Below are 72,089 nucleotides of genomic sequence, written 5' to 3' on the forward strand. Positions count from 1 at the left end.
TCATATTTAGTGAGAATGTGCCAACCGTGAGATTGGTTTGTCTTATAAATCACAAACGTTCCCCTAGCAGAAGCAAAGTCAGATGGGTCTGCATCATCCCTAGTGGCACGTATTTTATGAGTCAGTTTTTTGGAAATGGCAACGAACCATTTTTAAAACCATAGGTCCATAGATCTTAGCTATTACCATTGCAAATCATTATTACAGCAAGCCAGGAAAAAGAAAAGGGAATCTCTGTGTGGTGAGGGAGGGGGGAGGGCAGCTGATGAGCCTGTAGAATAGGGTGACATCTGAACTGAATTGTTAGCATGATTAACATGATGGGTGAAAACCTCAAGCCGTATACTCCAGACTAGTGGAAATCTGCACACACAGTTGGTGTGATATGTACAGTCCTTGTCGTAACTAGCTAATAAATGTTCCAGCTTCTTCTAACACAGCAGTAGCACTGATGCTTAACTCTTGTTGAGAAATATAGTGTAAGAACGCAAGCTGGGTTATAGACACTTTAAGAGCCATTGCTAGGTTAGAGTTATGGCATTTTCCAAATTCCAAACAGAAACATAATAATCTCATAATATTACACTCCAAAACAATGTCTTGCTGTCTTGCCTTTATAGCCTTGCTCTTAACTCTTAATAGATATGCGCATGCACGAACAGGAAAATACATCTACATATTTAATACTTTTGTATAAATAGGTGCATATCATTAACTGAAATTAATGCCTGTAACCTTTTCATGTATAAAACAGTCACGGTGTGAGGTATAGTCACACTGTACATCATTTCTAAAGCCTTGCACATACTTCACACATATTTGGAAGAAATGCCTGTGAAGCTGTGTGTTTGTGTTTATAGTTCACATGGAATTATTACCTGCACAGTCACGAGGACACTGAAGCCAGAGGATAATCACACTGAACAAATTCAATAGTACTGCTCCATCTGTAATTCCTGATTGGAATCCAGAATTTATTCCTCACTCCCCATTGGTTGGCCAGGGAAGGAAAAACCTGCAGGCAAAACAACCCATCACCTGAAATGTATAAAAGAGGGAAAGAGATAGAACCTACTTGCATGAGACACAGGCCTTCGACCAGGACTTGTAATCTCAGCAACAGTTGCTGAGATCAGACTGCATCTACAGGAAGACAGAGAACATAGAAACCTGCCTTATACCAAGTCAGACCACTGGTCGCTCAAGCTCAGTGCTGTCTACACACTGACTGGCAGCAGCTCTTCAGAGTTTCAGATAGGAATCTTTCCCATCCCCACCTGAAGATGACAGGGATTGACTCTGAGATTGTTAGCATGAAAAATCCACTAAACTAAGGTGCTTCATACACATGTTCTGTGGAAGAGAGCCCTCTTTGGGTTCTATAAAAGAAACCTCTTAAAGAGTCTAATTCTTCCTTTATTTTTGGGGTCCTTGCATTGCCTTTCACACCACCATTTGACATGCCCCCTTTAAACAACAGACTTCAAACAGTTTGACATGGCCAACAGGAGCACCTATTCACAGGTAAGTTTATTTGCAGACAGGCACCCAAGCCACTGCTTCAAGCACCCCATTTGTACTTGTATCTTTCCCCTCATTTCTGTTCTAACATTTACATATGCAAACTTGAAGCATTCATAGATGAATTTGCTTGGGAGAAGTGCATGTTAAATCTCTCTCTCTCTCTCTCTCTCTCTCTCTGGCTTATCAGTTAACCACAGGGTGTATGCTTCTATGGTGTTTTGAATAGGATTACAGTGGTACCTCTAGTTACGAACTTAATTCGTTCTGGAGGTCCGTTCTTAACATGAAACTGTTCTTAACTAGAGACGTGCTTTCGCTAATGGGGACTCTTGCTGCTGCTCTTCCGCCGGCACATGATTTCCATTCTCATCCTGGGGCAAAGTTCTCAACTCATGGTAGCTCTTCCAAGTTAGCGGAGTTTGTAACCTGAAGTACTTGTAACCTGAGGCGTTTGTAACTCGAGGTACCACTGTACAGTCATACCTCGTGTTGCGTTCGCTGCGGGTTATGAACGGCGTGGGTTATGAATGCACCAAACCCGGAAGTACAGGAACGGGTTACTTTCGGGTTCGGTGGTTCGCGCATGCGCAGACGTGTTAAATGACGCCGCACGCATGCACAGAAGCACTGAATTGTGACCCGCACATGCGCGAAAGCAGCGCTGTGGGTTGCGGACTTCTCATGATGCGAACGGGGCTCCGGAATGGATCCTATTAGCATCCAGAGGTACCACTGTATATGGTAAAAATATGCATGTAGTATCTAGCACTGTACAGTATTATACTTATCTGTGTTAATTTTTTCTGCTTTCTCAATACGGAGTATTCTTCTCTTATTTCTTCTTCTGCTATATGACCTTTTTCATGTACAAAGTATGAATTATTGTGTTGCAGTCTGTTATAGTTCTTTCACAGTCTTCTCTCTCTTTCTCTCTATATATAGAGAGTTCGCCAGAGGCAAAAGGAAGTTATAAGTTCTTTGTTTCTTTTTAATAAGTCACTTATATTACAAAACTGAAGTGAGTACCAAAGTCATTTTGAAGCAATATTTAACCATCGCTCCAAAGCCATCAAAGTGAGAAAATCAGTTAAGGCTGATGCTCTAACTCGAATTCACAGTGAAAGAAAATAAACACCAGATGCTCGGGGGGTGGACGTGATATACAGAATTAAAATTATACACACTATTACACAACAACTACTGCTGTGTTGATCCCAGAAGATGGAATGTTGACTTGCTCAAATGGAAATGAACAAACACCAAGTATCGTAATGAAATACATAATGACGAGGGTTATCACCAAAGCCTTCGCAAGGGCAAAGTCCTAGCTGAACTCAAAACAAAAGTTTATGAAAGAATTACAGCATCAAAGGGCCTGCGAAGAGGGGTGCCCTGTTCCTATTTGTAAACACCAATGGGGTTGCTGGTGGAAGAGTGCTGTAATACAAGCCAACTGGTGACAGCTCGCTTTGGAAATGTTGATACCCTACTGGGGCAGGAGAGGAAAGGGGTAGAATGGTGGATCAGGAGTGGGTTGTTTGGCTGTAAGTTATGGCCAAGTGGACCGCCTCTCCACCTGTTCCTCCACCAGCATCCCACCATACTAAACTGTGCTCGAAGAGTAGATCAGAAAATAATTTAAAATACAGTAAGCACAATAAGTGGCAATACCACTACCAATTCAATAATTACAGTTTATTCAAAATAGCCATTTCCCCAAAGGAAAGAAAATGACTGTCTAAATGGCTTGGATAATAAGACTACGATTCCATAAATTTATAGCCACTGAACTCACCTGTCCTCTGAGGTGGGAGAGATCTTTTACTTTATGTTGGGACCTGTTCCAAGTTCTCTGCTACGTGCAGAAAAGAGACTGGAAGGGTCAGTCTCTTACTTCATCCTGCAGTCCAGTGACCCGTGGAAACAGTGAGAATCTCTGTTGATGCTTCTATGTGTCTCCCATAGCAGACAGGAAGTGAGACTGAAGCCTCCTTGTTATCCTCCACTCCCCAGTCCTCTGCGGATACCAAAGAGTTAGAAGAAAGGCAGGATTTGTCTCTCACACCCAGTGTAAAGGGACAGAACACTCCCATGTCCACATTTTAATCCATATTTTAATTACCGGTAACTGTTTTTTCTTTTCTTTTACGTTTTATTGTAATTTTATTGGTGTTAGCCGCCCTGAGCCCGGTTCTGACTGGGGAGGGTGTGTTATAAATAAATTATTATTATTATTATTATTATTATTATTATTATTATTATTATTCTCCTCTGCAATGCGAGAGAACTCGGAGAAGGGGAGAGGTTTCTGACTTTGAGATGGCACATAGGAGCAGTGATTCCCAGAAAGAGTGATGTGGTTGCCACCGGTCATTTGGCAGCTACATTTGTAGACCCCTGCCACATCGCTAATTCTCTACTGTACTCTAAATGCATGTATAGTACAATCTTATAGGGACGCAGGTGGCACTGTGGTCTAAACCACTGAGCCTCTTGGGCTTGCTGGTTGGAAGATCGGCGGTTCAAATCCCTGCGATGGGGTGAGCTCCCATTGCTGTGTCCCAGCCCCTGCCAACCTAGCAGTTTGAAAGCATGCCAGTGCAAGCAGATAAATAGGTACCAGTGTGGCAGGAAGGTAAACGGCGTTTCTGTGCGCTCTGGTTTCCGTCACGGTGTTCTGTTGCGCCAGAAGCGGTTTAGTCATGCTGCCCACGACCTGGAAAGCTGTCTGTGCACAAATGCCAGCTCCCTCGGCCTGAAAGCAAGATGAGCGCCACAACCCCATAGTCGCCTTTGACTGGGCTTAACCATCCAGGGGTCCTTTACCTCTACCTTTTACCTTCCCATCTTATATATTGTACTTTCCTATTGAGTTTTACTCATTTTCCATAAGGTCCCCCCCCCCCCCAGATTGCAGCTCTTAAAGTGGCTTTACAAGAATAAACCTTTAAAATACCAAATCCTAAAGTATGCCTGTTATACAATCCCAGCATAAGACTAACGACCTGGATAAACAAAAAGGAGTTTGCTTGCTTATGGGAAAGAAAATAACAGATATGGCATCAAGCCACATTTTGCAAGAGAGGATGGCACAAGTGAACAAGCTCCATGTTTGGCCACTACCTGTTATGGTGGTGGCCTAAGTGTTCTTGCAGCAGAATGCATGATGTTGCCTCAGATTAGGAATAGGCATCTGTTCCAGTATTCCTTGGTAGGTTGTACAAAGCCTGGCTAAAATAAAATATATTTTGCAGATTTGGAAACTGCAAACATATACAAGAATAGGGAAGAAATAACAAAATTTGACTAGCTTTTGCTCACAATTTAACTTCACTGCCATCCTAAATTTAAATCTGCCCCATAAACATTCTCTGAGTTTTTACAAATATGTGTTTTTCTCACAATTCTTAATAGAATTTTAATTAGTGACAAAATTAATTATGTACTTGAAGGCTTCTTCAAGTCGCATGGCACAGGCCCCATTCAGATCGTACGGCTTCCAGCACAGGTGCAGAATTATGCACTTAAAAGTCCTTCCATGCAAAAAAACACCCCAAAAAACCCACAGACACCCCCCCACACACATGCCACATTCATAAAAACTAGTACATTAGGGAGAAAAGCAGACAGCTTGGCAATTTTACAAGGTTAGCCATATGCTAAAGAAATAGCATCTACACCTGCAGTCGGAATGGGTATAGTCTCAACACACCTGTATCATTTTATTGTTCTGAATATGTAGACTGGCTCTTCCAATAATAGGTTATTTAAGAGAAAAGGAACAAACCAACTTGGGCAGCTGAAAAACCCTAGACCTTGATTAATAAAACCTTAATTTAATGTGTGTGTGTTTTCTATAAGCTGCCTTGGAAGAGCTTTTAGCTTTGAAAGGCAGCCTACAAATAGCTCTGAAACATTTTTAGATTTCAACTAGATTCAAAATCCATACCTGTATGTTAATGGGATGTATACTTTCAGTTGTACCAGGAGCTACAGGGTCAGAGAGAAAGCCAACTAATAGCTGTGGCGTATTCCAATTTACAGCTACCCCATGGTCTGTAACTTATGTTATACAACCTGAAATCACCGAGAACTCCCCAGCACTTCACACTGCAGACTCTTCTCCAAGCTCTCTACCTTTTGCCCTTCAAGCACAGCATGTGCCAAACAGGAAGGAAAGAATAATGCAGTTCGGCCTAAAGCTGCTCCTGTTAGGAGGTGCTTTTTCTTTGCCTACCTACGGCTCCTTTATGTTCTTTGCTCCATTTCAAGTCAGGATTTTGACAAAATTGTCGGAAGTAGCAGAATCTGGCTAAGTCAACTAGACCACTCCTTCACCAGCCACATTTAGGTCTACCTAGTCTGGCATCTTGTTCCTAGCTAGATGTTTCTGAGAAGCTCAAAAGGTTTTGAAAACAAAGAAAGAAAGAAACCAGCATCCCTATGGCACTGCTTGTCCCCAGCATCTGGTATTGACTATTTGCTACTTCTGCCATACAAGCTCCATTTAAAGCACATGGTTGATAGCCACAATAAATCCATTATCCACCTATTTGTTTAATACCAGGTATTAAGAATACAATCCAAAGTACTGTACATTTACTAGGAAATATAGGCTGTGCACACATTACCATTTATGCTACCTCTAGTATTTGAAGCAGTGCACACACAATATTCGCCATAATCCATATCTATCCTGTAGTTTCTTGAAGAATACTGCTGTTGGATGCATCAGCTTCCATGCAATTTGAAAACATATTTTATTATTATTATTATTATTATTATTATTATTATTATTATTATTATTATTATTATTATTATTATCATTAGAATTTATATAATGCCCTATACCCAGAGGTCTCAGGACGGTTCACAGAACAAAATAAAAATAAAAATCCACAAAATACATAATCAGAAAACAACAATCCAATAACCCTGTCAAGCCCCCCCCCCACATTTTTAAAGGGCATAGGAGCATTAATAAGATCAACCAAAGGCCTGGTTAAAAAGGAACATTTTTGCTCGGCACCTAAAGGTGTATAATGAAGGCACCAGGTGAACTTCCCTGGGGAGAGCATTCTACAGACAGGGAGCCACTGCAGAGAAGGCCCATTCTCATGTTGCCACCCTCCAAACCACTCGAGGCACACGAAGAAGGGCCTCAAAAGATGATCTCAGGGTCTTTCATATGGAAAGAGGTGGTCCTTGAGGTATTGCAGTCCTGAGAGGTTTAAGGCTTTATAGGTCAAAACCAGCACTTTGAATTGGGCCTGGAAACAAATTGGTAGCCAGTGCAGTCAGACCAGGATTGGTGTAACATGCTCATGGCCACTTAATTCTGTACTAGCTGAAATTTCCAAACTGTCTTCAAAGGCAGCCCTATGTATAATACATTACAGTAATCTAACTTTGAGGTTATCAGAGCATAGACAACAGTAGTTAGGCTATCCCTGTCCAGATAGGGGCATAGCTGGGCCACCAGCTGAAGGTGATGGAAGGCAGTCTGAGCCACTGAGGCCACCTGAGCCTCAAGCGACAGCAAGGGATCCAGGAGTACCCCCCCCAAGCTACAAACCTGCTACTTCAGAGGAAGTGTAACCCCATCAAGAGCAGGCGTTCTCCCACCCATCCAGTCTAGGGAACCACCTACTAACAGTGCCTCGGTGTTATCTAGATTGAGTTTCAGTTTGCTGGCTCTCATCCAGTCCATTACTGAGGCAAGACACTGGTCCAGCACTTCCACTGTCTCACCTGCCAATGTAAAGGAGAAATAGAGCTGAGTGTCATCAACATACTGCTGACAATGTATTCCAAACCTCCAGATAACCCTACTCAGTGGTTTGATATAGACATTAAACAATGTAGGGGATAGGACTGAGCCTTGCGGAACCCCACATTGAAAGTTCCATGGAGACGAAAAGCATTCCCCAAGCAACACCCTCTGGGAACGATAATCCAAGTAGGACTGGAATCACCGCAAAGTGGTGCCACCCACTTAGGCAACATTCACTTTATAGGGAAGCTGAGGCAGCCCTTGTACATGTGCAGAAGAAAGCTTCATGAATAGAATTTGGGGGCTTACAGATGTGGTGAAACCAAACAGGTAATGCATGTCAGGTGAAGGCATCCCTGCCTCCTATCTGGGGTGTACAGTAACATGCAAATGGAACTTGAAACACAGCAGGGGGGAAACAACTTTGCTGCATTGTAAGCTGTTAATATGTGCATAGTCATAATTGAATCAATGGGACTTACTAAGTAAAGGTGCTTGGATTTGGGCAGTAAATGACAGAGAAAACATGCTTTGTGGAAGGTGCAAGAAGATTGGAAGAAATTCAATGAATATTTGAAACAACGTGAAAAGTTAGATGTCTGAAATTGAAATCAGTAGATATTATAGGCGATAGCATTACAATGTTTGTATAAAAGAGTGCATAAGAAACTAAGATAGTGATTCATATGAATTTTTTCTGTATTTTGGTAAGATTGAGGTATTAAATATAAGTTGTTAGATAAGGTTTAAGATAAGTTGTAAAGAAGAATTAAAGTAGTTATAAAGTTACTAAAGTATAGTTGTAATGAACGCAGAAGAGAGGGCGAGAGGAAGTCCCCCCCAATTAAGATACAAAATAAGATCAAGATAGTTAAATAAGTGTTTTATGTATTTTTTATGTTTTGTATAAGTTTTCTTTTTCTCTTTTTTGTAGTGTGTATGTATATTTTTGTGTAATTTGTATGTTTGTATTGTTTTCATTTGCTTGTTAAATTTCTTGAAATACCAATAAATTCTTTATAAAAAAAAGAAAACATGCTTTGTGACCTGTTTGTTCCTTTAAAAAAAAGAAAGTTTGCTGAGTTGCACAGAGAATTGATAATAAGAATATCAAGCTATGTATACATTTACAGGTAGGTAGCCGTGTTGGTCTGCCGTAGTCAAAACAAAATAAAAATAAAAAAATAAAAAATTTAGGAATTTATTTTTTATTTTATGTAGACAGTGATACCCAATAAGCAGAAATCCCAGTATTGAATCACATTTGTGAAAACACACTTATTTGGCATCCTTACACTCTCTGCAAGTCTATCAGGCAGGTGTTTCCAAAATGTGCTACAATGTTTTTTGGCACTGAAGTCTCAACAGGTAGTTTGTATATGATTGTATATGAAAACAGAAAAATTACACAATTCAAAAATTTATTTTGTTAACTCTCTCAGTTAATTTGCTCTTCATGATAATGCTAAGCACGGTCACATAATTGGAAACTTAATTCCTATTTACTCTGTGATTTACAATCCATGCTTTTACAAAGTACTGTACCATTCGGATTCTCTTAATGTGTAGTACATACAAAAATCACTATTCTCAAACTTCTCTTCATCCTTGTTTGAAGTAAGAGCATGCTCTCAACAATTGTGTTTCACTGACAGTTTTCTTCAAATGCTCTGAATGAGATGCTGAACCATTTTATTGGAGTCAAAAGAACCTCCCTGGATGGAGCGAGTATTGCAAAATCAGGTTCTTAATATCTGCAAGCATCTCTGTCCCACACTCAAGATCTGTTCATAAACATCCTTCTGCCTTCCCTTCATCTCCAAACCCATTATTTGCTAAAGAGATCTGATTGGCTAAGAGGATTGGAAACATGATACCCTGCTTTTCACTGGTGCCAGTTCTAATCTGTTTCCACAGTGCAGCAAGGAATGAAGTTTATGCCCATCCCACATCTTCAATGGACTGTGCAAAATGAGTTTTATTGGCAGAGGGCAAATGCCCACATCCTAGAAATGACCACAGAAACGGGCAGCAGTAGTTGGGGTGCAGGTTACAGAAGGAGAGAGCTACCTTCTGTCACTTTCAGAAAAAGTCTGCAATAGACGGACAGGGAAGTACTGTAAAGAAAAGCTTGCACTGTCACTTTGAACGGCCTTTGAACGGATACAGAAGGTGCAACTGCTGCAATTGTCAAGCCGGTATCTTTCACCAGCAATTAAATCTGCTGATAAACAAGCATTTAATTTTCCAGTAACTGGTTGCCTCATCTAACTTTGCCAGGTCGCCTGTAACCTTTCCTCCTTCATTCCGGGTCACATGTCCTTTTCCATTCACGTCCCAAAACTCTTAATTCCAAACCACTTTTTCCTTTCGTGGTTGCTGTTTCTTTCTTTTTTCTTTTTTAAAAAAGCAACGATTTCCAAGCGGCAAAGGGGGCGGGGGACGAGGGACGACCAGAAGGTGAACCTACTGGTGTTAACAGTCTCCTGCTGCGTCGTTAAGCGCTCCTGAACTCAGGTGATTATTTGGAGCCATGCCACGGCTGGAAGAAGAAGAAGATGATGAGGAGGATGGAGAACAGTGTCGGGTATTTGCTTGCTGGCTGACGGTCGTTTGCAAAACAACCCTGTCGCCTGTCTCTTGCTGTGCTTCTTCCAGCTGGTCGGAGGAGGAGGAGGAGGATTCTCGGAGGGTCCTAGCGTGGAAGGAGAAAGAGCGGGGCTGGCAACGGTTTGCGGCCAGAAAACCAGCAAGCCTGTATTTTTCACCAGGCACGAAGGACTTAATAACCACCCAGAGTAAAACTGGCAGACGACGAGGCAAAGGAAGATAGAGAAGGGGAAATCATGGAGAGGAAAAGGAAACTCAACCATGGTTAGAAGCAAAGAAAAAGAAAGAAATGCTACAGAGGAAAGGGGGTGGGTGGGGAAAAAATTAGAAATGAAAGTATAAAAAACAGAGAGTGAGAAGCACTGATTATCTCTCTTCGCCCCCCCCCCCGCCTTAAAAAACCCCTCCTCTTTTGCAAGTGGGGAAGGGGAGGGGGAGGAGCGGCACGTACCACTAACTCTCAAAGGGAGGGGGAGGGAGCCATTGTGACATACCCTCCGCTCCCACCTTCCCGCTCCCAGATGCCCAGCTTCCTCGTCGGAGGCGTCGAGTCCCTCAGACCGGGGACATCCGGTCAGATAAAGGCCTTCAGGTTCAGGGAAAGAGAAGCTTCGGTCCGGCACAAAGGAGGGGGGGGACTCGCGCTCTCAACACCCCTCCCCTCGCGATCGGGATGGTCTGTCCCGTTCCTTCGGTGGGAGGAGGAGGAGGAGGAGGAGGGGCGGCGGGCGCGACGCCTCCCCGCGCAGCGACACACGGACCCGGCGCTGCGAAGGGAAGGAGGCGGAGGAGGAGGCTGCGCTGCCGAGCCGTAGCGGCGGCGGTTGCTGCTGCTGCTGCTGCTGCTGCTACTGAGAACGGAGCCCCCAGCATGGCCGGGTCCATTGTGGCGGCGGACGCTCCCCCGGCTCTTCCCGGCCGCCGCCGCCGCTGCCCGTCCTCTTCCCCTCCGTTTCGGCGCTGTTGCCTCCGCCGCCCGGCTGCGCCCGCCCTGCCCGGCTTGCTCTCGCTGGGCTTGCTCCTCTCCCGCGTCTGCTGCGGTGAGTCGCCGCCTCACAAACTTTTCTCCTTTTTTTCCGCGAAGGGGGCGGCGGCGGCGGCTGTTCTCCGGACCAAACCAGTTTCCTCTCCCCCTCCACCCTCTCCCCTCTCTCCGTCGTCCGAGCGCGGGGCGCGAAGGGGCCGCCGCTGTGGGAGGGACGGAGGTTGAGAAAGAGCGAGCGAGCGAGGGAGGGAGAAGTGGCGGGCGGGACTTCGGGGAAACTTTTCCCTCAGCCGCTAGTCGGGAGAAGTTTCGTGTCCGGTGGAGGCGAGGTGGGCCAAGCCGGAGGCGAGAGACCCCGGCCGGAGGCGCAGTGGAGGGGGGGGCAGCGAAGTGCCTCGCGTGTTTTCTCTTCCCTCGTTGCATGAGGGGAAATGGAGGAATCCACCTCGAGGGTCCTTCCCGCCGCCCCCACCCCTTTTTCAACATTTCGCGAGGGGGGCGGCTGGAGGGTGAGCTTGGTCGGTGTGTGTGTGGGGCGGCGGCGGCGGCTTCTTCTGGGTGTGGCACTCGAGGGGGGCTTCTTGTGAAGTGGGGGGGGGGAAGCCGGGCAAGAGAAAGAGAGTTGTGGGACGTCGAAGAGCAAGGGATGTGTGCGAGGGTGTGTCTTGTCTGCATCTCATGTTCCTCTGCTGAGATATATACAGTATTCGTTTTCTCGTGCGTCTTAAGGCGCTCATTAAAAGGCACACACACACACACACACAGGGGGGGGGGCAGCGCTTTCCGAGCCCGTGGCTGCGCTAGCATGATCAACATCGCCACCCGTTACAGTGGCGGGAGGTTCCCCCCGCTTCTCTCTCTTTTTTAATAGTTTGTGTGTATTTGTGCGTTGCCAACACCGCGCATCTGCTATTCCGGGAGCGCTGCTCTGCCCGGCGTCGGCGGCGTGCAAGCTTGAGCTTGAGCGTGTGTGTCCCGCCGCCTTGTTGTGTTTTGTTGTCGGCGCTGTTGCTGGGAGTTGGAGCTGTTGGGATTCCACTTGTCACTTGGAGCCGCCGCCGAGACCGTTACGTCCGGCATTCTGGGAGCTGCGCTGTCTGGAAGCTGCTCTCGCTCGTCTCCGTTCTGTCTCGGCTGATGACGGGGCAGCCGTGATTTGTGGGGAGGACAGGCCGATGCCATGATGTAGGTGGCCGCCGCCCTTTTAAATGCAAGGTCTCGTTCTCTCCCCCCCCCCCATCCCGTCTTAGGGAAGCCCCTGATTTCAAAAACAACTGGTGTGCTTTGCCAGAATTGGCCATTAGCCAGTTTGATGGTGAGCAGCAGGTGCTGAAGCAAATGCAAATATCTTGGAACCGCTCGTTTCAGGGTCTGTTTGTAGAATGGTAGAGTTGGAAGGGAGCGGGGGTCATCTAGTCCAACCCCTGTGGAGGACTCCACAAGGAGAGTCAAATCAGCTGAGTGCTGCTGTTTTCATTACACAGCCACAGCCCTTATCAGAGTCCTCCAGACTCTGGTATACACCTGAAGATAATAGTGGGGTGGTGCAACAGATGCTTGTGGATTTACCAGAAAAGTGATGCGTTTCATCCATGTGTATACATACATCACTTCATGTCTACCTTAGTTTGTGAAAAAGCCAGAAATCCTATAGACATCTGACTGCTGTATTTTCAATGCTAGTTTAAGAAATGATTTTTAAAATTATCTTTTACTGTATTTGCAGGTGAGGTGCTTAATAGCGATTTGAGTTAATTTGCTCCTAGACGATCCACACCTTGTCCCTAAATTCCTTCTGGCTGCTTTCAAAGCAGTTGTTTAATGTTTGGCTCTATAAACATTTCCAGGTGCTAGATACGGTTGTAAGTAATTATATTCACCTCCTTCTGTGTTACGGTACACCACCATTTCTGCATGATATCTAAGTGAAAATTCCATTAAAGGCAGCAGTTTTCAGTTGATTTGATCTTTTTAAACTTAGAATTATAGAGTTGGAAGGGACTCTGAGGGTCATCTATTCCAACCCCCAGCAATGCAGGAATCACAACTAAAGCAACCGTGACAGATGGCCATCCAACCTCTGTTTAAAAACTTCCAAGGAAGGAGAGTCCTCCACTTTCTGAGGGAGTCCGTTCCACTGTTGGAACAGCCATTATTGTTAGGAAGTCCTCCCTGATGTTTAGTTGGAATCTACTTTCTTGTAACTTGAAGCCATTGGTTTGGGTTCTACCCTGTGGAACAGGATAAAACAAGCTTGCTCCATCCTCCATGTGACAGCCCTTTAGCTATTGGAAGATGGCTATCATATCTCCTCTCAGTCTCTTCCTTTCCAGGCTAAACATACCCAGCTCCCTTGATGGTTCCTCATAAGGCTTGGTTTTCAGACTCTTGATCACCCTTCTCTGTACACGTTTCAGCTTGACTTAAATTGTGGCACCAAGAACTGGACACAGTACTCTAGATGTGGTCTGACCAAGGCAAAATAAGAGCAGTACTATGACTTCCATTGATCTGGACAGTATACTTGGTGCAGCGTAGAATAGCATTGACTTTTCTGCTGCTGCATCACACTGTTGACTCATGTTAAGATTGTGGTCAACTAAGACACAGATCATTTTCGTGTGTGTGTGTGTGTGTTTTATACAAGCACCTGCATCCCTCTCGATAGTATTACTAGTCATCACAGCTTTTTCCAAAATTGAAAGCTGAGTTGACTTACTTACAGCTCTTGATCTGAACATTTTTAAATCTTCAACAAAAGGACTAATGTAATGAGGTATTCAAGTTCAGCTATATAAGTAAACGAGATATTTACAAATCACAATATTATGACATTAATCAGAAAAATTAACACACACTGGCTCCTCCTCCAAGAATCTGTATTTATCTGTGAATTAGAGGTTGGTAATGTGACATTTTTAGTCCTCTAGGAGGTACCAAGAGTGATAAGTTGTTCAATATCAAAATATTCATAATGTAACTATCATTTTAAGTTGTGCACATCTCTGAATTTGGTGGTGGTGTTCTTGGCTCAAACCTTACCAAAAGTGTTTTGAAATGTGTATTTTAGATTAAAGTATGTTTAGAAATTCATACACTGAGGTAAAATGCACTTATGTATGTTGTGATAAAATAGGAACATACAGCTGAATTCATCTGCACAGATCCCCCCTCCCCAATCCAGTGATAGACAGCATAGACTCCTTAAATGCATTTCAGTCATGAACGGAATGGAGCTGGGCTGGATAAGGATGTGCTGAGTCCTAAGCTGGTCCAGCTATTGGCCCAGCTAGCAATGGATCATATATGTGTTTCTGCTGTACCAGCCTGGAGATGCTGAAGTGACAGTCAGCTTTCTTAATTGAATGAGGACTGCAGCATTGTTGTGCCTAAGATACTGAGATGTGAAACATCTAGTTTGGGGTTTAGATCTTGTCTCTCTACCATGAACTCAGTAGATGACCTTAAGCAAACCACTCTTGGCCTTGGTCCCCATCTGGAATGTGGCTATAGTAAAACTTGCCTACATTGCAACCGTCTTGTAAATATCACTGACAATAATATACGTATGTAAAGTACTCTAAACATACTAAGTAAATCCTAAGTATTTGTCCTAGACGTATGCTTCAAGTTCCTCAAAGAAAACTAGCTATTGAGTCTGTAATGTGTTGAATTACATACTGGAGATGATGAGACATTAAACACTGAAGAATCGGGGGAAGCCAAATTCAGATTTTTGAGATATTTTAGTAAAAGATTTACTTAGTGAAAATTCTCTGCAGACCCTGGCATGTGGCCAAATGAAGTAGTTCTTGTTGAATCCTTGTCATATCTGTCAAGGTACTTAGAATATTTCAGTAAAAAAATCAAGAGAGCCATATTCCTCTCTTCCTTTATATTGGTAGCACTGAATATTTTAATGATTGGTGTGAAAATGAATCTAGTTTCATGTCTATAATTTTCAGGGAGAATTTTGTTCTTTCCTATCATACTTTTTAATCCTGGAAAGTTTTTCATATATTTATCAACACAAATTAGCCGAAGGACTCTTCAGTAGCTCCAGTTATTTTTGCATGATACTGATTCCTTCCAGTCAAAATTTTGGCCCGGTGTTGAAATTGAACCTATCTTGGTTGCCCTAGTGGACCGCTTGTGCTGGGAAATGAGAAATGAGAATGTAAACTTGTTGATTTTCCTGGAGCTCTGTGAAAGTTGATGGCACCTCGTAGGATTTGTGTAGGAGGGGACTTTTTTCCTTACATGGTTCCACTAATTTCTGGAGGGCTTGCTGCAGAAGGTGATGCTGGGGGACTGCAGCTCTGCCACTGAGGTGCAGCAGAGGATCTTGTTTCCCATGCATTTCAGTATCTATATGAAATGGCTGAGTAGATTCCAGAGACACTTTGCTGAGCAGTGTGTTGGTAACACCCACCTTTTTATCTCTTCTTTACCTTGGAGGCTAAGGAGGCAAGGAATCTTGAAACTGTTTGAGTGTGAGACTTGATAGGATGTAAAAAAAATTGAAACTTAATCCAGACAAGATGAAACTGCTGTTGAGTGGGAGATTTTTCTAAATCTGAATTTAGGTGATACAGATGGTTCTGGACATGGTTACACTCCCCCTCAAGGATTGGGTTCATAGTTTGGGCTGTGCCTTGACCAGCATATTTGTCTTGCAGGCTCAGGTGACATCAGGACATAGGAGTGCCTTTTACTAGCTTCAGCTGGCACATTAGCTGTGATACTTCCTGGCTAAGTCGAACCCCACCCATCAATCATGCCCTAGTAACCTACAGATTACTGCAGAAATGTGTGATAAAAACAAAAACATGTGATACAAAATGCTAGTGCCTAGCCTGGGTTGTGTGATTAGAACATATGGTTGGAGTCTTGTATTATCTGTGCTAGTTTTCTTTGTTTCTAGGCTTAAGGTACTGGTTTTAACCTTTAAAGCCCAACATGGCATTGTGACAGGGTGTCTTAAGGACCACTTTATGTGCCATCACTCTGTTCAACACCTGGGCCTTTGTGCCAGTTGCCATTGCCAAGTAAAGTCCGGTAGGCATCTACTAGGAGCAAGATCTTTGATGAGGGCTACCATGTAGAATGCCCACCCCAGAGATTTGCTGGGTCCTGTTTCTGAACTCCTATACTTTTCCCCCGCTTTGTACTTCTTGTTGTATCATATTGGTTTTATTTTGTGAGTGGTTTTGATTTTTATTTCTGATAAGGTGGGGTATACATTATTAAAATAAACAGATATATCTGGAGTTTTTGGCTGTCAACCAAAGCTGCTGCAGGATAATAATTTTGGTGCTTATTTTATTTAAATGATTTATTATATCCTGCTTTTAAAATAAATTATTAAGCAGTTTGCTAGAATGAAATATGTATGCTAACATTATAATGCATGCATATATAATATATGTATACAAATTTAGCATTAATATCAGAATGAAACAGGTGGTACCATTAAAGTAACAATTATAAACTGCCTTCTGGTTTTTTTTTTTAAGGTTTCAGCATCTTTCTCCAAATAGAAAGGGAGGATGTTCTGTATTACATTGATTGAGAATTTCACCATTTCCATGCCACCACCAAGAAAGCCCTGTTCTTGCACTCCCCCACATTGAATATATACAAAAGGCAATCCAGAGAGTACAACCTACAGTGGAGATCCTAACGTCAGGCAGGCTCATATGAGTGTGTGAAGATATTTTACTGTGTCAGAGTTTAATACCTTCACTTTAAATTGATTCTGGAAACAAATAAGCAACCAATATAACTGCTGTAGGATTGGTGTGTTATGCTCCGACCATCTCCCCGTTTTTGCACCTTGTGAGAGAATAGCTGTAATAGTTTGGTCTGGGTGTAGCTGGTGCATAGGCCAAATCTGCCTCTTCTAGACAGAACCATAGATTGTAAAAGATGCTACTGGACGCCAGCACCACCTGGACATCCAGGAGCAAAGAAAGGTGCTTCTAGATCCAGTACATGGCATACTTAATATTTCAGGGTGATCACAACCTAATCTGAGACATGATGCACAGCTCTATGCAGGCTAGCAGAACTTCCAGCAGCAGTTCTCTGGATTAAATTTCAGTTTGTTCACTGAAATTGAGCTTGGCAGGATGTGGTAGATAGTTTTCCCTTGCTAGCTGAAAATATGGCAGGGCCTAAAATGATGTGGCATAGTTAGCAGCCATCACATTGATAAACTTATCCAGCTTCTAGTGGTGATGAAACTGTTGTGGGAGGCTACTTTAAATTGGAAAAGACTGAGATAGTTGGGTTTTCCCCTCTTATCCTTCCCCAAAGGCAAGGAGAGTTCAGATTTGAACCCTCCAGGAAAGAGCCTGTGGGGAAGAGTATTAGGAGATGACAGGAGATAACTGTGACCACAAGAGGGCAATCCTGTCTCGGCAATCTGGTTTAGAGAGTTGGGGTTTGTTAAAATGCTGGAAGGCAAATAGTTAAATAAGTAAAAACACCTAACTCTTGATGGTTAAGGGATTTGGGCTTGCACTTTGAGAGTGGCTATATAATAACTATTCTGCATTGGCCTTCTTCCTTACCAAAACTACTTCTGCACACTGACCCAGAGGTTTGCATCCCCATCTAGCCATGAAGCTCACTAGGTGACCTTGGGGCAGACACAGCCTCTTAGTCTAACCTACCTCACAGTGTTTTTGTGAGGAGCTCCTTGAAAGAAATGTGGTATATAAATGAATTCATGTAGAGCTTGAATTGTGAACCTGTTCCTTCACATGGAGTACAACTCAATCCAAACAAGAGTTACTCAATCTCAAGTCAGGTTGTATATCCAAACACCAGTCAGGTTTATCATAACTAACATAACTTCTGTCGTATGAATTTGTTGCTTTGGCCCATATCTTTTTCTTCACAACTTTAGAACTTCTCTCCATCAAATTCCAGGAAGACTATAAAAGAATGAGCAAGATGTGCCATGGTCATACTGACCTCTTCCATTAGTTTAATTAGGGTTGCCATATTTCAAAAATTGTTGAGCTTTTTATTTTTGCCAAAGTTGTTGAGCTTTTTTTTTTTAGTTTTTGCCAAAGTTGCTGAGCTATGTATGTAGGTCAACAACAAGGATAAGAAACCTGGCTGGAAGGCACATTGGAAGAAGATAATTGGTCTCTGCATTTAGAAACTTATGCAACAGGGTTACCATTACTTGTGTGACAAGCTTAGATCCCATATGGGATCTAATTGTTTTAAATAATATTCTAACCACTGCTTCCTTCACATTTAGATTGAAGGATTCCTTTAAAGGATGCATGAAGACAAACTATTCTGCCAGTTGACCTAATAAACTAGAATAGGGTCCATCTTTTTAACACTGTGTAGTAATGGTGCTCCCTGTATATATGCAATGATTCTAGCAAGCTGATAGTCATTTCTTAGTTGCCAGACCAGGTTTTCAGTTGCTATGGTGATTTTCCAGCATTCAATTCTCTGGTAGATGAAGTCAGTGTTACTCAGCTTTATATTTTAAACTTAGTTCTCTCAATTTTAAAGTGTTTCCAACCACAGTCATGTAAATGATTTCATATTTCAGATCACAAAATGTTGGTTCCATTGATATGAACTTAAAGGCTCTTCTTGTTCAAAATAAGGCTTGTGGATTGTGAACATTATCTTTAAGTTACTTTGCAGACACAAAGTGAATTTTTTGGAGTTAAATGCTGTTAATCATGGATGCATTTTGCTTTTAAAAACTACTTGGGATGGCAGTTGGCATGATCATATAAGTCTCGTACCTTCAGTTTCATTGGTGAAGTTTATTTAGTGTCCTGTCTTATCAGGTGGTGCAAGAGGATGTAAACTTTTGGTACCTGTTATTATAACATCCCTGCTTTATTCAAACCTTTGCTGCTGTTTTAAATGACCGCTTTTCTCCCTTCTCGTGCCCATGGTGTAGACACTGGTATTGTGCAATCTGCTTTCTCACCCTGACTTCAAACAAATCTAGAATTGTGTTGAGGTACTACAAATCTTCCAGTGGGGCTTTATGTGCACATGTGTATGTGTGATAAGAAATGACAACTCTACTATGTATATAGTCATCAAATAATTCCATATCAATAATTATGTAAGGGAATAAAAACAGTACTGGCACTTAAAATCATTTCAAATTAGATCTAATGTCTTGAAATTTTGCGTTCTAGTAGTTATTAGATTTATGAAAGGATGGGATTTATAATCAGCTCAACTCTCTAGATGTTTTACAGAGTATGTAAATTTTGTTAGAAAAGATATATTCTATATTTTTGTACACCATTGCATTAGATCTGGTATAACCAGAGATTTCCAATTAATTGTTATTTCTAGCTTTGCTGCTGCTAATAATGTCATCATAATCTCAACATCTGTCTCATTCAAAGCACCTTTTATGCAGGCAGAAAACATGGGTTCATAGCTGTTTTGTGCCCATTGCTATCATTTAAGCCATGGTTTAGTGGTATGTGGATGAGCCTCAGAAACTACCCTTCTCCTGCCACTTGGTGGAGATTAGTACTTTTGCCAGATTTACTTCTGGTTTCAAAGAATTGCAGATTAGCATTATGTGCAAACCAAGAAACAAACAATGGGGAAGGGTGCCCAGGGGAGGAGTGCATTGCAGCAGTGAGGGAGAAAATACATTGTGCAAGCCAAAGTCTGTTGCATGAGCAGAGCTGATATTCTCTGAACACAGAGAAGTAGTCTGCAAATATGTGTAGGTACCAGTATCCCAGGAAAGTATGGTAATGTTCAAATTTCTGTCATCTGCACTAAACTTTTTATTGTAATATATCAAGCAAATAATTGCTAAAATTCCGGATAAATAAAGGTAGTAATTCTGTTGTGAGAAATTGCAATTAATAGCAGCTAAACTTTCAAAATGGTAAAATACATGTGGACTCAATGATCACAGAACAAATTTTCATACAGGAATAATGTGTGATGCAGAATGACTCACATTTTGTTCTCTTTCTACTTTTTTCCACCTTCAGGTGCCTTAGCTGGACCAAAAGTTGATCCACGTGTGAGAGCAGTATGGGGGAAGAATGTTACACTGAAATGCATAATTGATATAAATGAAACATTAACACAAATTACATGGGAGAAGATGCATGGAAAGACTCCACAGACTATTGCTGTACATCATCCTGATTATGGATTTTCCGTTCAAGGAGAATATCAAGGAAGAGTATTTCTTAAGAATGCCTCACTTACAGATGCATCAATCATCCTAACAAATATTACCTTCTCTGATTCTGGAGAATATGTATGCAAAGCAGCTACTTTTCCTCTAGGAAGTTCCCAGTCATCAACAACTGTAGCTGTATTGGGTATGCTTATTTTTTATTTATTTTGTAGGTATTCTACCTACATGTTTTGAAGATCAATATTAAAACTGGAGTTTGCAATATGTGTTTCAGCACAAGAATTGTCACTTTTGTTTCAGTACATCTTGAAAGTCCTTGCTTTGTTTAGAAAATTAACTAAAACAGTGGAGATTCAAACTGGAAAAAATGTTATCTTCTTCCTGGTCTTCTGGCTATATCATACCTCATTGTGTTTCAGTTAAGGTGGATTTTTTCTTCCATTGATTAAAGTTTATGCTTCTTGTAAACCACCTTGGAATCATTCTTGGGGGAAAAGACAGTATAATATATACCTAAATATATCTAGATAAACTGGTTTGGCATTATGAAAATGGTAATGACCAATGAGGTTTCCTGAAAGACCATTTGATTACCATTCCTGTCTTCCCCTACAGTGGAGAGCTTCAGAAGAGGGCATTGCATGGGTGCTGTGGACCAATAATAGTTTCAGTATATGTACTGTTTCCATGTATATTTGCTGCTTCCATGTATACTAGCTATCTCAAAACACTTCAATTCAAATCTGATGGGCTTTGCTCATTAATTTTAAACTGGTTTGATGGCCTCTGACTGATTTTTGTTTGTTTATAATCATTGCCTCTTAGTTTATATTTTTAATTCTATTTTACTGTATTATAGTTTAGCTCATTGACTTGGAATATCTCAGGATGAAAGGCTGTTTATATATTTTTAAAATATATAAATACTTCTAGCCCCTTGGTAACAAATTGTTTACTGAGCTGATGTTTTGCCATTACTTGGTGATATTTTCACACATGCTCACTAGGGGCTTCTTCAATGAATGGAGAAAATATGTTTTATTCTGTGAAGTATTTGTGTAGAATAATTTTAGTTAGCTAGGTATTTCCTTGAATTAGTTTTGAATGCTATTGTCTGGAAATGGAATGTTCAGTTGGATTGTATTACAAAATTATTGGAGTGTGCGAAGTCACAACAATTAGTATTGTAGCTTAGGAACATACTGTAAGAAGCTGCTTTATACCATGTCAAACTATTCTTCTGTTTAGCTTAGTATTGTCTTCACTGACTGGTAGCAGCTCCTCAAGGTTTCAAGCAGGAGCCTTTCCTAGCTCTACCTGGAGATGCTGGGGATTGAATCTGGGATCTTCTGCATGCAAGGCAGATTCCCCACCCTGATCTTCCTTTAAAAAAAACCCTTCCTTTTTAAAGAGTTAATTGGTGAAAATCTTATCCTATATTCAGTGATAGAACAGCTTCAGGAAAATTATTTGATTTTCTCCTTTAGAAGGCAGTCTAATTAGGTACATTAATGTATATTATACCTGTGTTCCTATTACCCTATTTACCTTGAGAATAGCTCCAGTGCTACCGTAGAAACCTGGCATAAAGCATATTCCTCAATTTCTGTTTTATTTTGACTAACCCATTAAAACTTTCCATCCTGTACCTGTGCTGTGTGATAACTAACTTTAGCCCCTGAAATCTCTCTACATGCCCTCTCTTAAAATAACTTGGACAATTTCCTTGTACTGTCCTTCCCATATTTATTAGTTGCTGCTTGTAGTCTTTTATATACAAAGATTCCAGCTTTTCCGAAGTTGGAATTCAAGGTGACTTACAACATTTTAAAAGACAATAAACAAAAAAATATAAAATAACTAAAACAAACTAGTTAAAAACAAATAATTAAGATACATCAGAACACATTTAAACCAGGAATTAAAATTCATTTTGTCCTGACAGTAGACTATTGATCAGCATCATCTATGCCTTGTTTTCAAAGGCCTGTCTTGGTAGGAAAGACTTATCCTATCCTGCTGATGAAGGATAACAAAGATGGAGCAGCCACAGAAAAGGCTGTCTCATGTCCCACCAGCACCAATGCTTCTAATGTTGATGGAACTCAGAGGAAGTTATCACCTGAGGATTTTAGTACATAGGCAGTTTTATATAAGGAGGTTTTCAGATAGCCTGGGCCCAAGCTGTATACGCTCTTGACTAGGTTGCTGGTGGCTAAGTTAGAAGTGTGTCCTCGTTTTTTTAAGTCCTTAGCAAGTTTTTTTTTCTTTGTTCACAGAATGTTATAAAATATAAGGAATTGGTTCTAGCAGTCCTTGTAATTTGTTCTAGTAAAATATGCTTCTTGAGAAGGCGCTTGATCTTAATCAAAACGAAGCATCCTCATCCCATGCTTCCTTTTTTACCTTTGTGCACTGCAACAAAATGTTTTCTTCTCTTTTAGAAAGCTTAATTCTTAGCAATAAATGTAGCCTTCACAAAATAGCTACAGCATTCTACATAATGCTGTACACCCTCTTAGCATTTTTGTGGTAACATTTGTGATGCCTGGTTTGCTGTTTGATGCCTGCCTCCACCAGTAGATTTTTGTATTGATCAGAGGACAACACATTTCTGAAATTACCCAGAACGTAGAATATGTTCCTATTGAATGCACTGCTGTTGCCACAGGAACTTTCCCTGGTGACTACGGCATCAACAGTTGTTGGTGTGTTTGGAAAACATTAAGAATTGCTCTGCAGTGTGAATAGGCAGAACCTGCATGGTTTCTATCAATATTATTTTAAATGTTAACTTTAGTATTTTCCAAATATGGGGAGATTGTTTATTTGTGTTTAACCCCTTTGTTTGCAAATGTTGACATTTAAATCATTTCTGGTAAGCTAAAGCAAGCTGGATGAAGCTGTGATATAGGATATTCTTTGTTATAAGATTAGAATTTAGAAGGCAACTTCCAAAATAGGGGTGAAATGAAGTAACTACAGACAGCTTAGATAAAACAGTGATCTTCTAGGAGGAGTCCGCAACAAGTGTTAACAAGGTTCACATTATATTCAGCTTCAGATATATAGTAAGTTGGATCTTGGTTTCTGCATTTTACAGGTTTTTCCTTTAGATTGTAATAAAATGCCCTGCCTTTAATTCTGATCCTATTAATGAAGGTATTTTCATAGAAGAAAAATATTGGTCAGTACAATTTAAATACAGTGTACTGGAAATTCTCGATCCTGTTCCTTTCACTGGTCCTATTCCCAAGTGCTAATTTCCACACCCACCATCTTTGTGGGATAAGGAAGGCACAGGCTTTTTAAAGTTTATACCTCCTTGATGTGGTATGTTTCTGTAATAATGCATCACACCCAAGGGAGTTTCTTACAAGTATTAGATTAGACAATGATGATTATTATTTCATATAACTTGGCTGCAACCCTTTACAAGCTGATTGACTTAAGAGTTAGGTCTCACCCTACCTGCCTGGATTTATCTGTAAAATATTTGCCTCTAAACCCCTTTTATCAGTGTAGATCTACATGAGACCGTCTCCAAGTTAAGACTTAGCAGGGCAGACAGTAGTCCTAGTTGCATGTAAATCTATTTAAGGGTAATTGTCTAGTCATCCCAAGGTACATTACAAATAAGTACTTCATTTAGACATTCTTACTTTGCTCAAGGAAGAAACAATATCAGGATGAGGTTGTGAATTTTAATAGTGGTTTCCAAAGAAAATAGCTGCTGTGGACAAGTCTTCAGACCATTTCCTGCCTATTCTTGGTTGATATGACCTCTTGGAACATTGCAAAGAAGTGCTGCAGTCCCCTACATGAAGCAGAGTCTATCAGTCTATGATCTACTCTGTCATTTTTCCAGTCGCTGAAAATAAGTAAAACATGGCCCATCTCTTCTTAAACCCTTTACTTACCCCATCATTCATTTTGCAAAGACATTGACTAAATACATTTTCACTTAGTTTCCATTACTAAGTTGACCAAACTTATTTCAGAGTTTTCAAATCTTCTCCCCCAGTAATCCTTCAGGTTTAGTCAGTTGATTTATTAATATTGAAAATAGATTATTTACTTTGATCTTTGTTTGTCTTTCTCAAAATCCAACTTCATGTGCTTCTTTATTCAGTATGCAACTTAAAGTACTTTGTCTTAATCCTGTATCAGTTCTGAATCTAATGTTCCTAATTTTATCTTTCCTGGTTTCTCTTATCACACAGAATTTATCAACAACTCTTAATCTATGAACCATAATGTTCAGATTAACTTATTTAGAACAAATGATTATTTTTCCATAGAGCATAATATATAAGGCATTCCACACAAGCGCTCATAAAACATGTATTGGACAAAATTTATTGTGATTGAAACAAACCTAGGCAAGTTGTGGTTTTCACTCTCCGCAGTCTTCTCATGTGCAGCTGCAAAGAGTTAAGCTTCATTTTCTGTTCTTGATTAACCCCAATTTACGTTGTACACATCTGACAAATTGAGGTTCATCTTAAATCATGGGTTATGAAGCTGCTTACCTACAGTGTGGACATAGCTCTATACTGTGGTTAATCCAAAATTCAAAACCAAAGCAGAAAAGCTCTGACAGAAAAGAAGAGGGAAGGATGGGAGTGGACAAGGTTCATCTATGGCAAGTTGAGAAATGGTGTGATGAGTCAAGTACTCTTTCTCTGAAACACTTGTAGCTTTTTTTTTGTCCTTAAAATGCAAATGAGTTAAAATGGAAGAATGGCTGTAAGTTTCCTCTGTTGGAACTGTTGTGTAGATGATTCTAAGATGAAAACTTGCCCTTTGTGCTTTATCTCCTATGGGGTGATGGGGCGGTGTGGCAGGAAGAGGCTGGGGAAGAGGAGAGGGAAGCAGGGATGTTAGCCAACTGTATAACTAGCACTAGGAAAGATCAATAAGTGGTCCACTGAAATGTCCAGCAATTTTCAGGTGAAAATTGTTTGGAAACCCCTGCTGTTTAGGATTGAGCAGCATGCGACAAGCACTGTCATCAGACTGGGACCATCATTTTGTTTTCAGATATCTAGTAGTGTGAAGAAAGACTTGTGGTTTAACTAGCATGACTGAGAAATTAAAACAGCAGTTATTCAGTGCCCAGAGTGTAAAGGACAATATTTTCTTGCTGAAGTAGTTTACTGTAAGCTAAGAATTTCTGCTACTTCATGAGAACTTATCTTTCAGTCTTTCTCTGCAACAATAAATGTTAGAAACCATATTTAATCTTTGCAGTAGTAATTCACAGGAAACCAAATATTAACATGCAGGGGGTGGGTTAACATATGCGTTAAACTGTTCCACCCCTACTGACATTGACAGTAGCAGAAAGAAAAACTTCAGGGAACACAGTGTTGGGGAGGGTGCACTGCTCTGATGGTGATGTAAATCATTCCCTCCCTGGTTGTTGGGTTGATCATTAGAATGGGGTGTGTCTGTTTCTGTGCCTGTGTGACTAGCCTGTTTGTGAGCTGTAGGCATGGTGGAGAGGGGTGTGTGTACCCACAATCACTGCTTTGTAGTAGATTTCTATACAGTAGATTTATGAAACACAGACTGTCTATGAACATCCTGAGTATTGTATCATGATTTTAACTATTGATGTAGATAGCAAAACAAATTTAAATGGCACCATACTTCATGGTCTAAGCAAAAAAGTAGTACTATCTAACTTTGTTTCAGAATTAGCATTTGCAAATTGCCTCTTCCAAATTTCTTACAATTACCCCTTCATTGCAGCCCCCTGAACAACGCCACTGCATTCTGGGGGCAAAGTGTTTAAGGGGGGCAGTGGGGATGGGGGTGGAAGGAAGGCTTACTGACTATGTAAACTTTCCTCTCTGGTTCAAGTCTCTACTGTATTTTTAAATGGGTTTATTTAGGAAATGTATACCCCATTCTTCCAGTGGAAGCTCGGGAGGGCTTGCTACAAAGGAAAATAACCATTTAAAAATGGGTGTTTGGTTGAACTTCCTAAAATGAGGTCCACTGCTTAAAAAATAAAGTGCTTGGTAAAACTGAAAAGGTCTAACCTTCTGGCAGAAAGCACAAAGGGAGGGGGGCGGAGGGTAGCAAACAAATATCACCGGGTAAGTTATTCCACAGTCTGATGGCTATGGAAAATGATATCTCTCACCTCAGTCATGCTAGGAGAAAGGCCTGTTCACAAAAAATTTAGGAACAGTAGGCTGGTACAGAAGGTATCTTGGACCCATACAGTTTAGGAATAAAGGTAAGCACCAAGACTTTGAATGCTACCTGGAAACAAAATAACAACTAGTACAGCTGTTGGGTGAACACTCAAAAAGTTTCTTAAGATTCTTTCAGGTAGCCTTGTGTAAAAGTACATCTGTTCAGGAATGGACACATCACTATTTGCATTCAGATGCAAAGCTGGAAACAGGAGTACCCCCATATTGCAACACTGATTTTCGGTGGCAGGAGTTACTTTCCAATCCAGAATAGACTGTATCCCTAGGGGTGTGTGGTCTAACTAGGAGCATTGTTGTCTTAGTTCTGGGCATCAACAATTTTTCTAATGTCTGATGAAAATAAGAATACATGTACCCTTAAACTGCACACTGTTGACAAAATGTTCTAAATCCCTAAGTCCAGACGCTCCATGTAGATATTGAAATAGCATGGAGGACCAGACTAAACCCTTAGATACACTATTTGCCAATATCCAAGGCATTGTATAAGAGTCCCCTAGTTTTATTTGAATGAACTGTGGAACTTGCTATGAATAAACTATGGAACTGTAACAGAACTCTGCACGTCTTGACTCTGGCAATAGGTTTAATTGCTTAAGTGGGCAGTAACAGTTTGTCTCTATTAATGTTAATATTTATCTTCAGATATTCCCATTGGAATGTACTATATCCTCATATTTCTTATAAATGTGACGTTTATTCAATTCAAGGTGGCTGTACTGATCTGATTAGGAACTGAGCTATTATGGTACTGTGTCTAATTACCTGACAAAAGAAAGCCCTATTGAACTGTACAGAATAGTTTTGCACTGCTCACCTACTTGTTGTTTACTAGCTGACTAATTATTCAGGTAGGCAGTGATGGACTACGTGGTGTCCTGCTCTATTCAATTTGTACATCTAAGAAGAATTATCACAATAAGTCAACTTTACTAGAGCACTTTTCTTTTGAAATAAAATTGCAGATAACATCGAATAAATGTCATACTAGTTACCATAACAATGTATAGAAAAAAGAAGCTATGTGAAAGGCATTCACTATCAGGCTGGAAGCCCTTCCAGAAACTATTTAGGAAGATTGTTGATATAGTAATTGGCAGTATTTATATATGTCTGTGTTGAATATCTGGAGGTGGTTGGAGGATGGATGGCGGTTAATGGATTGAGGTTGAATCCCAACAAGACAGAAGTACTGTTTCTGGGGGGCTGAGAGTGGGCAGGTGTGGAGAATTCCCTGGTCCTGAATGAGGTAACTGTGCCTCTGAAGGACCAGGTGTGCAGCCTTGCGGTCATTTTGGACTCACAGCTGTCTGTGGAACCACAGGTCATTTCTGTGTCCAGGACGACTGTTCACCAGTTCCAACTGGTGTGCCGCCTGAGACCCCACCTGCCTGCCCAGTGCTTCACCATAGTGGTAGATATCCTGTTTATCTCCTGCTTGGACTACTGCAATGTGCTCTGTGTGGGCCTACCTTTGAAGGTGACTTCAGAAACTACAATTAATCCAGAATGTGGCTGCAGGAGTCTCTACCCTCATTGTTCAGCCCAGACACTGAGATCCAACTCTGAGGGGCTTCTGGCGGTTCCCTCGCTGTGAGAAGTGAAGTTACAGGGAATAAGGTCGAGGGCGTTCTCGGTAGTCATACCTGACCTGTGGAACACCCTCCCATCAGATGTCAAAAGGATAAATAATTATACAACCTTCTGTAGACATCTGAAGCCAGCCCTATATCAGGATGCTTCTAATGTGTGGTGCTCTCTTGCGGGGGGGGGGGGGTGTTTCTGTTGATTATGTTGGAAGCTGTCCAGAGTGGCTGGGGCACAAAAATAAATTATTCTTATATATTTTTCTGTAGTTGAACCAGTCGTGAGCCTAAAAAAGGGACCAAATGCTTTAATTGATGGTGCCAATCAGACACTTGCCGCAATTTGCACAGCAGCCACTGGAAAACCAGCTGCAGAGGTTCTCTGGGAAGGTAGTCTTGGTGAAATGGAATCCACTTCAACTTCATATCCCAATGAAACTGTGACAGTGGAGAGTAAATACAAACTGGTCCCCACAAGATTTGCTAGAGGAAGGCATATAACATGTGTTGTGAAACATCCAGCCTTGGAAAAGGAGATTAGAATGGTGTATGTGCTTGACATTCAATGTAAGTAAGTTGCAATATGTTCTCTGTCCTCATCACTTTGTCCTCTAAAAACATTTCATATTGCAAGTGGTAGGATATCTTGTTGGTATCAAATATTTCCAGCCTTTTAATACCTTTAAAGGGTTCTAAATAGCCTTTGACTTAGACCTTACCCTTTAAAAATAAAAGCCCTGGGTTGGGAACAAGGAGGAACGTTGACAATATGTTTCCTTTCTCAAGTCATCCTACCTTGAGAAGTTGCTAGTAGCTAGCAATTGCTCTTTTTCATATTCTGATTTGGGTCCCATCCCAAGGTAACTTATTTATTGTTCTGCTATATTTATAATGTTGCTTCTCCCAAAAATACCTTGATCAGATTGCTTAAATGGTCAGGACCACTGCACAGCACATTTGAATTATTCCATATTAACATCTTAATCTGGTCGTTATTGACTATATAGTCAAGTAGGAAATAATTATGTTAAACTCTTAAGTCTATATGTAACTTGAAGTTTTGATACTTCAAAGACCCAAAATAAGAGTGTGAAATACATTATGTGTTAACTTCAAGCTACAGGGTGCCCTAGAATAACAGCAGTTATCTGGGATGGGGGATCAATTCAGGGGGTTCATGGCAACCATATTCTAATTTAATTCCAGGTTAACTGAAATTCATAACCTGTAGGATAGTTTCCACTACTTAATGCTTATTTATTAGAATATGTTCCTGACAAATACATTTTGAAGTTGTATATATGATCTGTGCAGATAAAGTGCAATAAATAGTATCTAATTTAGATAATGTTAAACGTTTTGAGAATTTCAAGATGGTTTCTTAACAGCCCTATTATTGACAATTTCACTTAAGAATGTGTTCCTTAACGGAATCAAATGTATTATGTCCAGATTCTATTGACAGTGCAGGTTGGCAAAGATGGCAAGCAGGCAGAAGGTGAAATCTGAGTAGGTTAGGTATTCAGTAGAAGCTAAGAAAATAATTTAGATGGGGACTGTTTAAAGTTGCTAGATTCCACAAAGTCTTACTTGTGGTTGCAGATTGTTCTCCATAGTAGCTTACGTTTATGTATGCTTGTAGATTCTCCCGAGGTTACAGTGACTGGGTATGATGGAAACTGGTATATTGGAAGAGAGAATGTTTTACTCAGGTGTAATGCTGATGCAAATCCACTGCCAATGGAGTTTACATGGAGCCGGTAAGTTCTTGTTTAATTCTGGCATTCATAAAAATGTAAAATATTTTTCAATTCTGAATCTTAATTTCTTAAATATGTATCAGTCTGTGAACACAATGTTGCAAATAGTTAATTTAAATTGCAAAGTTATAGAATTAATTACCATCAGATGTGGTAGTAGCACTTAGCATACATGACTTCTTTAAAGGATAAGGCCAATCCAAGGAAAATAGGTTATTCAATGGCTATTAACCATAACAGTCAAAATGTTCATCTTGAGTGGCAATATACCTCTAATTTACCAAATGCTTGGAGCAAACAGAGCATGGCTGTTTGAATCTTCCAGAAGTACAGTGGTACCTCCGGTTGCGGACAGGATCTGTTCCAGAGCTCTGGTCGGATCCTGAGGTTTCCCCAACCAGAGGGACCACTTCTGCACATGCACGCGCTGCGGTAGAGCGCTTCTGTGCATGCACACACAGCGAAACCCAGAAAAATACTTCCAGGTTTGCCACGTTCGCATCCTGAAGGATACGCAACCGGAGGTGTGCGTATCCAGAGGTACCACTATATCTGACTGGTCACTTGGGGGGGGGGTCAGAATTGTAGATTAGATGGCTCCTTGGTCTGTTCTAGCAAGAGAAATATTTTAAGCAGCATACAGTGGTACCTTGGGTTAAGAACTTAATTTGTTCCAGAGGTCCGTTCTTAACCTGAAACTGTTCTTAACCTGAGGTACCACTTTAGCTAATGGGGCCTTCTGCTGCCACCGCACGATTTCTGTTCTCATCCTGAAGCAAAGTTCTTAACCCAAGGTACTATTTCAGGGTTAGCGGAGTCTGTAACCTGAAGCATCTGTAACCCGAGATACCACTGTATTTGTCACAACTCAAAGCTTTCAAGGAGAATGCAACACTGGTTTTCACAGAAGAAAACCATCTCCTGCATATGCTAACAGTGTAAGAGAAAGACACAATTTGAATTATTTATGAATAAAATAGTATGCTTTATTGTTAATTAGTAATACATTACCACATTGAATTTATCAACAAACATAACAGGCTCCAGTATAAACTGTAGAATAGTCCCCCCCCCCCCCGAATGATCTATTGATTTTATGTATAGCAGTTTTGGAGAGTAGATGGCTTTTTGAATTTCTGCAAAGCTGCTAGTATTTTGTTGGGGGATTGCGAGTCATGATTAATGTTAAACACAAATGCTGCAATGGATTAACTTTGGGCGACAATTATACTTGATTCAGAAGTAATCTATGATCTATTATTTCATGGTATAAATATACAACAGAGTAAAATGTTGAATAAAATTTTAAAAAGTTGCATCCTGTCCATAACTAGTTAATAGCTGCCTTGCATCATTTTAAAGTTAATTTTATTTTAATGTCATTTTATGTATAATCAATTTAAATGTAGTTTTCATCTTAATTTGCTGGCTCTGCAAATTATTTGAAGTTAAAATGCTGACTGAAAGTACAGTCAATATATTTGTAGTAATGAAATCACCACTACAAATGCAGTTCCAGATATAGCACAATGGAAGATTTATTTCTTCTTTTTTTAAAGGTCTAAACGTGTCCTATTTGAGGAACTGAGTTTGGATGTTAGTAGTAGCGACCTATACATTTTCAATTCTTCTGCCCCTGATTTTGAAGCCATCCAAACCATTCTTTTGAAACTTGAAGCACCTTGTATTTTCATTGTCGCTTTGGAGGATAACTGGCTTAAAAGCTCCCCTTTTATGCTGATTGGGCAGCTCTAGGGACCCCGTCGCAGAAAAATAACAGTTATTTGACCACCCCCCTGCAACTTTGGATCACAACAACACCGATCTAATGTTGAGAAACACCGTCCATAACTTAAGACAGAAGATGAAGTGATATAAGTCTTTAAAGTCACTAATCAGGAGCATATACCGTAACTATATCAGTAGGCTCTGCCCTCCTCCAGGCAGGCCTACATGTTATTCTTTCCTTGTGGCCCGGCATTTGCCCTTTTCCTTTATGTTAGGCTGAGGCTGTGTACACACCATAGATTTAAAGCACATGGCTTTCCCCATAGTTTCCCCTCACAGGGCTACAGTTCCTGGCCACCTGAACAAACTCCACTTCCTAGGATTATTTGGGGGAAGTAATGCACTTTAAATACGTGGTGTGTACACAGGCTCACATTAATGGAGACCAGGTCTAGTTTAGTAGGTGAATTAAATGATGACATGCCACCTTTGTGTAGCGCTTGCATGCAGCAAGAAGAAAATATAATTAAATGCTCTTGAGAAGCCTTAATTTCTTCCTCGGTTGCATTGTGGGCAAGGTACTTTATTACTGAAGATGATATAGCTTCACATCCTGTAATCTTGCTGCAGTTGATCTTATTACATATCCGTTAAACATTGTTAACGAGACATTTAACATTTTTACTGTTGTAGTAGTTTGGTTTGAATTAAAGTGTTGGTAACCAAGAATGAGATTTTGAACCTGCTTCTGCTCTGTAGCAAAATTCTGCTTATGTTCGGTTTATGTTCATGGTGTTTACGTTAATATATACAAATGTGAACAGGTAACTTAAATGGGGGTGGGAGTGGGCGGTCCTTGGGTGCAACTAGTTAAGAGATTTAGAATGCTCTGTTCTCTTCTCTACCTCAGTTTTGTCAGTGTGCCATGTACCTCAATGTATGAAGCAAATAAAAGATTTACACTGCTATGCTGAACTTGCCAGAGATATGCATGTATACTTATAGAATAGTTAATGGACTGATTGAGTTGTTATGCTACATTGGAGGTATTGTGAGAAATTTAAAAGGCATCCCACATCCACTCACCATGCCATCTGATAAGCTGCTGGCTTGCTGGTGTAGGAGAAGGGCTCACCAAATGGCACTTTGCTGAAGGCTCTCCTAATTCTGGAGCCAACCCTAAATGAAAGAAAAGCAGCTTTGTAGCTAATATAACTGGCATGTAGGTACTGAGTAACATTGATGAGTTTTTGCAGAGGTTCAAATGAGGAGCTACGAGCATGTATTCTGTACGGCATAAAAAGTAAATTATTTCGTAGTCATTTAGATGATGCTTTATGTAATATTATATGATTGAACTTTATTAATATTATATGACTTAATTGTGTGATGTGAGATGATTGACTAGAATTTAATATACATTATTTAAAATGGGCATAAGGCTAAACTGGTGCTCAGCTCAGCACCCTGACGAGAGAATTGTTTTAATACCAAATCTGACATTGTACACATCTCACCAATATTTTAAAGCAAATGACTAGCTATTATGTGTATGACAAAGTCTCAATGTTTGTGGCAATGTCTGCTGGGATCTTAGAAGTCAGTACAGTAGTTGAGCAGAATTTCAGGATGTCAAAACATGACGGTTGAAATCCTTGTATATTTCTTTGTATGTCTTCATGATTCTCACAGTTGCCTATCATGGAACTCTGTTTTGGAAACTGAGGGAAGAGAGTGTTACAGAAACCTAAGACTGTTCAGTGGTTCTATGTTAGTTTTAGAATACATGAACAAAATTACCGCTGAACTCCTTCAGTTCTCATATTAAATATAATTGTGAAATTCAGTTTTTTATTCCTCTTACTTTGAGATACTCTGCACATGAACTTATTTGCTTCTGGAGAAGGAGAACCTCTTAGCTATTTAAAATTATCTGATTTGAATAAAATTATTAGATTTGGAACACTCAAAAATGCCTCTTTGTGATTTAGGTTGGATCGACATTGGCCTGAAGGTTTACAGCCTTTAAACAATACTCTGCATTTCAACAGTCCATTGACATATAATTATACTGGAACTTATGTTTGTACAGTGGCTAATTCACTTGGCCAAAAAAGTGATCAAAAGACTATCTACATACTAGGTAAGTCACTGGGTGTTTTTTTTTTCTTCAGTATTTGAACAAACCTCTTAATGATAGGTCAGCAATATAATGGTCATAGTGTGTTATTTAATGTTTCATTTTAACTATTAGCTTGAGAGAACATCATCCAGTTTACTTAAAGTTCCTTGTAAGAACATTTCTATTGCATGGGATATACATTATATACTGGTAAGCAAAAATATAGGGATGTATCTGCACACAATGCTGACAGAAATAATGGTTGGCTTTATAGTAGCTGGAGCGAAAGGACTTTGGATTAGCCTTAAGAACACAAGTGGGCTGTAAGTGGGCAAATCTTTGCCCTCTTGTAAAGGTGATTGACATGACATAATCTAGTATGATCTCTGAAAGCAAACCAGTACACTTTTCTTCACTGTTAACACAGCTGTGGTTGAAATCAGAAGTTGGGAAAATGATGTTTTAAGTAGGAGTTTTAAATGTACTTAACAATAATTTAAGGTAGTGTTTCTTGTACTGTGGGCTGGGGATTACCAGTGGGCGTAGCCTTGGCATAACAGCCCATCTAGTGCCTCCTTACTTTTCTGCCCCCTGGTCTTTCTGTAACTGAGACCAGCAGTTCACTGCATGCACATGTTAATACATAAATGACAGTTAGAGAATGAAGCTGTGGCACACACAAAAAGGGAAGAAGGATGGGTGGGCTGAGAGGCTGGCTGTATGTGAGAAGGAAGAGAGAGAACAGGAAGAAGGGAGGCAAAAGGAATGGACAGATTGAGAGAGAAGCCTTCTGGAAACTTCATTTCAGCAGTGCTTGCATCTCATTCCTCTTACTCCCCACATAGTCTCCTACCGAGTGACGATTACCTCCTGCCTAATTCGTGGCAGTAGAAGAGCAACCTCTCTCTAGACATATAATGAGAACCGGAGAGCCACAGGAGGGTGGGAGAGCAGGTGGGCCTTAGAGACCAGGGAACTGAAGAGTTTTTTGGAAGCGGAAGGGATGTAAGAAGTAGAGTCCTTCAAAAATCAGTTTTGCTATATGTGCTTTTAAATTTGTTCACAACTGACCTGGAATTAGGTTAGGGTAAGCAGTGAGGTAACCAGATTTACTGATGATACCAAAGGGTTCAAGGAAGTTAAGAGAAAAAGAAATTGTGAGAAGCCACAAAAAAGAATGAATTCTTACTGTGTGAACATGATTTATGAAAAGATCTATACTTCGAAGTGCAGAAAAATAGATGGCAGATCTGCAACAGTTGCATTGTTCATTCTTTTAAAAGCAAACTTGATATGCACATTCAATTACAGTAGAAAAAAATGAAAACTGTTAAAGTTTAGGGTTAAATCCTTTATATAAGGATTTCCTGCAGTCTGGCTTTTACTCTTGATCTTCTCAAGAAGTAGATATATGTTCTTATGTTTTATGTACAAGACAATATTTAAGTCCATAATGGGATGTTATTTGTATGTTTGGATATTTATTTATTTATTTATTTATTGCTCGAGGTAGCATGCATAATTCTTCCCATTTTATCCTCATAATACCCCTGTGAGGTAAGTTAAGCTGTAAGTTAGTGAGTGACTAGCCCAAGGACCTCCAGTGATCTTATTGGCTGACTGAGAATTTAAACCCTGGTCTCCGCAGGCCCTAGTTTGCAAACAAACCACTACACCACACTGGCTATCCTGTTCTAAATGTTACAGTCAACATCCTATACAACATATAACAGCATCTATTGCATTTAACTGAAAATCTTCACTTTTAGTTGTTTAACAGATAAACGTAGTTACTTTGCCCTGAAAACATCACCATCATCATCACTTTTAATTTGTATACCACCTTTCTATCTTACAATACTCAAGGCAGTTTACAAGCTGAAGAAACAAAAAATGTACTGTATATCTTATAACAATCTAATGCAATACAAAAACGTGATAATAAAACATAGCTTTAAAATAAGCCATCAAATAAAGTAACGTTCAACAATCATTAGAATAGTAAAAGGTAAAGGGACCCCTGACCATTAGGTCCAGTCGCAGACGACTCTGGGGTTGTGGCGCTCATCTTGCTTTACTGGCCGAGGGAGCTGGCATACAGCTTCCGGGTCATGTGGCCAGCATGACTAAGACACTTCTGGCGAACCAGAGCAGCGCACGGAAACGCCGTTTACCTTCTCGCCGGAGTGGTACCTATTTATCTACTTGCACTTTGACATGCTTTTGAACTGCTAGGTGGGCAGGAGTTTAGAATAGTATAGAATAATAATAGCAGCATATAAAAAATAACAGAAACCCACTCTTAACAATTACAATAAATAATTTTGAAACTACAATCAACAAAACAACGGCAAGCCACAGTGCATAAAATAATACAATACAAATTGAAAAACAGAGACTGGAGGGTGGGGCAAGGCAGTTGGAAGAAGCCCTTGCCTGATGGAGTCTCTCCCCTCACAGTTCTTCCTCCAGGACCAGCCTCTTTATCTTACATGTTCAAATTCACGTTAGTCATTAATATTCCAACTCTTCATAATCTATATGTTCACTATTTTCAGAGCTTAATGCCTGGCATTTGGATTTTGAACTCCAGTGCATGCAAACCTCTTTTTTTCAAGCAGTTATATTTTGGCAGGTCACACTTTTTGCACAGTCACAGGTTGCTGGATCAAGCATGGTCTCAGCTACTGTTAGACCACGCAGTGTTTTGTGCAAGACTTGGGCTAACTCAAGCTATTTTGGAGGTTATTGGCCTGAGCTGAAGCATTTGACAGTGTCTTATCCCTAAACAAAGTATTAAACGTACAGACACAAATATATGCCATCTCATAGATGTCACTCTTCTAGGTATGTGGGTTTATGATTTGTAGCAAGTCAAAGCTGCTTGTGGGAGTGCGCACCCACTATTGTTTATTGATTTCTACAGTGGCATGGTGGTGCCATGCTTGGAAGCGGTTTGCACCCAAATGAAGTGTTGAATCATGCATGTTATATCTATATGTAAATTCCTGTTGAATATTCACATACGTTTTTTCCTGTTGATAAATTGTTCCTATAAGTATTTGGTCTTTTTGCTACTTATTTAATTTAGGCAACAGTTAAGCTATAAGCATTTGTATTTGAACAGAAGTCATGTGTAATAATGCATGGGTTCTCATTATATGAAGTTTTGGATTTGGAGTATGTTAAAGTTAAGTGGGTTGGGACCATGAAAGGTCCTGTATCAGTAGGGATTGAAGGAGAAGACTGAAGGAATGGAGTTGCTTGTAAGGAAAAGAAAGGAGAAGAGTCTCTGAAGGAAGTTTATAGGGAACCGGCTGTTGAAAGCAAATTCCAGACGGGTAACAGTCTGCTACAACAAAACCAGTCTTGTACACATTTAGAGATGAACAGATTTATTTTGGCATAGGTTTCATGAAATAAAACTCATCAGATGCATCAGGTGTCATCCTTGGTTGGCAGATATACCTGTCAGCTTGTAATGGGTAGAAAGAAAAATAATAATCAACAGTGGGGTCAAAAAGCCGTGAAGGAAGGTTGAGGGAGGGGTGCTGGACATAGACTTACTTTCCTCTATTCTTCCCACTCCTCAATTTATCTGCTGTCTTACTGGGACAGTCCAGAGCAGCCCACAAGCTTCAGGTCCCATCATTCCTCTGCCCTCTAGCATCTAATTCTGATGTGACCTTGAAAGGAAAGATGGAGGGACTAAAGGAAGAAGAGGAAGCCACCAAGCACCTGCCATTGTCACAGCTTTGGCCTGTTTTGCATGCCTTGGCCTGGGATCATGGAAAGACTCAACAGCCACTCCCTCAACAATGCTCCCTGTCTCTCAAGTAGTGTGGGCAGAAGGTCTTCTGATTGCCTACTGAGGCCCATGGTGTGCTGCAAATAAATTCTGTTGACTGGCTTGGTATACTGTAGAACAGGTGTGGGGTGGAAGAGGAGGAGGAGGAAAAAGCTCCCTGACATCACCCTGATCAAAAGGCAACCTGATTTTCAAGACCGCAATTTCAGCATGTTTCCAGATTTCCCCCTTTTCTTTTTTCTTTTTAGCCTGGTGATACTTCTGTTTCGGAAAATGATAGAAACTAATTAAATCTTTTTCACCTACTTGATGCAGTATCAGAGAACTTTATTCACCCCTTTTTAAACTAAACATCATTACTCTAGATCAGGGGTTCCCAAACTGTGGTCCTTATAAGAAAAAGAAGCAATTAAAATATGATTAAAATTATACAGCATTTAGCACAGTGCATTACAGTTGCTACTACAAGCAGAGGGGAAAAATCATGAAGTAGTCTACCAAGACACTCAGCAATTTTCAAGTGGTCTGTTGGAAGAAAAGTTTGGGAACCACTGTTCAAGATCCCTATGTTCATCTATGTAGTATGCCCATTTTTACAAATTCCTCTGCTTTCTCTTTTGTTCATTTAATGTACTTAATACATAAAGAATTAAACAACTCACTGATGAAAGTGAGTGAATTATGTTACTTAATGACAAGTGGCATAATAATAGTAGCATAGACCTAATATCAGTAGAATCTTTTGAGAAAATTGGTTTGTGATTTAAGCATGTCAAAAAACGCTATAAAGATTATATTATGAAAGTTACTGTTCATGGTATTTTGGGATTTAATTGAATTATACTGTGTATAGCCAGCTAAAATATAATCATAATAATTATTAAAATTACTTAGATTGTATTTCAGTCTTCTAGATTTCATCTACTTAATTAGCCTACACAGCTAATTATTTATTTGAAGAAGTAGTCTAAACATTAACAATTAACATTTCATGAATAGCCGCCTCCAGTGGGCTATTAGTTTTTTAAATAGTTTTTTAAAATAATTAAATACTCTAAACTGTCTCCTCCCTTTTTTATATCATCTGGAATCCACTTGATAAATGTAAAGTATATTAATACTATTATATTCAGGATCCAAAGAACACTACTTTATGTATGTCCTAGGGTTTGGGCATGATCAGTAGAATTTTTTTGTTTCCTCTGACATATCCATGGGCCATATCACAAGCAGCTTTTGCAACTCAACACAGTTTCAAGATCATTGCCATGTGAGACTGAAAAGGGACCCACTGTTTGTTATACACAGCTCCAAACTCTCTTGGGTGCATAGAACAACTTGTGTTTCTTTAATCTAAGCAATTTCCCTACCATCCACATACAACAGTTTCCAATACCCAAATGTAGTCTTAAACACATCTTGCATAGTCAACCCTTAACAAACCTGAGCAATACTGATGCCAAGTAAATATTGTGTGTGTTATTTGAGCTTTTAAGTACCCATACCACAACAGAATAAACCTGCAACTTTAGGTGTCAAATATTAGAAGGTTCATTAGGTGCTTTTCATAGAAATTGAATTGAATCATAGAATTGTAGAGTTGGAAAGGGACCCCGAGGGTCAATTTTGAAATAAGAAATAAATTTCTTATGCTTTGATTTGTTCCACAAGTTCTTTTTTAAAAAGAAAGTTCCTATTTTGATTAAAATGTTTCTTTAGTACTAGTGAGAATTTAGTACTAGTGAGCATTGAAGTGCACAACAAACTTTTTAATGCTGCTATCTTTTAAAATCTTGTAACTTTCAAATTGAATCCTACCACTACATACACATAGCTGTCAACTTTCCCCTTTTTTAAAGGGAAATTCCCTTATTCCGAATAGGATTCCTCGCAAGAAAAGGGAAAAGTTGACAGCTATGTACATACATGGTCAGGGGAAATGAAAATAATGAAGAGCTAACTTCAGCATGCAGCTTATAGTTTTTCATTCTCTAACAAAACTATATATAATACATCATTTATTTCATTCATTCTTAACTCTGCCTTTGAATATAAGAAAAGGTTGACTTTTCAGCTGATGGCATTAATCCATGTTTGCTCTAAAACAGCATGGAAAAAATTGTTGATGATATTGTTAGAGTAAACTATTTTTTCATACTTCAGTAAGCTGGTCCAGAATTTAAGTTTGCTCCCTCTACCCAAAGTAATGGAATTAAATGAAGAATGAAAAACTATGTTGAAGTACACTTACTTACTCATCAACTGTGCTTTCTTATCAGCTCTTAACTTAATTTAGTTTGCATTGACATTCTCTGCCTTTTCTGTGTCTTGTGTATCTCTGCTCTTTCATTAGATCCTCCTACTACTACCACTTCACCACCCACGATTCCATGGCTTCCTTCAACTGATGGCATCACAGGTTTAGCAACTCAGCCAAAACTAAAGCTTTTTCCAACATCACCATGGCCAGCAATGCAGGAAGACAATTGGGGCACTATCATCGGTAGTGCAGTGGGCGGGGCTCTTTTCCTGATATTTGTATGTGTCTTGGCTGGAGTTATCTTGTATAGGAGGAGGAGGACGTTCCGTGGTGACTACTTCGCTAAGAACTACATTCCACCATCAGATATGCAAAAGGAGTCCCAAATAGATACCCTCCAGGTAGAGGATGTCGATTCTTACCCTGACAGTGTGAAAAAGGAAATAAAACATCCTGTGAACAGTCACATAACTAAAGACTACTTGGGAGAATCTGAAAAAACAGACTGGAACAAAGTAGACACTATTAACAGGTACCAGGACAGGTATGAAAGACCAATGGATTACTATGAAGGTGGAACACTGGGAATGAAATACTTAGGTGAAGAATGTTATGAAGAAAATGAAGATGACTTAGTTTCACATGTAGATGGCTCTGTAATATCTCGAAAGGAGTGGTATGTCTAAAGACCACCTTCAAGTCTTGACTATACATAAAGCTCCTTCATTAGCTGATCACTTTCAGATTGTTTATACTTTTTCTTGAGGAATAGGTTTTTGAAGTTGATTTTCAAGCTTTTTATATTCTAACTTGACAATTGAAATGTAAAAACCTCATTTAAATGTATTGAAGCTGCTTTATTATTTTTTCAATGCTGTACTACTGTCTTTCACAAGATATGAATTTTAATATACAGGTAGTGCTTTATTTGGCCTATAGCACAAGATAACCAAGTGCTAAGTGGAAAAAGAAATTGTTATAAAAAATTTGAAATGAAGCAACTGTCTTTGCTTGTGACTACAAATTTATGATCAAGACTTACCTTGATAGTACTTTTTGATCCATAATTCTAGTAAACGATAACATGAAACTGATTCAAGTACAGAGCTGATCTAAGGTACACTTTGTTTACAAAAAAATTTATGACATGAAATATTCTGATGGCACAGTTTTTTCAAAGCTTTATTTTTAGGTTTTCTGCACAGAATTTAATACCTCTACATTTTTGAGCCTTGCCATTTAGATACTGTAGTAGGTGGTACCTTTTACAGATGACTTGTTGCACTGAACCTGCTGCAATAGACTTTTCAATGAATAAAGTCTTGCAGCATAACAGGAACTCTATATTTTTACACTGCATTTTATTTCCAAGCACTGGGATGTAAGATTCCAATGACTTCAGTTTCGTTTCCAGACTCATCCTTTCCAGAAGAGTTATTAAACATTATTTCAATACGATACAGTTTACCCTACCTAAAAGGAAAAAAGTAATGTTCAGGAAATATTAGGTTTCCATAAGCAGTCCACAGAACATTAATTAAGCACAGAGCTACAAATGCATTCAGTTGAAACCCAGATGCAACTTCTGTATTTGAATGAAGATGCATTTTAAGAAATAAACTTTTGGCTTTTCACAGAATTTGATGGTACAAGAAGTTTTTGGACTGTCTAAAGAAATGTTGGCTAAAAAGCAGGGAAGCATTAAATGCAGGAGCAAATTTAGACTTTGTAAGCATTTGTCACTATGAAAAGCATGGCATATTTTGAAAGAGAAGGATGAAACACTTTGGCTTAAACAGAAAATATACTAGCATGGTATATTTCATATGAGGCATTTTGAGAAATTTATGCTGCTTGAAAAGAATTGGAGTAGTGCAGTAAAATTACTATTAAAGTAAATTATTACTTAATAGATGGGAGAAACAAATATATGTAAGGAGGGATTTTCTCTGAAGGACTTAGGAATTAGAGGCAACTGTGTTGTTTAAAAATGCATCTCACATATAGGCTTTAGAAAACCTATTTGGTTGTGTAGAGAATATAGCACAACCAATAGGAGTCCATCATACTTGCTTAGAAGCAAATCCCATTGAAAATCTTCTGTTCAAACATGCTCAAAACAGAAAAGGTAGATGAGTGTTTGCTTCAATAGAAACTTTTTAAAAAACATTTGCATATGAAGAATTAGATGAATTTGGTAGCATGTGTACAGACAAGATTAATGCTTTTTAGCTTCCCAGTAAAAACCTTGGATGTAATATGAGCACATTACATAATGACTTGCAGTATTTTAGAGCTTTTCAGTCAGTACAGTATCTGTATTAAGGTGCAGTTTTGACAGCACACTGTGACGGTTGCTATGTCTTCAGAAATGTGACTGCAGTTGAGTATAAATACATGAAACAGGTTTTCTACGCATCTCTATCACATTGATAATTTAAGTGGTAACACTATTTTACTTCACCAAAGTATGTCTTCAGTACATTTGGAAGTAAAATTATTAAACCATGCTTGCCTGTAAACTCAAGTGAGTTTCGATAATTGCTTCATGGATCTGATCCATCAATGGCTGAAGTGCTTACTTCAGTTAGCTTTTGATCAGGCCACAAGGTAGCCGGTCCTAATTTGTGCGTGTGTGTTTTGTTTTTTTTAAGATAGCTCATGGTCTTTGGAACATCTCCATTGTAATGCCATCCTTTTCTGTAAGCCCTCTAGAAAGCTTTCTTGTAACACTCAAATTTAGAAGCAAGTACCTAATATTCTGTGTTCTTCAATATAAATTTGTTAAAGTTTGATCAAGAGCTTTACAGTTTAAAATGAAGAGGTTCATAATAGGTTTAAGATGTTCAGTGTTGCAGTGTTTTTACCTAATGTATGTTTGGTGTAAATACAGAATTGATTGTAAGTATGAATAGTTGTGTGAAATAAATCTTTTGTTAAATTAATTTCTTGAATGCAGGTCATATGCACAAATGATGGAAAGGCATATAAAATGTAATAGAGGTTAGATTTGTGGTGAGGAAACAGGTAGACTAGAAAATGAGCTGAATACAGAAAAAAAACCTTTTGAAGTAGTACTTCTATACAGCATCTGAAATACTTAACTATATTGGTAAAAGTGTTCATAGATTACTTACTAGTCAACATAGCTGTCCTTGATGACAGATTGTATATTTTGTACTCCATAGTCTAGGTAATTTGCAGAAAAAGCTGTAAGGTTACACTTAATTTTTAGCTGCGGAAAGTTTGGCCTGCTGTTTTGCTTGAAGTTGCCAAATTCTTTACTCTGTCAACTATGGAGAAAAGTTGATAATGATAAACACAACTATAAACACAAGACTTGAATTGGTCTTGCCTTCAGATGACTCTACACATATAAGAATACCCAAACAAATAGAATCCATACACAGGACAAATATGGATTGTGCCCAGTGTATTTTGTCCAGAAAATGTTTGCTGCTGTAGCCAGCAATATGCCTTTAGTGTTTATATACAAAGTAGGTATCATTGAGATGATCCTTGTTTAAAATCACATGAGCCAGCACAAGTTGATTTCCAGAATGAATGAAACACAATTACAGCATAGCATAAGCACCAGTTTGAATTTTGTGAGTTGTATCAGCTGGGAGACAGCTTAATACATAGTTATATACTGAAGATTGTATGCTTATGTGATGAAAGCATATGTGCCTATTTTGTCAATGCTGCTAAATATATGTATACTTTGGTGTAATCATGTTCGTTGGATTAATACCTTGGGAGTCATTATGCAGTAGCAAACTTCCAGACACTCATTCTTTGCCAGTTGGTTGTTGTGCATTCCATTCTTCCTGAAAAGAGCTGATTTTGCAGCTTGCTAATGATTCCCAGGCAGTCTCCCATTCACACAGTTTTCAGAGTCAGTTCTATGTAGCATCAGTAGAATTGCATTGTGTGCCTTTGGACCATTCTTTGGTCAAAGAGCTCAGTTCATAGTATTCTGCAGTTTGCAAATTACGTTCGGTGTGTAATAAATCACAAGTCCTCATGAATATCAATGTTGGGTGTGAGAAGTACTGATTGTTCAGTTGGGAAATAGATTAGAAAGGGAATGTGTGCACCAGATAAGGGCAGATCATACTTAATATTCATATTTGCCATGAATGGACGGGCTTTCTTGGGTAGGGGAAATGCAGTAGTGTGGCCCAAGTGAGCTTAAGTTAGTTCCCCTGAAAGCAGTGGCCTTTTTCTTACTTAGTTTTTGCTTTGGTTAGCCTTGGTTTCAATAAAACATGGTCTTAAATAGCTTGTCCCTGTATACATTTGTTGATGCAGGTGTGGATCTTTCCTCCAAGATGAAAGAAAAGCAGTTTGGGGTGATAGTGTGAAAACTCTTGTATGGGAATGGATTAAGAAGTACTCCACCTGTACCTTCTGCTTTGGATTTCAGCCCCCACAGCCACATTTTGCAAAAGGAAAAACATAGGGACAAACTACACACCGTGTGTAGTTGAGACATATATAAGTAATATTTTAGGTGGATTTTGGCCATTGGTATATAGATCTCCAAAGTCTAGACCTTTCCCCCTTGGAAAAGATGTCAGAATTCAAAGTGGGCTGTTATATGAACTCTCTCTCTCTCTCTCTCTCCCCACCCCCTTGCAGCTGTCTAATGCTTTTCATGGCAGTGTTGCCTGTTGGTGAAGCAAAAAGCAGTGCATGCATTCATATATTCTGAGATATGGTGGAGATAAAAATAATGCTAGAGGCATTTTAAAATACTTCTGAAATACTTAAGCAATGATTTGCACATACAGTACAAATAACACATTTCATGTAACAGAGTAACTGGGCAACTAATTAACTTGCCAACAAATGGTAACACTCTTATTGACCTGCCACTGTGGTCCACTTCTGCTATGATGAGTCACTGAAAATTGTGAACATTTCTAATGTACCTGGTACAGTTCCTGATTTTCAACGTGTCATTGAAAAAAGTTACAGGCCTTCAGATTTTTACAGAGATTTTGTTTGTGTTTTAAGTAAAATAAAACAATGTCTACTGATTTCTACAGAAAAAAGATACAACTAGCATATTTGATAGTAAAATTAGATAACTTCAGATATCATTGTTTTGTCCTATCTCAGGGATATAGAATAAGCAAAGTTGCTTTGGTAAGTATAACTTCAATAGCTTACACTTTTGCATTCTTAAAGTATTAGATAACTATTTCTAAACCAGACAGAACTTTGCCATTTATTTTTGTATGTTGTTCCTATGCACAATCTAAAAACAAATGGTTCTATTTGTAGATTGAAATACAAAAGTTTGCTATGCTAAAAATTACTTTCCCAGACATTGTTAAGGCATCTGTCTCAAATGCTTAACGCCTTGTGAGTTAAGAATTGAAAATCATTTTCATGTCAACATATTTTGATTCCTCTTTTTTCATCTTTAAAAGTTTAAGACTGTATGTTCAAATTCTGCCTTCAGCAATCATTTTTTAATATTGCATAGCTGTTTATGACCCGCATGCAGTGGAAATGATAAATTGTAGATTCCACAACATGTTTAACTCAAAGGCAGCTGACTGTATTTCTTTTTCCTGAATTTGAGGAGTTTTGATAACATGACTCATTGCTTGAAAATCATAATGCATGCTGAATTACATTTCAGATGTTCCATTTAAGCAGTCGTCATCAGTAGCTGTAGCTGGGGCTGTAATAGGAGCAGTACTTGCTCTCTTTATCATTACCATCTTTGTGACAGTACTACTGACTCCCAGAAAGAAAAGGCCCTCTTACATGGACAAAATGTAAGTTTTTTGTTTGTTTCTAAGCTGATATCCTTGCTTTCTAAAAAGTGTTTACTCTCCCTTTTGTCATGCTATACCATTCTATTCTGCTTTAAGGCATAGTCCCTGTAATACTAATACAAAATGTCAGCATACGCTACTCAAAAAATATATACCTACTCTAAGAACTTTACACTAGCACAAATTAAAAATTCTTTGTGTTTCTAATGTGTTTATTTTATTTTTATTTAGAAAGATCTGTAGACTGCTTAATCACAAAACTCTGTAACCAGCATACATTATATACTTATTGAAAAAGCACAGCTAAAATGATGCCATCTGCAGCGATATCAGCAAAGGCTAATTGTCTGTTATTTGTAAAGTTTTGCTTTTATGTTTGTTAAATATGTTGTTGGTGGTGGGTGGGTGGAACCCCTAAAATAATATTGTATACCTGCCTCTATACGTTGTACACCTAGACGTACAATAAAGGTGTTGTTAGGCTTAAGAAATCATAGTGCTTCCCTTTTAATTTCTCAATAGTCTCTTACTGGTTATTCAAAATCTACCATCTTTCTGACTTTCTTTATAGATATTCTATTGGCTTTTAGCTTTATTTAAAAAAAAGGGGGAAAAAATGAGTCTCAGTTTCCTGCTGGGTGGGTGTGGGTGTGGGAGAGAAAAACATGAATATGATCTAGAAATCATTCATAGTTCTACCCCAGACTGAACTTAATTCACCTTCAGTTTATCCAGCAATGTTAAGAACTTCTTTCAGAGATTTTGTGAACTAGTTCTGTGAACTTCATTCAACTGACCCCAGGGTCATAGTAGATAGCTCATTGAAGATATTGAGTGAGTGTGCTAGTGATCATTAGGAAAGGAATAAAACTACCAATATCCTAATGCCATTATAGAAATCTCTGGTGTGGCTACATTTGGAATACTGTGTAAAGTTTGGGTCACCTCACCTCAAAATGGACATTGAAGAGTTGGGAAAGGTTCAGAAAAAGGGCAACCAAATATCGAGGGGATGGAACGATACCCTTATGAGGAAAGATTGCAGCCTTTGGGAGATCTTGGTTAAGAGAAAAGGCAAATAAGAGGTAGCATGATAGAAGGTTGTAAAATCAGGAATGGCATGAAGAAAGTTGCAAGAGAAAAGCTCCCCTTCCCCCCAATCATAACACTAGAATTCGACATTCAATGTAGCTGAATGTTGGAAAATTCAGGACAGATAAAATACAGTACTTTTTCCATAGTTAAACTGTGGAATTCTCTCCCCAAAGTAGCAGTGATAGCCACCAACCTGGATAGCTTTTAAAGAGAATGATACAAATTCAGGGAGAATAAGGCTGCCAATGACTACTAGCCAAGATGGCTATACTCCAAGGTTGGAGGCAACAATGCTTCTGGAAATCAGTTGCAGGAAATTGAAGGAGGGGAGAGTGCTCCTGTGCTTATGGTCCTGCTTGCAGTCTTCCCAGGTGCATATTTTTGGCCACTGGGCTAGATGGGCCACTGGACTGATCCAGCAGGGCTGTTCTTATATGATGTGCTCTGTTTCTCTTTATACAGGTAATGCCTGACAAATCTGTTGAGTTATTCGAACCAGTGCCATTTAAGAATTTTTTGCAAGTGGGATACTTGCAATTTTATATTAATGGCATTTCCTATTATATGACCAAGGAAGTTTCCATTTTACTATTTACAGCTGTAAACTACACTCGATTCAATTATTTCTCCAATAGTGGTGACTAAACTGCAAGTTTTCCAATGCAGGATTGATCTTCCACCAACACACAAGCCTCCGTCTTCATATGAAGAAAGAACTCTTTCCTCGTCTCAGAAAGAAATAATTCTCCCAGTAAGTTATTGATAAAACAGACTTCCAAAGTAAAAGGGTCTTTATATAATGTTGCTTAATACAAATTGATCTATAGAAGATATTCAGTTGACATAAGACATTATTTGGTTAGTCAATTGATATAGTATATTTCTGCCAGCCAGACTTCTAAGTAATTACACTAATCCATTTAATTCCCATATGAGGGTTTAATCAGGTTCTTGAACCTCAAAAGACTGTTATGGGTTTATCCCAAGCTGGAGTCCTCTTTGAGAATGAACCTCAGATTGCATTATATATATGAGTAAATGTATGTGTGTCTTGTCAAGTCTGAAGGGTGCACGCTCATGAACTTCATTACATGTCCCTTTTAAAATCCTTGGAAGTAGTGAGTGTTGAAGGAATTGCAGGTAATAAATATTCTGCAACCCCATCCCCACAAGAGTGCTACTAAGACTCATGGCAGAGTGGCAGCAAATCTTGAGGGGTGGGCAGGGGAAGGTGGGAGAAATACTTGTTCAGTCAACTTTATTATAAAAGGTAAAGGAACCCCTGACTCTGGGGTTGCGGCGCTCATCTCGCTTTACTGGCTGAGGGAGCCGGCGTACAGCTTCCGGGTCATGTGGCCAGCATGACTAAGCCGCTTCTGGGGAACCGGACAGTGCATGGAAACGCCTTTTACCTTCCTGCTGGAGCAGTACCTATTTTATCTACTTGCACTTTGACATGCTTTCAAACTGCTAGGTTGGCAGGAGCTGGGACCGAAGAATGGGAGCTCACCCCGTCACGGGGATTCGAACCACCGACCTTCCGATCGGCAAGCCCTAGGCTCAGTGGTTTAGACTACAGCACCACCCGCGTCACTCAACTTTATTATAAGCCTACACAAAAGTTATTTCAATTTCACCCCCACCCCCATTCAAAGGAATGCTCACCCACCGAAAGTAATGAAAAAGTCTGGGCCACATACTTTAATTCAAAGTAACTGAATGGATTTCTATACCACATTAATTGGCTTTTCAGGAGCCCACATTCTGTATTGTTATTTAGCCACCCAAATCTACTGTTAGGTTCTTCTATGGCTATAGAAACCAACAGGATCGGAGGAATGTAGCCACTCCAGAAAATGCTAGGGTTAGCCCTAACAATATGAGGCAGTCATCTTGCTAGCCTGCTCATTCAACAGCATGGTCACCATTGCATTCTGATTAAGAAATTCTATCAAAGGCATGCAAGTTTTTGGTCACTGAAGCTTCCAGTATAAAATTGTGGAAATCCTTGTGTTCCCCAACTAGCAGTTGAAGCGCCTGAAATACTGATGTGAAAGAATATTGCAAGCAAAACTAGGTTCGGGGTCAAGCTGCCTGGTTAAAAGTTCTAGACATCATCTAATAGTGACTAAATAAAGTCTAGCCAGGCCCCCTGCACATACCATTCAGAAGTAATCGTGCAGTATTATAGAACTGAATAGTGTTTGTTTAGTACACTATGAAGCAAAAAACATTTGGCTTATATTATAAAATATCAAAGGAAGTAGAATAAACCCAGACAAAATATGACTACCAATCCAGAAAGCAGTAGGCCTCCATCAGAGTCAAGTGATTTTCTAATGTTTGGCTAACAAATCTCAGAAGAGACTGGCATAGTTAAGTTTTGGCATCCACTTGTAATGAAAGCTGATTGGCTTTGCATTAACTATTGCAAATTCATTGCATCCAAAACTACAGTTAAAATAGTTTTGCATATTGGAATCTTTACAGAATACAACGCTGCTTCACTATAGTTGTTCAAAACTAAGGATTTGCTGCAAGCAAGATACTTGTGTTTGCTTTCTGTGTTAAAGATTAAGCCAATATTGGGTTGAGGTTGAGGTAGGGGGTTGGTATTCATTTCTGAGGTTTGGAGATATTTCTGTGCAAGTACAATAGAACTTTGCTTAAAAAAAATCCTTCTCATCTCTTCTAAAATCAAAGTGCTTATGAAATTCTCTTTGTTTTCTAAATTATTTTGTGGAATGATACCAGGTGATAAGAAGACATAAATGCTGTACATTTGATGTAGCTGCATGTGATTGTGGTATAAGACACATTCACACCTATCTTAAGGCAAGATGTTTTCCTTAATTTTTTAAAAAATATTTAGTGCCATTCACCTATCTTCCATAGAAACAACAAAATAATACTATGCAAACAGAAAACAATACAGCAATAACTAAAAGCACAGCAGAGTGATTGTTAATTTCAAACTTCAACTGATACGAAACAAAAACTTGACTTTCTGGACAGCCAGCAAGGATGATACTCTTCACTTGGGGTAGAAGTTCTCTTAATACTGGGCTGCCTACAGAAATGGACCTGCTTTGTGGGGAGGCTAGACCTTCCCTGCAAGTTGGATGAATCTGTGGCAGGTCCTCAGTATTAGCTCTTAAGTGTCAGGGAGATCTTGCTTCTTGAAGCATGTAGTGACTGCCCCAACACTGGTCATCACAGCAATCTCAGTAAGTTTGGCACCCAGCAAAGATCCTGATGTGCAAGTGGACTGGAGTACTGCCACTGTCATGCCTGCTACTTCTTCACTGGCCACAGATGGTGCCAACATTTCAGCAGCAAATGATGAATCCTTCTGCTCGGAGCACTGCTGGGACAGAAACCACAATGCCTACTTTCAGACCTTCCCCACTTTTCCACATTGATCAGTCTTCTTTGAGTCTTAGAATCCAGATGTTTGCAGTGGCTTAGAATATGCTACTTGCCTTTTTCCCATCTAGGCAGCAAATGGTTGCCTGGTGTCCAAAACGGTGAAATGCAAGGAGCTGTAAGTTTTTATAAACCTGAGTTTTGAATGAGGAGGAGGACATGGAGCCAGAAGAAATGAAAATGTCCTGTTTCTGAATAACAGTTTCATATTTCTATCTCCAATGCAAAGTGTTGGTTTTGACCTTTAGGGCCCTAGCTTGGATTCAGGATACCTGGAGGATAACCACTCCCAACATGTACCTGCCTTAGACAGCATCAGCATCTTCAGGAGCTTTTCTCCAGGTGCCCCCATCAGGTGAAATGTGCCAAATAGTTAAAAGTGGAAGTGCCTTTTCAGTAGTGGCACCCCAGTTATGTCATGTCCTCTCCACACTTTGCACAATATCACAACCTCTCCTGTGCTGAACAGCCTGGTAGTTAGGAGTGGTTCCCAGAATGCTGGATTCCTCACCTTTAACCAAGGGCAGACAAGATAGTATGCATAAACTCAACCTTGTGCAACTCAGCCTTTCCCCTGAAAAACACTCAAGGAAAGGTCACATGGACTGCTGAATCAAACAGAGGGAGGTGTCACACATTCTAAACTGTTGGGTTTTTGCTTTTAAATTGTTGACAAATATTAATGGTGCTGAATGTGCATTATATTGAAGAAAGTGTAAATTACAGATAGTTCATATCATTATACTATAAATTAATCAAGTAATTGTATTTATTATTTAGGATTCCACAGCTACTAGTACATTGTCATTCAAAGGCATACCTTTTAAGAAGAAAGCAATATAATGAAAAAGCTGGATAGATTTTTGTATCATACTTTAATCATCTATTTTGTTTTTTTAGAAGATGGTAAACTGCAGGCAGCTGAGCTATGAAGAAGAAAATTCCTTGGCTTATGATAGCCATCAGCAAATGTGCCCAGCTTTCAAGCAAACAAATTGCAAAGACTGGAGCAGCAAGAAGCATCCTGAGCCAGACAATAGAAGAGTGTATATCAATCCCAGGGAACATTATGTTTGACTTCTCACCTGTAAATTGATGATCAAAAGTAATATGACTTTTCTAATAGCTGTTTTATATCATAAGGATTTCTAGCTTATATGATTTAGGTTCCGTGAATTCTTTGCTTTCTCTTATTGTGGAAAAAAAATGAGGCAAAGGAAATCGGAATAGTAGTAAAACTCAGATTTGTAGAGAACAGTGGTTCTTATTGCTTTACTACAGTAAATATGTCTACCACAGATTTCTATGTATTTTTATTCATCTCGGATGGGGGTATAATGGTGAAATTAGAACCGATTTTTCTTAGCTATTCCTTTGAATTGTTTCTACCTAACTAACCCTATAATATTTAGTGCTGTGAGTTTCTCCAATCTCCCCCACTCTGCAGCTTCTTTGACTGCTGCTTTTTGGGGTATGGAAAGTTGCAATACAATGACATTGCATCATATGTTTTGTAATCTTAGATGTTACTGGAAGCCGGAAGAGAAGGCATGGGCTCTTGCATTTGGCTACAGCCATGAATGCTTGTAACAGTAAAAACCAAGTGCTCATTTACTGATTCATTGCCTTTTAGGAAATGCTGGAAGGTGTTGCCTACTTCATAAATGGACGGTTTTGCTATTGTCCTGAGTTAATGCTAGCCTGAATAAGTTACCTTGCCATTTAAAACAGTGGAGCACAACTTTTCAGGATTCACTTTCATACCAGTTATTCTTACTTGAATCAGATTTTTTTAGTCATTCGCTTCATCAGTCATACCAGAAGTAAAAATTGGAATATTGAAAAGGTAAAGAGTGACTTCATATACTACAGAAAGAGAAATAAAAATAACATAGCAAAAATAATGGATAAGCTGTTTGTTTTTGTTCCATTATTTACATGAGTGTAGAAAACAATTTAAAGGGGAACCCAGTTGGATGCATTTCCCCTGAATGTTCCACATTTAGTATTTTTTAGCTAATTTCTTTGGCCCAATTATGTGTAATCCCCTAGCCATAAAGGGCTCCTACGTTCAGTCTTTTCATTTACATTGCAAGATGCATCAACCAATTACTTTGCTGCTTTGTTCTCAAATGTAGTAAAAGGTTGGCTTCACCTAATGTGTCCTTTCTTATTTAGACCTGCAAACAAGTGGGGAGGTCCTATCGTGCTGCCAATAACAGGCCAGTGGGAGGTATAGATAGTTCTACAAGCCTACATTTTATTGGTTTTCATCCTTATTGTGTGGCACAATGTTAAAGGTTCCATGGGGTTTATAGAAATGCAAATAGGCCTTTGAACAGAGTTTCAAGTTTATTGCTGAAGGTAAGTAGCAAAATAAATGGCAAGTAACCTTGAAATGCAAATTATGTACTAAAATGTAGCTTTTATGTAAAAAGGGCGGCTAAGTCAATTGTGCCTGTACAAAACAAATGTATTTCAGTTCCATATGTAAAGAGGTGTAGCATGTTTTAGGTGCACATTTGCCTACAATATTTTGTGTTTTGAGCACAGAGCTTGGAAAAATGGATGAGGTATATACAGTGGTACCTTCGGTTACAGACGCTTCAGATTACATACTCCGCTAGCCCAGAAATAACGCTTCAGGTTAAGAACTTTGCTTCAAGATAAGAACAGAAATCGTGCTCTGGCAGCACAGCAGCAGCGGGAGGTCCCATTAGCTAAAGTGGTGCTTCAGGTTAAGAACAGTTTCAGGTTAAGAACGGACCTCCAGAACGAATTTAAGTACGTAACCAGAGGTACCACTGTATAGGGAGATAAGTGAATTTAGAGCAGACTATAAAGTTTCAATAAAGATGAATTTGATAACACTGTTTAAGGTCTTGTGTTGAAGCACTAAACACATATTCATATTTTTGTTGCTTAAAAATGTATAAGTGGTTTTGCATTTTAAACGCAAACAAACTTTGTTTTTAATACTTATATATGTTCCAATGTCAGTTTGAAGAAATGTAAAAGTAGAAAATTTGCATTGAACTATTCTAAATGTGCATGGGTGGATAGAGGAAGTTGTTGCATTTATTTCTGCATAGTAAGCAAAATAAATTGGACCCAAGCAGGATGAGTGGATTGGGCATTGGTTTTATGTATGTCCCCACCCCCATATAGAGATTCATTAAGATCTGGTCTAAATCTCTGATTTGACACCCGAGAGGTCCGTTTCAAGACTCCCTCCTCACTGGGTCCCCTCTTTCAAATTTTACTGAACACATAGGCATGACAAAAAGGGATTTACAGAATTTGCCAATAGCCATTTTTTGAAAATATGCAGCAGTGTCTGTGGCAAGAACCATGGAAAGTGTAGTTCCTGTGGTTCTTGCCATAGGCATTAACATGCATTCTCATAGCACTGCTTAGGGCCCAATAGATTCAATACTGTGAGTTGTCCCAACCATTACCAGGTAAGTTTGCAAAAGAGCAGTGGCAATGGCACTTCTGGTAGGGTGACAGCCCTCACTGGGCTCAGTCCAAGTCATGGGTTGCATTGAAATACCTGAAGACAGAATCATAAAATTGGGGTCCCAAAGGTCATCTACTCCAACTGTCTCCTGGTGCAGGAAATTTACTGTGATAGCAGTGGTCACTTATTGGTGATAAGTGGCCGTCCAGCTTCTGCTTTAAAAACCTCTAACAGGAAAAACCCACCACCACCTTCCAATGCATTCTATTCCATTGTCAGATAGTTTGCAACATTGGAAGTCCTTTGTAGTGTTTATCCCAATTCCTTTTTCTTGTAATTGGAAACCCATTGGATTTGGATTCTACCCTCAAGCAACAGAAAACAAATTTGCTGTGTCATCTTTGTGACAGCCATCTTCAAATATGTGAAGATCTTTCATATCCCTTCTTCATGTCTCTTCCCCAAGCTAAACCTACCCAACTCCTTCAAACCTTTCCTCATAGGACTTATCTGGACCCATTCCAGTTCATCAATATTCAGCAAAATGTGATTGGCAGAGCTCTTTGTTTGCTAGCTATTTCTAACTCAGATTCTCACTAGTGACTGTAACAGATTTACCATTTGCATTCAAGAACTTTCCGACAGACAGACAGAAAGTCCCTTTTTCCTTAAAAAAAAAATGTTTAGGGGTACTCTTATTTTCCTACTCATATTGAAATATATATAATTGAATAAGAGAATATATATGATAAGGCCTCCTTCAGTTGCCCCCCATGTATTACTATCAACTTCAGTGATGAACCATCACTAAGTAAGTTCAGTTTGGCCTGAACCACAATGTGGAATAAGACATTAACAAAGTAACCAAACTGTTGTTTAGAAGTAAGCATCATAGTTAGCCTCTGCCTACTAATTTTGCTAATTTAGGAAGTGCTGTAGCCAGTAGAGAGCTCACGTTAATTAGGAAGGTTGGTGGCTCTTCTAATTGCTTTATGAGGCAGGGTGGAGAACCTTAACCACAGAACAAATGTTCTCTTTCTGGCCCTTGGGGATATCCCCCAGCCACACCAATCATTGGTCTGCTTGTGGTTAGTTGGAATGTACTTTTAAATTATGATAATGCCTCTTCATTTTCTAGATGGGGAGACTGAAGGCAGGCAGGGGTATGTGACTTGTTTGTGGCTAGAAAGTAGCCTATTGTGCAAAGGTAATTGGCCCATCTCTTGCTTTGGCCACTTTTGCTCTGACCCACACACCACTGGAATATGATCCTTGGGCTAAAAAAAATAATTCCCTAATCGTGCCTTAACATATCGGGATGAGCAGTTTTGCCTCTCCCCCACCCCTTCAGGAGGCAGTAAAGCCATTGTTTGTAGAAAAAATACTTTGATTATGAAATCCCTAGCAACAACCTCATTGTCCTCATGCCAACAAAAATGGAATAGTATCGACATGTTCAGGGAAATCCTGAGGCTCATAGAAATAGAAAAATAGAGAGGATGTCCTTCCCTTCTCCAGGGCAAAGAAAGTCCATTGAGGTCTGAGCATACTCCAGTCAGTCACCAAGAGCCACCAATTGCAGGGAGGAAAAACCGGATGAAGCAAGTGTTTTGTTTAACCCATAACATACCCCAGAGGCAGGTATAGCTGACTAGCAAACCTGAACAGGAGAGTTTTTATTTAGGGGTGAGAATACACTGCAACATATCTTTTTGTATGTGCCACATGTAAGAATTGAATGGTAACTGGAATGCTAGCAGGCTTGGCTGGCTGCTGTGGTTTTAATTGGGGTGTTTTCTTTTGTGTGTATATCTGTGAGTAAAACTTCACCAGTGATTGTTCCCTAGCTTTTCAAAGATACTTTGGATGCATATATTTCAAAAGTGTGCTTAATGTAAAAGCAAGCTGTACTGCTTGCCGTAGTCACCATCTAAAGGGCATCCAGATGAGATGGATTTTATAACCCAGAATAATTATGAACACTTTTAAAGGAAATATACAAGCAGCTGCAGGCAATACTGAGTGGTCATTGCTTTCTTCCCCTCTTCAGGCATTGAGCTTAACAAGACAATGCATGTGAGGATTTATCCATTTGTCAACATTAACAGGGGCTACTGCTTGTTCTCTGCTTATCCTAAACTTGTTGGATCTCTTTTAACCCAGTTGGCTTTTGCTACATAGCAGGGTAATAAATTCCATTAATCTATTTTTCTTCCTTTCGCTTGAACTTCAGTGCTGACGTCATCGTTTCAGAATGAACAGCAGTTGAAGCAGAGTATCATTTTCTGTCTCCGCTGCCTTCTAAACTTATCAAAGCATGTTTATAGTGTGTTCTTTTCCTTTCGTTGTCAGCTGCCTCAGAGGCCTGTTTTCAGGTAGAAAGGTAGGGCTCTTTAAAAAAAAAGTTATTTCAATTGTTCTAGCAATAGGAGTATTACTTTTAGATATCATGAGAATTGCATTTCATTCTTCAATATAGTGTTTTATCTGGTTCACTTATTTAGGGCAAAGAAATCAATGTACTGTGTGGGTTTTTTCTTTTCTTTTTTTTAAATCATAGCTCATGAAACAGTTCTTATAGTTAAGTATTTCAGTATTAAAAATCTGAAGCACTGAAGCACTGAGCCAGTAGAAGTTACACATTGGTGGAATTTTGCAGAAAGTAATTCACCTCAACTCTTGAATTTACTAATTTATAATTGATACTGAGCTTTGAAGTTGGTTGCAATTGAAGGTACTAGAAAACATTTATCAATATATTTGTTTTTTTCCTACCAATAACTTTGAAAGCAAACTTGTAAATTGCATGCTTACAACTGCTTACAACATTGCCCAATTCTGCTTTAGGTTAAAGCTGTAGCTACCTTCTGTCATAATAATGGTGTGTCCAAGAATTTAAAACTTGAGTAAGGCTTTCATCATGACCATGCTAAATATACCGTATATACTTGAGTATAAGCCGACTTTGCAGCACATTTTCAATGCTGAAAAAGCCCCCCTCGACTTACACTCAAGTGAGGGTCCCCGGCAGAGGCTATTATCAGCAGAGGAGGAAGAACGAGCAGCCTGAAAGGGCTGCTTTCGGGCTGCTGCTCCTTCTTCCTCCTCTGCCTTTGTCGCTGTCGGCTTATTCTCAAGTCAGTAAATTTCCTGGTTTTTTGTGGTAAAATTAGGTGCCTTGGCTTATATTCGGGTTGGCTTATACTCAAGTATATATGGGGTTTCCAAATGCTTTCTTTATTGCGGAAGCATATCTTACTTAGTCTGTTACCAATACTAGTTTTCAGCTTTTCTCCCCTTATAAAAATTCCCTTATGACTACTAAACGGATTTGCTTGATGTCACTCTTGAAATGCAAAGTGAAGTATATGTGTGTTTGTAATGTATATAAGTGCAACTTTCCACATACGTATCAGCTGATAGTTTATGGCTTGACTCCTTTTATTTTTTAAAAAAAGTTCATCATAAGTGAGCTGTCTGTAGCCTAGTTTAAAATGTTAATGAAAGCTTCCTCTTCACTTGAGCATTCTTATTTTATAGTGGTTGAAAGGTAGAAACTTCTATGGGCTATTGATCCTGCCACATCACTTGTTAATCATTGTGAAGATGATTAATGAGAAATGGGTTAAGAATAATTCCGAACTTATTTTGCAAGAAATACTATACTGGCAGCATTAAGAAAATATACCAAGGCTAGCTAACTCTGAAGGGAAGCTGTGAACTGTTTTATCTACTGCAGCTCAACAGATGAGGCAGCATGGAGTGTTGTGTTTTCCTCAATGCAGACTCCCAGCAGATAAACATTTCTGTCTGAACTGTCATCTAATCACTTTGGTTATGTTGGTAATCCTGTGATGAAGTATAGATTGCATTATCCAAAGTAAAAAGGTAAAGGGACCCTGACCATTAGGTCCAGTCGTGTCCGACTCTGGGATTGCGGCACTCAACTCGCATTACTGGCGAGGGAACCGGCATACAGCTTCTGGGTCATGTGGCCAGCATGACAAAGCCGCTTCTGGCAAACCACAGCAGCACATGGAAACGCCGTTTACCTTCCCACCAGAGCGGTACCTATTTATCTACTTGCACTTTGACGTACTTTCGAACTGCTAGGTGGGCAGGAGCTGGGACCGAGCAACGGGAGCTCACCCCATTGTGGGGATTCGAACCACCGACCTTCTGATCAGCAAGCCCTAGGCTCTGTGGTTTAACACACGTCCCAATTATCCAAAGTAGCTTTCTATAAATACTGGGCATTTCTCCTGTTTCTTCCAGGTTTGGACTTAAACTGTTTTTGTTGCATTGGTTTTACACTTTTATCAGCTGTAAGGATGGGATGGACTGGGATCATGAAATAGGTTTGTTGTTGTTGTTGTTGTTGTTGTTGTTGTTGTACCACCATAGAGCAGGTGTGGCAATATAGTGCCCTCCAGTGGTAGATCCTTCTTTGGCAATGCCAGTTGGGGTTGATGGAAGTTCTAGTATAGCAACATCTTATTAGCCCCACATTAGTTACCCCTGCTGTAGAGTTCATGGCAGCCTGGGAAATGTCAGTACTTGCTTACGCTGGATAGTTCAGATTAAGATGCTGATGAAGACAGACAACAATTCAGGCATCCTGCCTTAGGAAAAGCATTGAAATGACAAAACATCTAATAGTATGCAAAATATTTTCATCGTATTACTAGGGCTTTCTAGAGTTTCCAGATGCATGTACAGCATGTCAGATTTTTTTTTCAGTCTTGTTAACTCAAGCCCAGAGAATTGCATTCTGCATTGGTGATCATGTTACAGAACTAAATCAATTTCAGACTCTGAATATAAGCTGTCTACTCCTGCCTTTTTGCATAGGACTAGCAATTGAGATACCTCTATGTGTTTTCTGCTTGTGCCCAGACTAAGTTCTGGATTATTCAGCCATGGACAATCTGGCTCTCAAGGAGATGGGTGAAATATGTTGACTGTCGCTACACTTAAGTGTATAAAGAAATCAAAACTTGATTAAAATTTAGCAGCCTTCAGTATTTGCCTGTATGAAATGCTTCAATTCATGATGATAAGGAAGAAGAAACCAAATCATACATGTTGCTGCATTCTAGAAAACCTTAGCTCAACTATACTTTTCCTACACTTGGAACAGTGTTTCTATACAGTGTTTTGCTGTAACCCAATTCTCATGGTAAAATTTAGCAATGCAATGTGACATAATATTGTTTATGAAGTGGAGGCATATCTACAGTAGCTAACAGAACTGTACAACAAACAGCCTTACGTTTTGGGGTTCCTGTATGGTGTAGCGAGATCTCACTTGTCTACAAGATGTGAATCACTCTGCTGAATACACTTACCATTTAGTCTACCCACTAACAGGAACTTCCTATACATTTTAAACCCTTCAGGTGTTCACAATGCTGAACAGCCTATAGTGTCTTTTTGCTCATGCTCCACCTTTTGCATATCATACCCGATCCCTCCCGAGGTGAAATGACGACACAGGACACCGGAAATAAGGTTAATGGGCATGAAAAGGCCACAACATTATTGGTTACGGATGTTGAGCGGTATTGGCTTAGGCATTGGAACTAACTAACAATATCCGACTCCAGCACGTCGCACTGGCAGTCCGAGAAGGGTTAACCACCGATGGGTGAGAACCCTGCTGCTGCACATCAGCTAGGGACTCACCCAGTGATCACCGACTGGGGCGTGCCTTTGGCCCTCACCCCACCGGTGGCTTCGGACAGGGACACGCCCCCCCCCCGGACTCATTTACTGAAGTACCTTCAGAGCCTTGGGGGAGGTGATGGCCGAACCTCCCCCCCCCCCCACGAGATCCTAACTGGGTTAATCCAATGCCTAACCGCCAAACCAAAGTTGGACGAGTTGCTAGGAGGTAGGCAAAAACCACCAGGCGTAAGCCAATTTGCCAAGTGGGAAAAATTCCTACCAGGCCCCTTAACGGCGACCAACCGTGGTCCATAGCAAGGTCATAGCGAACCTGCCTAACGGGACGCTAAGGGGCGCTGCCTAGAGGGCGGGAGGGTGGGAAATCGCGCAGAAGGGAGCAGGAAAAGAGTAGGCTGAGCCCTGGTCGCGCACACGGCTTAAATAGAGCCAGCCACACCCAACAGCTGAGCTGGTTGGCCAGCAAGCCGGGCACCGTGCCCAGGGCTCAGCCAGTGGTGGCAGGGGATGCAACCATCCCCTGCGCACGTGCTGGGCTTGTGGTGAATGCAACTCCCCCTCCTTCCTAAGGGGCGGAAAGGGATTTGTGGACAGTTTGCTTCCTTTTCTTTCTGTAGAAGGCTATTCTAGAAAATGCATTGCTGGTGGGTGAGTGGTGTTTTTCCCCCTAGTCCCTGGACAGGTGATTTTACTTAAATGTACCATACAACAGGAGTACTGTAGCTAATTATCACCATTATATTTATTAAATTTGAATACCGCCTTCACCCCAAAGATCACAGAGTTCACAACATAAAAATACAGTTCATTGTTGAAGTTGCTCCTGTGCATTCATAGAAATGAATTTTGGAGTAATGCCTGCCAGTGGTGGGTGTGACCAGAGGAAAAAAGTGGACAGATAAGGAGACTCCTAGCCTTTTGCACACTAGGCTGCATTCCAGCCATTCAAAAGTCAGAGGCTATTTCCCATGGATGCAGTATGCACATTCAGCTGCTAGTCAAGTAATGAGAGTGTAGAAAAATTACATGGCATGTATGTGCATGTCAACTGGTAAAAAAACACTTAAGTTGAATCAACCAAAGAGAGAGACTTTTGATATGCAGTCTAGGTGCTTTCAAGATAATGTTCATTCCTCAAACCAGAGTGAAAAGGGATCACTCCGTGTTGTGTGCTAGCGGAGAGCATACCCAAATATAGAAGAAACAGTTCTGCAACCATTTTTGCTGCCCTGACTCTTGACATTAACAATTGTGCAATGGATTGACTTCATATCACCACATGCTTTGCAGCTTGGAGCCAGGGATGCAGCACGGGGCCCAGATGGTTACCCAATGTTGATCCCGAATTGGATTTGCTGCCACTCTTCATGGGAAGCAGAAGAGTGCCAGCACTGGGTAGTTGTATTCCAAACTGTCCCCATTTTTGTTCCGCATACTTCTCCCTTCATTTTCAGCAAAAAACTTGCTTCTAGTTTCTACAAGCAAAAAGGGCACCTCGTTCCTGCCCAGACAATGAAATTTCAAAAAGGCTAGAAAAAGTGTTTTTGTACTCCCAGTGCGTTTCCCAATATTCCCAGATTAACCATGGTTTTTTAACCTACTTCCAGAATCTTTTGGTGGCTCAGTTCAAGTATGGATTGTACTGAAAGAAACTGGTGGCTGCAGTCTATATTATTACCATTATCATTTCTTATTAAATTTGTATACCAACCTTTATCCCATAGATCTCAGAGCGGGAATATAATATAATATAATATACAGTGGTGCCCACTAGACGAAAATAATTTGTTCTACGAGTGTCTTCGTAGAGCGAATTTTTCGTCTAGCGAAGCGGCAATGCAGCGTGGAGGTTTTCGCGCCAGGAAAAAAAAATTTCGTCTTGCGAGGCAGCCCCATCGACTTTTTTCGTCTTGCGGGGCAGCCTTCCGCTAGTGAATGCCATTCGTCTAGCAAGTTTTTCGTCTAGCGAGGCATTCGTTCTAGCGGGCACCACTATAATATAATATAATATATATATAATATAATATAATATAATATGACTCAGCTAATGTTGTTCATCTCCCTTTGCACGTTCCAGGAATGGACACTGCATTAAAATAAAACTGATAAAGCATTAAGATTCTAGGAATTATTACAATTTGTTTGTCAATTGGTTTTTACTTTCTTTGAAAAAATATTTATGTGTGATTAATTCCCTACAATCAAAACTTCATATTTACTAGCTCGGAGATTTTGCAATATGTATCCTTTACTTTTTTTTTATTCATCCAAAACCTATATCCCACTTTCACCATGTAGCTCTCCAAGCAGCTTACAACAATAGCGTATGCAACATACAGAATCTAAAACAAAAAAAACTCCAAAATTAAAACCTCAAGTATTTAAAAACTCAAAAACAAGAAGAAGAAGAAGAAGAGAAGAAAGATCTGAAACGCATTAAGTGTTCAAAGGCCTTGGAAAAAAACAAATTCTGAACAGGCACCTGAAACTCAGTATGGAATGTTGCTTGCTTAACTTCTTGGTGGAGGATTCTATAGAGATGAGCCCACAACACTGAAGGCATGATTCCTCAATTACGTCTGTTGTGCTTTTGGCTCTTGGGGAACCAAACGATCTAGTGACCAACTTGGGGTGTCTAGGGATAAGGCGGTCTTTAAACCATCATGGCATAATTGCCAGGGAGGTGTGGGAATCTACTCCCTCCTTCTCTCCCCACTCCAGATAAAAACATGGATATCTATTCATTTGTTGTTGTTCTGGATGCCTATACATTATGGATGATGGATATAAGGCGGGACTAAATGACCTCCTGACCTTTTGTTCACCATAAGTGATTTCCTAGATAAACATGAGGTTCTTAATCTGATTTGACATAGTAGCTCTATTAATGACTGTTCTGTCATAGTTCAGTTGCCCTGTGCATCTTTCACTGCCTTTCGTAATAAATCAAAGGCTATCTGCAAACTGATAATTAATGGAGTTGTAACTGCAGTTCAGTCGACTGAGGTGTGCTTAATCTTGGAGCTCTTTGGTTACTCCCCAAGCTTTTATCAAATTGCAACAAATCTCTCAGTTCACTCTAGGAGCAAGGTATTTATTGTTGCCAAGGCATAGAACACGATTGGGCTACGGCTAGGGAGGGAAGGAGGATGGGGAGAGGATTGTAGTGCTCAGCTCTCCATTGTGCAGCTGCACATTACGGTGTCATTTGTTAATACCAGATGTATAAGAAGGATGTTGACAAGCTGGAACATGTGCAGAGGAAGCTACCAGGATGATCAAGCCACTGAAGGTGCTTGAGCCCCCAATGGCACAGGTGGCTCCATGAGTGCCTCCAGACTGCACTTCTGATCTTCAGAGATGTGCCAAAATGACACCCACCATTTCCCCTCCCCACGTGCCCCAGAATAGCCTTTACTAACCTGGTGCCCTTCCAGATGGAAAACATCTGGAGAAGGGTACCCTAGAATGATGAACCATTCGAGACACCATGGAGGAAATAAAATGGCAGCTGGGCTGCCAAAAGAACTCTTGCTGCCACAGAGGCCGTGGCCGCAAGGAAAAGGAAGACGCTCCCTTGCTGTTGGTTGGTGAGCTGCCTTGGATCCCGACAGCAAACCTTGCACATCTTCGCTGAAAAGCTTTGATGTAATCATTGCTCTTTTCTTTCAGGGGCTTAAAATATGACTGCCCCCCACCCTAATTCAGCAGAAAATGCTGGCTGAGGAAAAAGATGTTCAGTCCTTTGCATAAATATTGTAGATCTTGGGGATGCAATTACCCATCCTTTGCATCTGAGTCATAAGAGATGACTTCAGCTGCCAGTTGTGTTAGTTTTCTGAAAGCAAAGCTTAAAGTATCTGCCTCTCTCTAGTGCCTCAGACGTAGCTATCATCTGTCCCATTGCATACTGCTATTATCTTGGCGGGGAAGCATTTGTGCATTGTAGCCACACATCCTGCAGGACTTATGTCTTCAGTAAATCAAAGGCATAATTTGCAAACAATGGTACTTTTAATAATAATAACAATGGTAGCGACAGCTTCACCTTCCATGGAAGGAATATGTCCTTTTCCACTTACCATGTAAACAAATGACTTTTCAGGTTTTGTAGTTCTCCAGTTGTTATTTAGCTGCACCAGCCTAGCATTCTTTTTACTCCACACACTACGTGGGACCAAATTGCCCTGCAAGGAAAGCATTTTCAGGCCTTATTAATTCCACTGAAGTCCTGCACTGCCTTTGGCAGTTTTGTACTTCACCTTACATGGTGTCAGAAAGGAAGTTCTTGAGGTAAGCGAAATGCTTCTAGAACTTTATATGTCTTTGTTGTATATGCAACTTGTAAATTAATTAATCTGAATTTTATAAATTTGTTTTTTGCTTCACATCCTGATCGTAAATGAACTGGTGGCAATTTACCGTATTTTTCGCTCCATAAGACACACTTTTATCCTCCTAAAAATTAAGGGGAAATATCTGTGCGTCTTATGGAGCGAATGGTGGTCCCCTGGGGCCGGATTGCCCAGTGGCCAAAAGCAGATAGTGCTTCTTATTTTACAAAGAGAAAAAGGGGTGTTGAAAGGACCCCGCTCAGCAGCTGAACAGCAAGAGATCAGGAGAGATAAGAGTCCCGGCTCCATTTCAGCCATGCCCTCCAACGTTGAATGTGCTGCAGAGGGAGCGACATGTGACTGGCTGATTAGATTATCTGTCTGGAAACTGTAGAAATGGCTCCCTTTCCTTCAGAAGCTGCAGAAATGTGAGTTGAACCCCATAAAAATGGGGCTTTTCCTCTTTGCTTTTCCCCTTTGCAAAAGGAGCTTTGCTTTTGTCGCTTTGCAAAAAAGCTGCAAAACTTTTAGCTGATCCTGGAAAAAAACAGGGCTTTTCCCTTTGCCAAAAAAGCTGCAAAACATTTAGCTGATCCTCAAAAAAACAGGGCTTTTAGAGGAGGAAAACCAGAAAAATATTTTTTTCTTGTTTCCTCTAAAAACGAGGTGCACCCTATGGTCCAGTGCGCCCTATGGAGCGAAAAATACGGTAACTAGTCCTGTGTGTGTGCACTTGCATGTGTGTGCATATATACAGTAGTGTGGAGGAGGAAAGTTGGAAACATGAGACCTCTGAGCAGAAGTGATGACATTATTTGCCAGGAATGTTGGGATAATGGATGGACCCTCCTTGCTCTGGCAAGTGAATGAGGTGATAGCGAGCCTATCAAGTTTCACTGTGGTTTGTGACAGATTAGCAGAGCAGAAGATGGAGAATGATCCAGCAAAGAATGTTGCTAATTTTCTTTGTTATACTTCCTTCTTTGTGCCAACAATTTAAAGGGTGAGACTTTTTTGCAATATTGTTTGGGTGAGTGACTGCGGCGGCTGTTTCTGCATTTCATCATTTACCGCTACACCACTGTTTGTATGTGTGATTAGAGGTTGCACCAATAGGCATTTTAAACAGCCATGTATCTTTGAGATGGTGGAAAAACATTGGAAAGAAACCAGATGCACATCTGTAATCTCTAGGCATTAGGGGCTCCTGATCCCAGCTTCCTGCAAAACATCTAAGTAGCTACTGTTGAAGTCAGAATCCTGCACTAGATAGAACATCTGCGGGTTCCAGCAACACAATTACGGCTAGCTCTTATACCATGGAGATAATCCAGACCCTTGCTACTTTCTTTCTTCCCCTTTTGTCAGCTGCATAAGACTTAGTTGAGCTGAATGCCACTCTTAAGATTTGAAAGAAAGAAAGAAATTGAATCTGACAGATGTATCCATCTCAGGGGCTGAATGGAGGGCACACAAGGGAAGGAGAGATGGGAATCTGTTAATAAAGACCAGTTGGTTAAATCTAGTCCTGACAATTTATTTGGATTTTTAAAAACCCAATAAGATTTAGTGAAATCAAATGATGGAACCACTACTTGATTTGGTGGTACCCAGAGTTAGGTGCTATGGTGGATCAAATCTGGATTTTAGGGGTAAATATATAAATGTGGTAGCTTTTTTTCCCTATGACCAAATTTCTGAATCCTGATTGGTATATTTAGAATCCAAATGTTTGAATACCTAATGGGATTTGTCTAGTTAGGATTTGAAGTGCACAACTAAAGTTTATTTTGTGGGTGATTCTTGCACATTTGATACTGTACCGAGGGAAGGAGTTTACTCCAGGATCCTCAGTAAACACCACCACTGGTGATAAATAACACATAAGCGTACTTATCCAGCATCATCGGTCACTATAGACAAGGGGCTGAAAATGAATGTGCGCCATGTTTTGGATTTCTTGAAGCATAGAGTATCTTGGTCAGTTACACAGTAGATACCCAGGCACCTTATAAAATGGAAGGGTTGTGTTTCTTGGAAATTGGGGGGGATGTTATATTTTAGTTTAGTTTATGCTCAACTAAATATCGGTAGTCAACCTTTTTCACCACTCACTCGGCTGCCCAGTTGCAGACGGTTTTATCGTCCCCCAGTGTGCTGCTTCCCCTCGCAACATGCGGTGGCATCGCTTGTCTTCCCACTGACTGGGACTGTAATTAACCTGGCTCTAATTACATGCAATAGCTGTTTGCACAGGGAGGCTGTATAATTAAAACACGGGGCATCGAGATTAAATTAATTCCACTAGAATCAACAGAACTATCCTGCAGGGAGGAACCTGTTTTCCTTGCAGCCTCTGCAACATGAGCTGTTACGGACCCACTCCACCTCAGTATCCTGGCTGTCTATAACTAAGCACACTCACTGATCAATATAAGTACAAGACCTTTTCATACTTGCTTTTTTTCTTTCCCTGGTCCCCTGGAGTAACTGCCTCTGATCTTACTTATCTGGTGACTTTAATTATTTTGCTTCCATCTCATTTGCGCGCTGTAATTTAATCCTCATCTAATTACTTGCCATTTGCATTTATTTCTCCTGCCCTGCCCTTCATGCCGGTAGTGACCTATGCTGAGTTTTAGCCATAATCACCTGTGTAGTCTGTATGTTGTTGTTGTTCAGTCGTTCAGTCGTGTCCGACTCTTCGTGACCCCATGGACCAGAGCACGCCAGGCACGCCTATCCTTCACTGCCTCCCGCAGTTTGGCCAAACTCATGTTAGTAGCTTCGAGAATACTGTCCAACCATCTCATCCTTTGTCGTCCCCTTCTCCTTGTGCCCTCCATCTTTCCCAACATCAGGGTCTTTTCCAGGGAGTCTTCTCTTCTCATGAGGTGGCCAAAGTACTGGAGCCTCAACTTCAGGATCTGTCCTTCTAGTGAGCACTCAGGGCCGATTTCCTTGAGAATGGATAGGTTGATCTTCTTGCAGTCCATGGGACTCTCAAGAGTCTCCTCCAGCACCATAATTCAAAAGCATCAATTCTTCGGCGATCAGCCTTCTTGTCTGTATGTAACAGCATTTTAATATTTATTTATTTATTTATTTATTTATTTATTTATTTATTTATTTGCACTCTCTCTCTCTCTATATATATATTTATATATACACATGCATACCTTTGCCGCTCTCCATGTTTTAAAAGAGAATGAATGCAATGGAAATTAAAAGCAAGTGCAGAATTAACCAAAACGTCAATTTAAAAGGTAGCATATAAGCAATCAGCCCGTTTTTCAAAGCGGCACTGCAAAAATCCTACCAGAAAATGTACAAGGAAATCGCGGGGAAATACTTCAAGTCCTACAACTTATTTCTCTGCCTTTTAAGCCTTTTATCTCCCTGGATTGTGGGCGGTCTTCTGATCGATAGCCCACATCTGATGCTAGTTCCAGGTTCAGATATACCATGATTCATGAAGCTAGGGGTGATTGTGAGGGAGGAGGGCTTCTCCCCTTAGGTCCCATTTTGATGCTCTGTATTAAGGCAGAGTTTGGCCTGTTGTTGTTGTTGTTCAGTCGTTCAGTCGTGTCCGACTCTTCGTGACCCCATGGACCAGAGCACGCCAGGCACACCAGTTTGGCCTGCTCAGACATAATAACAAGCTCTTCTCTTACTAAAAGTTTAAAATAAAGCATTTTTCATGACCCATTTCAATCAGGTCAAAACAATTTACAAAACATAAAGCAGGGTCAAGGATTGTTAGAAGGAAAGCATCTACTATTGCATAATCAATTGAAGTAATTGAGCGGACGATTAAAAGCTTGTTCGTTGACAGTTTAAAAGGAATAAGCATCTTACTTGTAGCTTCCCGGCTACCCTTTTACTCTGTCCCAACCCAAAAGTTGTAGTAATAATAATAATAATAATAATAATGATAATAATAATAATAATTTTTTATTTGTATACCGCCTTTCTATCTTACGATACTCAAGGCGGTTTACAAGCAGAAGAACAAAAAATGTACATCTTATAACAATCTAATGCAATACAAAAATGTGATAATAAAACTTTAAGAGTAATATAAAATAATATCAACATATAAAAGTTAAACAGAAATCCACTCAACATTTACAATGAACAATTTCTAAACTAATCAATAAAACAACGGCAAGCCACAGTGCATAAAATAATACAATACAAATTGAGAACTAAAGACTAGAGGGTGGAGCAAGGCAGGTGGAAGAAGGCCTTGCCTGATGGAGTCTCTCCCCTCACCACGAAGGAGAATGTGGTGCAGGTGGGGGAGTTGAACTGGTGGGGAATTGGGGAAGAGAGGGCCATCCCAGCGCTCATCCCTGACTTCATAAGCAATGGCTTTTGAAGCCTGAAATGATTGTCCACATCAGGCCTGCCTTGGTTTAAAATAAGCAATAGAGAAGTGTCTCTCTCCTGACAATGGCCAGTACTGTACTAACAATACACTGTCAGTAAAATACAGAAGTACTGTAGGTACACCCACAGTTGCTGCGGAAGGTGATGGTATAGTCTAGCCTCCCCCAATCTGGTGTTCCCTACATGTTTTGAACCAAAACTTCCGTCTGCTCATACCAGGTCTGGGCTACCTAGAGCTGATAGGAGTTGCAGAGAACCATGTTGGAGAAGGCTGACATATCCCCTTCAGTAACATGGTTATTGATTTGCTTCATGTTCAATCCAGATAAGAGTTCCGCAGAACTTGAAGGCATTTTCATTGCATACCATCCAATTTTTTCAGACCCAAAACTGGGATGCACGTCTTCTGGGATGTGCTCCAAGGCGAGTCATGTGGCCCATGCTTCATTCTCACCCTGAAAAAGCCCTTGGGGGTGGTGGTGAGATTTTGCATGGCATTCAGAAGCACACATTTTTGGCTGCCCCATCCCCAAAAAGAAAGCGCTTCTTCGGAGCAATATCACAACTTGAGAGTGTACAAAAGTGTCAAAACACTATTAATGATTTAAAAAGTTTTTAAGAATACAGTAACTATTAAAATAACCCCCAAGCAATTAATTAATTAATTGTTGATTAAATTAAGAGAACTGTTGGACTTTTCCCTCTTCACTAGCTAATCAGGGGTGAGGAGAAAGAATGTTCTGCTCTATATGCAGAAGAAAGAGCAGAAAATTTGAAGACTTGCTTCTCTGTAGAGCAAACGGGACTTACCTGTTTTTAAAGTATGTTTTTGAGAGAAAAATTCCTGAACTTATTTTGCCTCCAGTTTGGTTGGTTGCATGATCAAAGGATGAATCTGAGATTTAAGTGAATTGAAAAGGGATCAGTTTGGACTCCTTTCTGTTCCATGTACCGGTATGTCAAACAATAGTAAAATTTGGGGTATTTAAAAAAAAAAAACCCTGACAAGCATTCTGTGCTCCGCTCCCATCACCACCCTGTGGAATATTGAAGATAGAAGATCACTCACACGAGACTTGCTGTGTGGTTTAGAACCTAGATCATCCAGGGTACAATATTGCACAGGGAGCCTCCATGAACCTTGTAGGGGGACGGAAATGGCAAGAAGGGTTTTTGCATGTTCACCCACACTCATCCTGCTGTTGTGTGCATTTTCCTCTTGAGCAGAGTGTACAGGATGGCTGTATAGACCACATAGGTGCATGTCAATGACCAAACACAGAGACCAAATATCTATGGCTTCATCAGCTCTAAAAGCCTTTAACTTAGTTGATGGGGATTGTGGTCCCAGGGCAATAATTATTAGGATTTCTGTGTCTTCCATGTTGACTTCGTCCTGGCTGTCTTGGCAATACCTTTATAGAAAGAAGGGGTATTCCTTGATGGATTTTCCTTTCCTAAACAAAAAAAAACACATTTTTTTTGTCTGTTTGCCCTTCCACATTCCTCAGACATTTCATCTGAAGATTTGTCCTTATGTTTATTTCAAATTTAATTTTAGGAGAACTCTCATGGCAATGTAATCGTATGCACACGCCCCTTAGAAATCTTAGTAGATATTTTGAAACCCTCTTGCCCCTCAACAGCCAACCCCTCAATGTACTCACCAACCTTCACATTTTGCTTTACGTGGAATTTAATCTGCATAACACAAAGTCATGCAGATAGAGAAGCTACACTTAAAACTACTTATACCATGAAATCTTGCAGCAATTTGCTGGAAGCACAAGGCTTGAATAGATACTAGACTCACTGGGCATAATTCAGCTCTTAGCTAGAATAATGGCTTTGGAAAATGTGTGTGTGTGTGTGTATGTATGTATGTATATTGAAAGGCATCACCTTTTAAAAAATGATCAGGCAGCGCAGCAGGTCTTCAAATCTAGGCAATCTTATGTAAATGTTTTAAGATGCAACCATAGCCATTCAGTTTTCAAAAGTATCTTTGCCAAATGTGCTTCCATTCTCACTGAATTAAAGATGGCATAGCTGTCCAATCAGGGCTTCCATTCTCGAATTAAAGATGCATAGCTGTCCAATGGTCACCCCTGATTGCATAAATTTGAATCAAAGTCCGTAGGAAAATGTTTCTGAAAATTGACGCATTCATAGAAGGGTCCCGTGAAAATTGATAGCCTTTGGATGACAAGGACCTAGAGTGACAGCCTTTCCAGTTATCCTTTTTACATGCAATACTATTGCATTGCTTGTTTGCAAGGAATCCAAATGGATTTTTTTTAGGTAACCTTTTTCTTGTTGAGATGTCATTCTTTTCCAACAAACGACAGCATTTTGTCTCTGTGTGAGGCGGTGGTGTGGAGATCAGTCAATTTTGCTCCCAGCTGGCACATCAATTGCAACTGAGAGGGCTGTGCAGAATGTGGTTCACAGGTGGCCTAGGTTCAGTGCTGGAGCAAACAATCCCCTTCTTATCTTAAAATAGCAAATAGGGCATGCAGCTAGTTATCCTGAAACATGGCTAGATGCTCACAGAAGAGCCATGGGTGTTTAAAATCCTCTAATATGGCTTTGGGGCCTATTCTGGGACTAACTGCAGAAAGGTACTGAAACTAACCCTAGTTGGGTGAGATGCTGATATGTAAGGGGCGGGGGGGGGCGCTGTGGTCTAAACCACTGAGCCTAGGGCTTGCCGGCGGTTGAATCCCCGCGACAGGGTGAGCTCCCATTGCTTGTTCCCAGCTCCTGCCAACCTAGCAGTTCGAAAGCACGTCAAAGTGCAAGTAGATAAATAGGTACCGCTCCGTGGAAGGTAAACGGCGTTTCTGTGCGCTGCTCTGGTTCGCCAGAAATGCTTTGTCATGCTGGCCACATGACCCGGAAGCTGTACACCGGCTCCCTCGGCCAATAAAGCGAGATGAGCACTGCAACCCCAGAGTCGTCTGCGACTGGACCTAACGGACAGGGGTCCCTTTACCTTTATCTTTAAGTGTGTGGGGGGGGAGTATAATGAACACTGTCACTACTCCCTGTGTGTTTCCATCCTCTCTTGCTCTCCAGCTCATGGAGGGTGAATATATGAAGCATTTATTTGTGGATGCTCCCCATGCAGTTTAGAACTTCAACTATGCAGGTTTACAAATTGTTTGGGGGCACAGTATCACACACAACATACTGTTATGAGTTCATGGGTGCTACGCCTGTATATCTCCGGATCCAGCAGGTGTTAGAATTTAATTAAGGTTTAGGGCAGGGGTGCCCAAGCTTTTTTCAAAGAGGGCCCAATTTGATGAAGTGAACATACGTGAGGGCCAACCAAGGTTGTTGAGCTGACCAAGGTTGTTGATCAAAGGAACTTGGTGTGAGATGGTAAATAGGTGAGGCCTCTCTCCCTCAATAGATAAAGCCAGAATAATGTGAGTTAGGGTATGTGATGGAGAAGCAAAGCAGCAGGTGGAGCATGATTTTTTATGTCTGTTTGGATCCTCTTGGAGTATTACTGATATGAACTCTCCATTGTAAGTATGTGTAGAGAAACCAAATATCATAAAGACACCACAGTATCTGCTGTGCCTCATTTCCAACCGGAAACTAAAACTCTGGGCAAGTACTGGGAATCCCTGGAATCTTGCCCTGGCTGAAGATTTGTGTGACACACAAAAACACATTTAAAGGCTGTCCACCCACCACCACAAATAATCCTAGCAGCTGTAGTTTTGTTAAAGGAACTTGGAATCATAGCTCTGTGAGGGGTAAATTACATCTCCCAGCATTCTTGGGGGTGGGGAAGGATGTGCTTTAAAAACCTCCCTGCGAACAAACCACAATGAATGATCAGTACAGCCAATGTTGTCTAGTCTCCCTGAAAACAAATCAGGATAAATGCTCAACAAACAGGTCATCTGAAAGCACTGAGAATAAAAGCAATTTTAACTAATCCAAAAGAAAACAAATTAAGATTTCACACTTGGTTTCCCCACCACACTCAGGTAACATACAAAACTACCATCATTTCTACTCAAAACAAACAATTCTCACCAAGGCTTTTTAGTAGCTATGTATGTAACTGTTGGCATATAAAATAGCAAGGAACCCTATGGGGTCTTTTTCATAATGATTGTATAATTCCTTGTAAATGCTAACAAGCAGCTCAGCATGCAAATTAACCAAAGTGTTCAGTTCTTTTTCTTTTCTCTCTATTAACACCCTCGAACGGTCTGTGTACTAAACACCACTTGCCCTTGCTATGCAACACATCTCATGGTGGCAGAACTGTCCTTCCTGCTCTCTCCAGTCTACTGGATCTGTTTTGCTGCTTCTTCACAG

General features: G+C 40.1%; 1 protein-coding gene across 1 annotated transcript; it reads left to right on the top strand.

Annotated features, from left to right (window-relative positions):
• The first annotated feature begins 10,885 nt into the window (after window positions 1–10,885).
• Window positions 10,886–40,897, top strand: NECTIN3 (nectin cell adhesion molecule 3). The gene is made up of 5 exons (XM_033146702.1): window positions 10,886–10,947; window positions 28,151–28,447; window positions 29,523–29,640; window positions 33,360–33,511; window positions 39,652–40,897. Exons 2-5 carry the CDS (start codon window positions 28,285–28,287, stop codon window positions 40,242–40,244), a joined length of 1,026 nt encoding a protein of 341 aa, XP_033002593.1. The 5' UTR covers window positions 10,886–10,947; window positions 28,151–28,284; the 3' UTR covers window positions 40,245–40,897.
• The last annotated feature ends 31,192 nt before the right edge of the window (window positions 40,898–72,089 follow it).

Source organism: Lacerta agilis, chromosome 4, assembly GCF_009819535.1.
Source record: "Lacerta agilis isolate rLacAgi1 chromosome 4, rLacAgi1.pri, whole genome shotgun sequence".
Classification (NCBI taxonomy): Eukaryota; Metazoa; Chordata; class Lepidosauria; order Squamata; family Lacertidae; genus Lacerta; species Lacerta agilis.

Coding starts and splice junctions, on each gene's coding strand:
- NECTIN3 (XM_033146702.1), top strand. CDS start 28,285: ATGGAATCCACTTCAACTTCATATCCCAATGAAACTGTGACAGTGGAG. Junction 29,641..33,359: donor ATGGAGTTTACATGGAGCCG/GTAAGTTCTTGT, acceptor TTTGTGATTTAG/GTTGGATCGACATTGGCCTG. Junction 33,512..39,651: donor AAAGACTATCTACATACTAG/GTAAGTCACTGG, acceptor CTCTTTCATTAG/ATCCTCCTACTACTACCACT.